Source organism: Trachypithecus francoisi, unplaced genomic scaffold, assembly GCF_009764315.1.
Source record: "Trachypithecus francoisi isolate TF-2019V2 unplaced genomic scaffold, Tfra_2.0 Lachesis_group1, whole genome shotgun sequence".
Classification (NCBI taxonomy): Eukaryota; Metazoa; Chordata; class Mammalia; order Primates; family Cercopithecidae; genus Trachypithecus; species Trachypithecus francoisi.
In genome coordinates this window covers 10,937,212-11,009,300 of record NW_022681454.1, presented here as the reverse complement: position 1 = coordinate 11,009,300, position 72,089 = coordinate 10,937,212, and positions in this window count along the sequence as shown.

Genomic DNA, 72,089 nt, shown 5'->3' with positions numbered 1-72,089 from the left:
ATCAAAGAATATATATGCATTAAGGAAAATGTAGTTAACATTGATAAGTGAAAAATGTCACTTATCAAAAAATAATCCATGTGAAATTAGGTTTTTTTAAAAAAGTGTAGAATATAATAATTGCATAGAAATATACAATAATGTGTACCGTGGTGATTTCTGTCTATGGGATCTTTTAAAATTTTATTTCTTAGGGTTCTCTGTAACAGTTTTTCAATGTTTTTACATGTAGTTATTTTATTTTAATTAAAGATAGGGGATAACAAATCATAGGAAGGATTGAGTTGTAGGCTGCGGCAGTGTTTGGGGCAATAAAGAAATGTCACAGGATGAAAAGGAATGAAGTGTGCTCAATAGCAATGACATAGAATCTACCTAAATGTCCATCAATGATAGACTAGATAAAGAAAATGTGGTACATATACAGCATGGAATACCATGCAGCCATAAAAAAGAACAAGATCATGTTCTTTGCAGGGACATGGAAGGAGCTTGAGGCCATTATCCTTAGCAAACTAACACAGGTACAGAAAACCAAATACCACAGGCTCTCACTTACAAGTGAGAGCTAATTGATGAGAACACATGGACACATAGAGGGAACAGCACACACAGAGACCTTGTGGAGAGTGGGAGGAGGGAGAGGATCAGGAAAAATGATGCATGGAAACCAAGCTTAATACCAGCATAACGAAACAATCTGTGTAACAGCCCCCCATGACACAAGCTTACCTGTATAACATACCTGCACATGTATTCCTGAACTTAAACGTTACAAAAAGTGAGGTATTGAAGTATGTTTTTCTGATGTCCAGAACTTTTTTAACATAAAGGTACACCAGTCTAGGAAACCTTAATCCCTTTGTTATTTCCTTTGTTGACTGGATTCTCTGCCCTGTTAGTTGTGCATAGCTGCCAGATAGAAAAGTGAATTCAAAATGATAATCAAGTTGATCAGAAAGTGGCTAAGATTGTCTTACTTTTTCATATATACACTAATTTCTTATTTCTGTTTTTAACTATGATCCACAAAAGGCAATAAAGATGCACTAAGTGTCTAGAAATAATAAGACTAGGTATAAATATTACTGTATGATTTTTGAGCGATTGAATGAACGCTACTAGATTCCAGATGTGGGCTTTTTTATTTAATCCCCATACATTTGTCAGCGAGTTTTTAGTATTTACCCTTTGCAAATTACAGAAACAGGTTGAGACACATTAAACAATTTATTTTAGTTCCCGACCTGGTAAGTGGCAGAGCCAGGATTTGTAACAAAGGATTTGTATTGATTTGTCTGAATCTAAATCCCAACTTTGTCCACTATGCCTTGCTGCCAGTAATCATGTGAAAAATTTTGCTGAGTGAATTTGTATATTTTTGACTTCTAGGGAAAACCAGAAACAACAACAACTTGTTTTCTATGCCTTAAAACCCAATGGCAGGCTTCAAATTTCATTTATTTCTGAATTTGAATTTATTTTCCTCCAGCTCTTTAAAGAGTCAATTAAAGAGAGCCTAAAGTCAGTGAGACTTTAGTTTAACATTTCAGCACAGCCTACTCATTCTATCTGCAAACTCCATCATAGAAGAGTGAAAGTCATCAAATTTCATTTGTTATAACATTAGTTTAGGAAGATATTTCCCCTCTCACCAGCTAAATTGTCTTTTACTTTGTAAACTGTTTCTATTTTTCAACAATAACATCACAATGTGTTCAATTCTAACCACCCTGCTGCTCAATCCTTTATAAACCCAAATAAAGATATAGTTATATAAGCAAGAAACATCAAAAAGTAAATAAAAGGCAGATATTGCTTCAGATGACTCTCCAGTCGCTGAGGACAAAAAAGCAATTTTACATTTTATATTTATTATTGTATTATTCTTTTGTTTACCTTGTAACAAGTGGAAGCCTGATAGCATCTGTCACCCTCCCACAATTTAATTACATATTCCATATCTTTATTCTCACTTGGCGCTGTCTTTGCTTGCCTAGAGCTGTCTTACCCACCACTTCCAAGTTCATCTTGCATGATTTTTGTAATTGAGTGTGTGGCAAGTTAGCTACCTCCATCCTTAAATTGAACATTTCATAGTTTGAAAGCACTTCTAATAAACTTCCTTGAATCTGAATCCCCATTAGTTCCCCATCTTTCCCTGATGACTCAATTATCTCCTCAGGGGAGAATCTGTTCAATACCAAGAATTACCTTTCCTCCGCAGAGGGGGACTAGAAACAATGACTCTGAAACTCTCTTTCTTTCACTCCTTGTCTTTGATGAATAATTTATATTTGTGACAATCTGTTTTCTGTTTTTCCTGATTCTTAGCATTGAAAACTATATAAAGAATATGTTCACCCTGTCTCATTACTTTCCACACAGAGCACTGAAAGCCTCCTAGTCCTAGGTACCCCTTGGATTTACCTTCATTCAGGGTTAGAAAACAATAATGAACTTTCTCCTATTGTTTTAAGGTATGTCTCTTCTTAGTCAGAGATTTGTTATTCATTAAAAAGTTAGAAGCTTTCTAGAAAAAGCAAAGCACTTTTTTTCCTGTGCCATCACTTTTCTTCATATGAAAGTATTACCTGCCAATTGTTGAAAAAAAAAATAGAAAATGCAGAGAAGAATACATATAATCTGCCCTAAACTCCACCATCATGAGAAGAGTAATTGAATACCAAATCAGAAACATGCACTCATACACATACAATAAATTGGACACTATCTGTATTGTAGGCACCAATAGTATACTACTAATTCATCTATTTCATCACACACATTTAAAATCTCATAGATGCTATGCACCATGAGTGCTCTTTCCTTAAGTTACTCTATACAGAAGTTCCTCAGAGGTATCTCTCATTTGGGTTGAGGGGTTAATAGGTTTTAAAAGAGCAGAATTATGGTGACAGATGCTCAATATTTAGTGAGCATCTTCTAGGTACCAAGCACTGTGTTGGCCCTGGGTTGACAAAAACATAGAATGTGCTTTCTGCTTTAAAATAGTTCATGAAGCAATAAAGCAATAAATATGGTACAAAGTAGGTCCTAAGATACTAAAAATTATGCTTTGAATTCAAAAGATAGAACTTTTGTTTAAATCTCTTTTTTTTCTTGCAACTATTGCTGACTTATGTTTATGTTGTTGTAAAGAGTAGAACACTCTCATATTCCCTTATTACATCATTTGAGAATAAAATGTTTATTGGAGTATTTTGGTTCCTTATAATGAAACCTGGATTTGAAGCCCAGGCATACAACCTGAACTTGAGTTGATGATAAACAACAATTCTGTAAAAGTGGATACTTAATTTGGGGATCACTGATTATCATTGTATTGTTCTGCAGAAAAACCTCTATTGGTTCCCTGTTGCTAACAAATGGACATGTCTTAGGCAGGATTCCCATCTCCTTCAAAATGTAGGTCCACTCTTACTTTTTCAAGTATATTTTCCACTCCTGTTACCCCTGAGTCCTGGTGTTCCAGTAAACATGTTTTGCTATGTTCTGTTCATGCTCAATTCTTTCTGTCTTCTCTTTTCTCCTATGGTTTCCTCTGTCTGGAATACAATTCACATGCCCATGTGACTTCCACCCTCCTGTTGACTAACTCCAGTGCACAGTCCTCTCCTCTGGGAGTAGTTGGTTTGACTGAAACCCCATGAAACTTTAATGGTGGCTCTGTAGCATGAACCTCTCCTCCCCTGGTGGACAATGAGACTCTTCAGAGAAGAGCTTGAAGCACTGCTGCCTCCATCTCACTGACACACGTGTAATTGGGACTCAGATGTGTCAAAATAGTGAATTAATTAGTTTCCTTTTCTTACAGCACATCTTTGAAATGATTGCCCAACTATATTGATTTTAATATGTTTCCAAATATAAAATAATATAGGCTACAAAGCAAACTGAAATATGAATGTAAACAGAATAGAGTAAAAATCGTGACATAAACTTATAAGACAGCAAAATGGAATGTAAATATATATATTTATATTGTGAGATATATATGTCTCACAAATGTTCGATATAATAACCTGCAGAAGAGAAAAAATAACTCAACTCCTCCTCATGTTCATCTTTTCTGTCCAGAATAATTTCCTTTAAACAAAAAGGCATAACTAGTATATTTTAAGTGTTTTTAGTGCTAAGATTTTGAGACAGTCTATTAGAGTGAGAAAAGCATTAGACTTCAACAAAAAAGACGTTCATTCCAGTCCAACTTTCTAACATACTGTATGGAAACCTTGCAAAACTCAACTGACCTATGTCAGTTTCTTCACATGTATTATAGCAATGATATCAAGAAATCATGGAGAGGATCAATAAATATATTTTTGGTAAATTTTCATAGTAAGTTATGGAACCCTGCTATAAACATGAGGTATTATTACTGAAGCAAGTACCATTTTCAGATTATTTGTGGGTTGGAAATCATTTTTTAACAGAATTCAAAATGAATCTAGAAACTAAAATTGTGATTTTCTTTAAAGACAACAATGGAAATATCAAAATATTCTGAGACTCATCCCTGAATTACACTGTGTCATTCCACTGCAGCCTCTGAATGATGGATAGGCACACTGTTCTTCTGTCTTAGCTCAAGCATCAGTTTGTGTTTGCTGATGATTTTGTATGTTGAGTTTGATTACTGTTATTTCTACTGAATAACTCTGACATCATAGTGACGGTTTTGCCTTAGCTGAAGGTCGCAGCTGTCTGTAAGGAGTGTCTGTAATGCATTTCACTATACATAACTGCAATTAACCCTCTCTCATGCTGCATTTCTTCCATTCAAATCTTTATACCAATACCATAGCCTTTTGCCTTTTAAAAAAAGATAAGAATAGTAGTCCTTCAATCATTGAATGACTAGTTAGTACATTGTAGCTCTCTGTGTACAGCAAAAATGACAGGACATGTATTGTAAATTACACAGAACAAAGGCTTTGAGGCAGGAAGACGCAACCTGAAGTCTTAATGTCACGTCATTGACCTTGAAAAAGTTACCTCAATCGTGCTCAATTTCACCTTCATCTACAATACGGAAATAAACGAGAGCATTAATGAGCTCATCAGGTTGTTGTGAGACCTTTAAATTAACATGTGAAAACTCTTTGGAAACTATAAGATAATGCTCAAATATTGTTTATTATATTGTAAAAATGCTTTCAGTTCTTGAATAAGGCTAAATTGGGGGCAATCTTTTTAGAATTATCGAATGAGAAAGATTTTGGAATTCCTGAGGGTGGTAGCAACACACAGAGAAATGGCTTGTTAATATCCACTGGGTAGAGCAGCAGAGTGACATCAGGACCATAAAGAATACAGGTGACAAGTCATAGCTGCTTGCCTTCCAGGAGGGATCTAACCTGCTTCTAACTACCTGGCTCCAGAACAACATAGTTGCATCTCCAGTCCTGACTGCTTAACACAGTTACTCCCCTGCTCTCTCTTAATCTTTGGCATCTATATGATATCCCAACATCTGACTCATAGCAGATTATTTTCCTATCTGGAAAGTGATCCATATGGTACATGCCAGGCAGCTGTACTAAAGAGACTGTGCCTTAGGCCTGGGCCCAAATGTCTTGGGTTTGACCTCTGTCTCTGACATTGGCTGATTTATGAATTTGGTAAAGGAACTCCATCTTCCTCAACTTGGGTGTCCTCAGTTTTCAGAAATAAAAAATTGGGCCAGGTGCGGTGGCTCACGCCTATAATCCCAGCACTTTGGGAGGCTGAGGCAGGCGGATCATGAGACCAGGAGATGGAGACCATCCTGGCTAACACGGTGAAACTCCGTCTGTACTAAAAATGCAAAAAAAATTAGCCAGGTGTGGTGGTGGGCACCTGTCGTCCTAGATACTCGGGAGGCTGAGGCAGGAGAATGTGAACCCAGGAGGCAGAGCTTGCAGTGAGCCAAGATCACGCCACTGCACTCTAGCCTGGGCGTCAGAGAGAGACTCCGTTTCAATAAATAAATTAAATAAATAAATAAATAGGAAAAATTACATCACAAAGGATTGAAATAATGGTTAAGTGTGATAACTGACAGTGCAAAATAATTGCCTGATGACACACATTCAAAATAACAGCAAGTCCCTTCAGAAGTTGTTGCCTTCTTTCAAAACTTCATGAGACTCTTAATTTTGCATTGTCTTCAGAAGACTTAAAAAAGAAAAACACAAAACTCATAGTGCTATGCAGAGATCTGTAATAGCTGCTTAAGAATAATTTCAAATTCCAGTTCTAGCTTATTGGTGAATAATACCTTCATTCTAATGACTCTTGTGGCACAGAACAAGCACCAGGATGCAAAGAGGTGACAAGCCCTGACACATGTTATCTGGGGTTTGAGGCAGGTTAATTGCTGAGCTTTTGGAAATAGTATCAAAGTGAAAATTACATTAGTCTCATTGAACCCAGAGTCGGCATTAGAGAACCCTAGGATCTGAGTCTTCATAGGATGTGATCCTAAATTGCAAAGACTGTGTTTCAGGAATTTTGTCTGGGGTCCATGAATCTGCATGATTAACACGCATCCTGAATGAGTTTGATTGTGGTTGTCCAGGGTACAGGAACCACATTTTAAGATGCTTTATAACAATTTTTCGCAGAGAGGCTAGCTGTAGCCCCATGACAGTAAAGCTGGTGAATTAAGTCTGCTCAAGTAGCATTAATGTTATCTACCATGATAGCGGAATAGAAAATTTATGAAAGTGGTACAATCTGCTGAGGCATCTGGGATTGCTAATTTCATCATCTTGTGCTATTTTCAGGTGCTGAAAGAATAGAAACAAAGTTCGATGATGAAACAGCTTTTAAAGCACAACCAAAGCCTGGTATTTTTTTCCCAGCTGGTGAAATAAGATCTACAATGCATTTTTAAAGTTTTATACATTATTATTGTGCCTTCCACATACAACAACATAAATGTAAAATTGAGTGAAAAGTGAATGTAAAAAGAAAAACTAAAAATAATGGCATTTCAAAGCTTAAAGTAAAATATATTGTGAAGAAAAATATTCATAGATTTTACTATACAAAACCTTTCTATAAAACAAAAATCTTATAAATGTGTTAAATGATGAATTATAAACCAGAAAAATATTTGGAGTATGTATGAAAGATTAGGTGCACATATATTTTTATATAAAAATTCTGAGTCAACAGAAATTAGTATGTACTGCAACAGAAAAAAAGAGAAATATAAAGATCAAAATCTTAAAAGAGGAAATACAAATATAAGCAAAGAAAAATATTTAATCTCATTAATAGCGTTTGATTTTCTGAGAGGTGCTACAGAACATAGTAAAATTCATCCTGGAATTCTCAATCTTTTCCTCTTTGCCACATTTAGCATGATTTGGAAGTCGAGAAGCAAGCAAGCTTTCAGAAATTGATATCATCTGATGTGAGTCCCAAAGAATGGATGGAAATCAGTGAGATGAAGACAAACTCTCTAGCCAATGGAAATCACACTGAGAAAGGAAAGCCTGTGAAAGGAGTATAAAGGCAGGCAGTTTCAGGTTGCTGCAGAGTGAAGTGCATGGGTAGAATTGCCTGAAGCTGAAGCTGAAAGGCAAGCCAAGTGACTGAGAGTCTTAAATGGCAAGCTATGGATTTGGTTGTGTAATATGGGCAGGGAGACATTTTCTAAAAATGAACTAAAGTGCTGCCGAGCGCGGTGGCTCATGCCTGTAATCCCAGCACTTTGGGAGGCCAAGGCAGGCAGATCACAAGGTCAGGAGATCGAGACCATCCTGGCCAACATGGTGAAACCCCGTCTCTGCTAAAAATACAAAAATTAGCCAGGCATGGTGGCTGGGCACTTGTAGTTCCAGCTACTCAGGAGGCTGAGGCAGGAAAATGGTGTGGACCCGCGAGGAGGAGGTTGCAGTGAGCCAAGATGGCGCCACCGCACTCCAGCCTGGGGGGCAGAGCAAGACTCCGTCTCAAAAAAAAAAAAAAAAAAGAAAAAAGAAGGAAAGTGCACCTGTAGTCCCAGCTACTTGGGAAGTTGAGGAGGGAGGATCATTTGAGCCCGGGAGGTCAAGGGTGCAGTGAGCTAACGTCACACAACTGCACTCCAGCCTAGTCACAAAGCAAGACCATTTCTCAAAAATAAAAAAATATGAAAAAGAAAAGAAAGAAATACAAGACAGAGCGAAACAGTAACAAGCAACTGAAAAGACCAGGCCATCCATGTATTTTTCTGTTTTTATTCCTGCATCCATTTTTGCAATAAAAGTTTATTAAGCAATGACCATCTGCCTCTTTTTCATAAACTATGAGTCAAATGATGTCATTCCCCTGTTCAAAGTCCTTCTGTGTTTTGTTTTGTTTCACCCACCTTCCTCAGTTAAAGTCATCATTATGAGTATAGTTCTCAGAAGCCTACCCAAACTCATATAAAAAGGGAATCAGATAAAAGTGAATTTGAGCCTGTAATCCTAGCAGTTTGGCAGGCCAAGGCGAGTGTTTGAGATCAGCCTGGCTGACATGGTGAAACCTCATCTCTACTAAAAATACAAAAATTAGACGGGTGTGGTGGCTAACGCTTGTAATCCCAGCTACTCAGGAGGCTGAGGCAGGAGAATCACTTGAACCCGGGAAGGGGAGGTGCAGTGAGTCGAGATCACGCCACTGCACTCCAGCCTGGGTGACGAGCGAAACTCCATCTGAAAAAAAAAAAAAAGTGATTTAAAATTAAATGGAAGGTATTAGTTTATTCTTGGGAGCTGTATAAAAACAATGGAACGAAATGTTAATATCTCCCCACCTACCAAGCCCCATTGGACCGAACAACCTCTCTTCCTCCTTTGAAGCTCTAGCCAATGGATGTTTATCTCCAGAGTCACTTTAGTAATCAACCCATTGCTTTTAAGGATAAAGGGAAACTTGTTTATGAGTATAGAGGACTCTTAAGACTCTCCTATATTCAGTAGTGGAGAATTTCAGTTCCAGGATAAAGAGTAGCATGAATGCCTCTTGCATTAACCACATCTTATAGGAAAATATTTGCATGTGAAACTGAAATTACTGGGCTCTAGGAAATGTGTAATTCCTGCCATGTTAAACAGCTAAGGATGAAGGATATGGAGTCAGTCTCCAATGGTGGATTACACTGAGCAAGACCTGGGTCTCTAAGAGAGCGGAGCTTGTGAGAATGCATTAGCGGCATTTTGCAGATGTGAGAAGCAACCCAAAGATGAAATGAGATGTGAGCCGATTGGGCACCAGGGGTATTTGTTTCCTAGGACCTACTGTAACAAATTTTCACGACCTAAGTAGCTTAAAACAACAGAAATTTACTGTCTCACAGTTGCGAAGGATAGAAGTGTGATTGTCAAGGTCATCCTTTCACTGAAGTCCTGAGGGGAGAATTTGCCCCATGCCTTCTGGCTCCTGGTGGTTCCTGGCAATTCTTGGAGTTGCTTGGCTTGCACACTTCTCACTCCAATTTCTGCCTTTGTTAACACAAAACGTTTTCCCTGTGTGTCTCTGTATTTGTGTCTCCTCTTCTTGTAAAGACACCAGCCGTATCAGATTAAGGGCCCATTCTACTCCAGCATGACCTCACCTGAATTTGGCTACATTATTAGAGACTCTTTTTAAAGGAAAAAAAAAAAAAGGTTACATTCACAGGTACTAGAGGTTAGGACTTGAACATCTTTTAAGGGGATGCAGTTCAACACACAGCACTAGAAATCACTCACTTTTGGGAAAAGTCAGTAAGATTTTTTTTTTGACCTGTGTATACTTCCTGTAATTCATTGGGAATACCTGAGGGAGGAAGACCTGTAAACACAGCCAATGTGGCAGGCAGGGTGTTGGGCTAGATTTAATGCAGTTGAGAGAAGGAAAAGAGGTTGCATTTTTACACTGTTTTATGAAGAAATCGTAGTGATTACAATGAGAAAAGAAGTAAGGGGGTTACTTCCCACCATTATAGATGACAATCTATGCCCATTTAATGTGCAGTATTAACTCCAGATGACTCCTGGAGGATAATGTGATGGTGTGACCATCAACAGGCACCCAATCGTAAGTTGAATCTCAGAATTAGAAAATGGTTCAGAAGAGCACGTTCTAGTTCCAGTTCTGCCACTTACTAACTGCACTACCTCAGAGTGGTCATGTAATTTCTCTGCGTCTCAATTTTCTCAGCTAAATCCAGGTCTAAAAATGCTTATTCTGCCTAACCACTGGGTGTAGAAATGCTCACTAGAGGTAATCCCATGTTAAATTTCCGAATAAAACTTAAAGTGCATGAGAATGCTTAGAAACTATTCTCATTTTAGTTTGTCTTTTGTTTTCTAAATTTTTCTTTTTTCCAGGATGACTTGATACTATCAGAACAATTTTATTTTCTAACAATACAACTTATTTTAATATGTTATTGTCATCCCAAGTAAGTTATCCTTAGATCAATAAACCCAAATATTGGTCCTTAGCTCTTGATCCAAAATAATGGTCAGAAAGTCTGCAGTATAATAATCATAATGATGATAGTAAGTGCCACGTGAGACTCAAACCTATATTCTTGAGTTGGATATGATACCATAAACATCTTTTAACCAAGCTTACTTGTTTTAAAACACAAATGCCTATTTATCTACACATAGGCAAGATTTGCAAATCTCACAGAAATGCCAGAAAGTGATAAAGCTGTATTTGGTCTCATAGAAGCTTAGTAGTAGCCCAAGAACCTGAGAGTTGGTAAGTGTCAGGGACAATTTTTGTGCTATATATGTTTTGTGTGACTTCAGATCCTATGCATTTAAATTCAAGCTTTAAAATTCTGAAGTCCAAGAATTGTTTTTTTTTCTACGTGGATTGCATATAGAGATGTTGCTTGTATAACATTTCATAGTGATTAAGTCACTTTTTTGTGATGGATTGTTATAGATCATTATGAATTATGGAATGAATGTAAATATTGTAAAACACCATTTCAAAATCTTTCTAAAGGATTATTTGATTTTTTTTTCTAATTTGACCAAGTAAAATGACATGCTAAGTTAAAGAATCTGTAATGTAAAATATGTCTTTGTCCCTAGATGTCCTACTAAGCTGGAACATGGAGATTTTTATTTTTTAAATAAATGTACTGCCTATTGTATTTTACAAGTATTTATTTAAAGTTTATTTATTTAAAGTCATAGGTAAGAATCGAGTGAAGTTTTCTTTTTGATGATGTCTTTGTCAGTTTAGTTATACCAATTGATCTAGGCCCAAAAGTGTGCTTGCAAACCCCTTCCTCCCTTTTTTTTTGTATGATCAGAAATAATTCATGTAACCTACAAATAATTTGTTACTTGAAAATTTGAAAGCTCTCACCTATAAAACACTGCCTGGAGCAGACATTTCGAGGTAACATGATAGTCTTAAATATTCTCCCGTTCGTTGATCTATTCATTTTTTCCTTTCTTGAATCAATTTACAAAATTAATATTGTGTTGAAAATTATTCATTAAGTTTTTCCAATTTATTAGCATAGATTTCAATTCATTTCTATTTTAAACATCTCATGTGTCTATCATTATATTTCTCTTTTCTAATGTTTGAGTACTGCTGAATTATACTTGATAACATTTTCCTTAACCTCTCTTCAGATCTATGTTTTTATCCTTTTAAAATTTTTATTTATCTGTATCTTTCCTAGAATTCTGAGATAATGTCTCATCTTTTTCTTGACCACTTCACCATTCTTAACTATTGATTCTTCTATCCACTGAAACAATGATAACTTTTCATTAAAATCATCTAAAGAAAATTTTTTTTTGTGAATATTTCCTAAGTTCATACCGTAGTTTCTTTATAACTCTTTATTTAATTTCATATGTGAGTAAAAAAGACAAAAGCTTTTGCACATTATAATATACATGAGCATAGAAAACCAAGTTTCTTCATATTCTAAAAGGAGTCTGAGTGTCTTCATGAGCTACCAACTGCTGGTAACCAAGCAAGTAAAATCACTGATTCCAAATCCATTCCAATTGACATAATGTGATATATAATTACTGGACCTTTAGGTAAATGATTAATCTTTCAGGTTTCTAACCATTTCCCTCTGTTCTCCAACAGCATCTGGATTATGAGTGTGTCTACGCATTGGTTGGCAGCCTCATCTGCAGAGAATCTTCCAGTTTCCCTAGTCCCAGAAGAGGAGCTGAGTCAGCTGCTTTTTCAGGTGACCACTGAGGCACAATATCCCCAATCCCTGGAGTTCTGCTCCAGAAAATAGCAACTGTTTTAGCTCAATCTGAGGCTATACTTGTAACATCAAATTTGGTGGTGATGGTGGTGGGTGCAGGCTTAAAATAAGATAATCTAAATTGGAAGTTATTAAATCTTCCCAAAATAGTATGCTATTTACATCTTGCTGAGTTACATTTTTTTCTAGCATTTTCTCCTATTTTTTTCAGAATATATATTTTGGAAGAGTATCACTGTTTTTATAGATATATCATGTATACATATTTTTTTCCATTATCATTACTCAGTGACATTGATGCTCTCTTCTGGAAATAGTTGAGTTATGCCAACAATGATAGCATACTGACAGTAGCGACGTTTACTTCTCTATCCACACACTATTATCTTGTTTCTAATAGCACAGCTTCTCATTTCTGGGAAAGACTATTGCATATTGTTGAGAGAAGCATGACTCACCCCTATTCCCTTGCTTCTGTCATGAGGATGAGTACTTGACTAAAACTGGCTAATAAGAATATTCCATCCTCTTACCCTGAGTAATGTGTGCAAGGAAGGATGTTTAACCCATTGTATAAAGATGCTAGGAACAATGACAACATTTAAGAAATATTTAAATTGGATTTTTTTGCAGTCATTTTCCTCAGATACATGGAGAAATCTGTCTACAAAAGATAAAAGGCAACCTACCAAAAAAAAAAAAAAATTCAATGATACCAGGTATGAACAAATAGGGAATTGTGATGCTATTATGTCAGCTCCCATTCCCTTTCCACCTCACTTCAGATTTGGTTCTAAAACCAAATCAAACCACGATCTTTTCAATTATAGTCTAAATATATCATCTGTTTTATCATTAAGACAGTTTTCATTGGGTTTCAGATACAAAGGACTAAAAGAGTTCTCATGAAAAAGACAAAAGCTTTTGCACATTATAATATACATGAGCATAGAAAACCAAGTTTCTTCATATTCTAAAAGGAATCTGAGTGTCTTCATGAGCTACCAACTGCTGGTAACCAAGGAAGTAAAATCACTGAATACAAGTCCGATCCAACTGATATAATGTGATACATAATTACTGGACCTTTAGGTAAATGATTACTCTTTCAATTTTCTAACCATTTCCCTCTGTTCTCCAATAGCATCTGGATTATGAGTGTGTCTACGCATTGGTTGGCAGCCTCATCTGCAGAGAATCTTCCAGTTTCCCTAGTCCCAGAAGAGGAGCTGAATCAGCTACTTTTTCAGGTAACCACTGAGGCACAATCTCCCCAAATCTTTGCTGGAGGCCAGGTAAGACAATGCCGCCCACTCCAACAAGGTATGGTGAAGACATCCCAGGCAAACTCATTGCCAGTGTTGCCCCAGCATCAAGACTTTTTCTCAGTACATTTAATGGCATCAAAATATGCACCCCACTTTTTGCCATGCCCTCATCCCTCCCCCTGGGTTATTTCCAGGGAATAGTTAGACTGCCAGTGTTGACTCTTCTTTTTGTGAGCCCATTGCCCTTTTACAGTGGATATTTTCTGACAAACCCTTTATTCATATTCCCTCCTTAATATACTTTTAAAATCCTTTTTAAGAATGTGGAGATGACTCTTTGCTGATTTATAATACTGGTGCAGATTTCTATTTTTATGACCCATTATTCATTTCAACGAGCAACTGAGAAATGGGATGAAGCCCGGATCAATTATGTTCAATTATTTCCTTTGCCTGGGAGTCCCATGGAGCATTTTTAAGAAGAAAATCTTTGAAAACAGTTACAGCTTCTTTCATAATTATTTGTCTATTCAGCTTTTCTACTTGTTATTGAGACACTTCAGGCAATTTGGATCTTCTGAGAGAGAAAAAGATCCTTTTCACTGGGATTTTCAAACTTAACAGCATAGAGTTGTACATTTTACTTCCTTATGATATTGAAATCTCTACAATATCTGCTGTTATGTGTCCTCTTATTTCTCATTTCCTAACAGTCTCTTGTTTCCCTTTTGTGGATCCAAGTAGTCAACACTGCATTCAATTCATTAAAGTTTCCTAAAAAACAAATCTTGAATTTATTTTTAATTTACCTATTATCAGTTTGCAAATCATACTTTTCATATTTATTTACCTGGATTAACTTCATTTACTTTTAATTTTCTACATCTAAAATTAAGTTCTGAATTACGCTATTTTCATTCTTTGTATAATTACGTCTTTCAGAGTCAGTTTTTTTTTTTTTTTTTTGGCTAATGCAACCATAAATCCAATTTATTCCACTGATCATCAAATACTTAATCACCTACATCATGCCAACAACTGTGCTAGACACTGGAGCTAAAGTGGGGAAAAATGAATAAACTGGCTTCTTTTTCGAATGTCATTTAAGTTTATGTAAAAGATAGAGATAAAATCTATAAGTGAATCAATAGTTGCCAAGTGTTAGAAATGTGAAGGAAATAAAGAACAACATTATGATGGAAAACAAAAGACCAATTTCTAATTTACATAGGGTAGCCTTTAATGTTCCTCAGGACAAGGAAATATTGGGCCAAAGGCTGGAAGTGGAAAGGGACATGGCATGGGAGAGAACTTTAGGTCGGTGCAGCCTGAGATGAATGAGCAAGGGTAGGTTTCCATGAGATGAAATTGATAATACACACTAATTCACAGAGACTTCAGTTTTCCAGTGTCCCTCATCACTGTCTTATACTCACAAGGCATTTTTGTTTTCAAATCTTCCACTCTTCCCTTCATTTCCAGCTCCAACATATCTTCCATCATTCTCACAATAAAGACATCACTTTTTACATTTAGAGGAAAACAGAGGCACCAGACAGGAATTCTCTCAACTTTCAGCTAGCACACTTGCAAAACAAACATCCTTGCCACCCTCTTTCTTTCACACAGGAGGAAGTAACATCTTCTCTACAATGATCCTTTTGTCTGTATGATCCATCTTCCTAGAAACTCATCCAATCACATTCGGAATCATTATTCTCTGTCTTTTAATGGTCCATCCCCTTAGCTTTTTTCTTTTTCGTTAAATATACTAAATTATCTCTCATATAATTAAACTGTCCTTCAGTTTCTCATTTCTCTTCTTTGACCACTTTATGTCTCCCTTCCCTTTTAGAACTGTTTTGTTTAAATAAATAAAGCGCTAAAACTGTCTTTTGTATATTGCTAATATCATCATTCTTGCCAAAATTATTGGAAAGTGTTCAGACTTTGACGTACTTGATATACCTCAAATATTTGACCAACAACCATTTCTTCAAACACTCTCTTCACTCTGCATCTGGAATCCTAAAGATTTATTCTCCACTGCCAATATCAATTAATTTATTTTCATAGTTATTTTCTCTTTCCTTACCTTAACTGTTTTTGTTATTCATGATTTTATCCTAGAGTTGCTTCTCTTCATTCTTTCAGCAGTTCTTTACCAAGCACCCTGCTATCCACTGTATAATCTTCTCCATTGGCTTTAATTTCCCTAATTACACCCCACCATCTATTCTGTGATAGCCTCTCTCTCTCTGCCACCCCCCCTTCTGTGTGTGTGTCTCTCTCTCTGTCTCTCAGTATTAAAATTTACATAAAATTCTACTTCTATTGACCAACACTTGGGTGTCCCCTGGGCATAGCTATATGAACATTTCTAAGAATTCTAAAATCATCGTCTTTCTACTCTTATCTGCTTGTGCTGTAACATCCCCTCTTTCAGTAAATGCCATCTTCATCTAAGTCATTCTTTATACCAGAAATTTGAATGTCATCTAGCAGTCCTTCTACTTCCTTAACTCATACAATGGATCATAAGGGCCCAGTGACTCTGTTTCCCAAGTGTGCACCCCATCAGTTTACTTCTACTTCAATCCATTGTTACACGATTCTTTATGTCAAGTAATTGTCCTCTCTCAAATTTTCCATTTAATTATTTGAAAATCTTTGTTGAGTGACAACTATTTTCCAATCTCTATTCAAGGTTCTAGCGACTTATCAGCAAACAAATCAGATGAACATTTCTGCTCTTTCAAGGCTCACATTCTAGTGGGGGAGAGGGTGAAATTGGCAGTAGGTATAATACATTATTGAGGAGCATCATTACAATTGCTAAGTGTTATGGTAATTTTTGGTCACAAAGAGGATTAGGTAAAACATTTTTAGTTATTCTAGTCCATTTTAAGCAGATAATATCTTAACTTCAGTTATACCACACCCAGCTAATTTTTGTATTTTTAGTAGAGATGTGGTTTCGCCATGTTGGCCAGGATGGTCTCAATCTCTTGACCTTGTGATCCACCCACCTAGGCCTCCCAAAGTACTGGGATTACAGGCATGAGCCACTGCGCCTGGCCATATCTGCACTTTTACTTCTCTCTTTCCACATACTTTATGTTATGGATGATAACTGTTACCCATTTTCATGTTATGTTTACATTAACAATTGTTATTATCGATATTATTAACATTTCTGTCTTTCAATTTTTATGCCAAAATTATGAGTAGTTTGCATACCAACATCACAGTAATATAGCATTCTGTATTTGTCTTTAGAGTTACCTGTATGAAGTGGGTTTTATACTTCCGTATGCTTTTGTTTTTTTGTTTAGTGTCCACTTGTTTCTACTTGAAAATCTCCCTTTATTGTTTCTTGTAAAGCAGGGCTGCTGGTGATAAACTCCCTCAGCTTTTGTTAGTATGGGAAAGTCTCTATCTCTACATTTTTTTCTCTTGCATTTTTAAAAGACCATTTTTACAGATATAGAATTCTTAGTTGAATTTATTTTTCTTTCAGCACTTTGAATATGCCACTCCACTTCTTTCTTGACAACAATGTGTCTGCTGAGAAATTCACCAAAGTCCTTTGGGAACTTTCAGCCACTTTTCTCCAGTTGCTTTCAAAATCATCTCTGTGTCTGACTTTTGACAATTTGATTACAGCGTGTTTTAGTGTAGACCTTTTTGGGTGGGTCCTATTTGGATTGTGGGTGGCTTTATGAATCTGGATGTTCATTTCCTTCCACAGATTTGGAAAGTTTTCAGCTATTATTTTGTTATATGTGTTTTCTGTGTCTTTATCTTTCTATTCTTCTTTTAGAACTCCAATAATGTGTCTATCAGTTCAAATGATGGTGTCCCTTAAGTCCTTTAGGCTTTCTTCACAGTTATTTATTTTTCTTTTGTTATTATTTTTTGTTCTCTGACTAGTTTATTTCAAATGATCTTTCTGTGAGTTCACTAATTATTCTTCTTGATCAAGTCAGATGTTTAAGCTCTCTATTGAATTTTTCACTTCACTTGCTACATTCTTCAGCTCCAGAGTGTCATTTTGGTTTCTATCTATTTTTCATACTTTAACTCTCTTAGTTGATACTCTGATTTTTTTCATGTATCATTTTTCTTATTTAATTTAGTTTTCTATTGGTGCTGCTTTTTAGCTCACTGAGCTTCTTTAAGGTGAATACTGTAAATTTTGCCAAGCAATTAATGACTGAATTTATTTAGGTTCAGTTACTGCAGATTTATTTCATTCATTTGTTGTTGTCCTATTTCCCTTCTTCTTCATGTTCCTTGTAGTTTTAAAGTGATGTCTGCGTATTTGAAGAAGTAATTACCTTTTTCAATTTTTCCTGACTGGCTTTGACAGGGAGAGATCATCATCAATTATTAGCCTGGGTAGAAATTTTGGAAGCCTCTGAAATATTTTTTCATGAATGCACATGTTTCACTTTTCTTTCTCTTTCTCCAGGGAGAAGTTTTAGAATTTTGTGCCATAACACAATCCTGCAAAGTTGTTACGGGTGCTTCAGTGTAAGGTGAACTTTTCTCTTTTATTCCTGAAAGAGATGTCTCAAGAGTGTGTGCTTTGTCCCAATCCTACAAAGCAGAGGCAATTTCCAACAGCAATGCTGTTTACTGAGATTCTTGATGGGTGCTGAGATCCATGAAGGCTGGGTGCATTATATGCAGGTTAGTGTCGTGGACATTGACAGCTGTGATCAGTACTGGGTGCTGATGTCTGTGCTGCCTACTGGGGGGACTCCTGCTGGAGGCCACACTAACTCCTGTTAGCCATATAGCAATTTGTGCCAGCCCTGTGATCAGCACCAGTGCTAGGGGATTGTGCTGGCTACTGGGCACACATACACTTTTGACTGCTGAGATTCACCTTTGTCTCCGCTCCATTTTAGCCACCTTTATGCATTCCATCTATGAAAGGGCCCCAACCACCCTGGGTGAATTAAATCAATAGTGAGTCTCTTGAATAGTGCACCCAAAAGGGTATCAGTTACAACTCTTGCTCTTTCCTTGTTGGACAAATCTCTGATCAAGATTACCTCTCTTGGCACTAAAGTGTGCTGACTTGGGGAAGCACGAGATGTTGGCAAAGTGAAACTTATCTTCTTACTTGTTCCAATGTTACTTCTTGGTCCTGTGCTCTTTGGAGTGCTGCAATTTCTTATCTGGATTCTGGGGCTCTCACAAAGGTATTCTGGTTGATAAATAGTTGCTAAATTGGTGATTCTATAGGAAGAAGATATCTGATACCTCTTATTCTACTATCTGGCTGGCATCACTCTCTCTTTCTTTTTTTTTTAAACTCCCCGGTGATTTTGATGTTAAACTAAGGTTCTGAACTACTGTGTAAGAGTTCTTAACCTGTGCTTCATAGGCCCCCAATTTGGAAATAAAATTATTTTAAAAAGTTTTGTTTTCACTAACCTCTAATTTAAATTTAGCTTGTCCTTCTATTGTGAACTTAGATAACTAATCACAGTAATATATGCAGTATTTGTGACTTTGCTACTAAGATAATTTATAGATAAGTTCAGATTACGTTAAAAATGTTTCTGATATCTTAAGATTATTTATATTCATTATTACTCTGCTATCATTTATGATACCTGCCACTAGATATTGTTTTTTCGTACATTAATAAACATCTATATTACTATATTACAAATTGGTTTTATGTTAATATTTTAATAGTTATATGTAAATGTAACTAATTTCTTGCTATCTTAGTTATTTACTTTATGCAGCTTTAACATTACTTTTAGGAGGGAAAGGATCCATAGTATCATTTTGATAGGCCAAGAGTTCATATAGAACTCTTAAGAATATAGAACCTTAAGAATCTTTTTCTAAGGGGACCTTTCCTTTTCCAGGGGTCCTAGTTCACAGACAGCCTAGGCACAGCCAGACAACCATCATCAGCAAAAGGCATCTCTAATCACACAGTAGGCTACACCCTTGTTAGCCTAAAAATCTATACGTTGAGTTCACTAACAGCACTCATTTCAATTTTGCATGTAGATCTTTTTATTAAGGCCTGTTTTCTTGAATCTTCAACCATTTTCTGTTGGTGGTACATTTCCAAGTTATATTCCACAGGGCCTCATTGCTCCAAGGATACAAATGAAAAACACTAAAATTAGAAAGTCATTTTGTACCTAAAGATAATGCACTTTCATCATCTAGTTGTAACATTTTTGACAGTGTTTTCCAATTTGTTCAGTGGACAAAGCCATATGTATTTTCTTAATTTTAACTCTGCAAAGAGAGTCTTACCTTTAATCCCAATGTAGAACTTACCAGTGTGAGTATTTTCAAATGTTAGGTTAGACAAGTTCTTTATCCTTCTAGAAGACCTATAATACTCTTCACAAAAATTTTGAGGGGCTACCTACAAACTGCTAATATGCCGGGGTTGATTTAATCTTCAACTTCTTTATGAACTTTGACTTACATTCTAGGACATAATCAGATGTGATGTTTCTTCCCTTAATCTGGAAACTTACAGAAGCCTGTCCACAAACTTCTTTTCTAATAATAGTGATATTTAATTTTAAAAATCTAATGTAATCCCAGCACTTTTGGGAGGCCGAGACGGGCGGATCACGAGGTCAGGAGATCGAGACCATCCTGGCTAACACGGTGAAACCCCGTCTCTACTAAAAATACAAAAACTAGCTGGGCGAGTTGGCGGGCGCCTGTAGTCCCAGCTACTCGGGAGGCTGAGGCAGGAGAATGGCGTAAACCCGGGAGGCGGAGCTTGCAGTGAGCTGAGATCTGGCCACTGCACTGCAGTCCGGGCGACAGAGCGAGACTCTGCCTCAAAAAAAAAAAAAAATCTAATGAATTTCAGCACCTCAGTGAATAATAGTATCAATTAGGATTGAAAATACTCAAATCAGGTTTTTAAGATGATCCTTATAGCATATGAAAAACACTGAAAGAAATCCTGTATTTGACAATATTTTCATCAAAATTTATTTTTGACTCTCTTTAATATTAACAAATAAGTGATGTTTCCGATCACTTGTCATAAGAAAGTAAAAGGCAGAAAAAAATCACCACTTGTGCCCAAAATGAATAATGCTCCATTTGTTCTACCTACATCTGATCTAACTCGGAGCAAGGAAAACAACTAGCAAAGATAAGTTAGAAATATTATTTAGCTGTAGGGTAGCAGCAAATTATAAATTAGCTATATTTTCATTCACTAGCTTCTCTTTATGCCTTGTTCCTTTAAAAGTCCCCCAATATTTTGGATTCTCCACAGAACTGAATTCTCGATATGCCTTGGAGAAATACAAAGGAAAGACAAAATAACATAAGGAAAGCATCCTAAAATTATCATTAAAAATCTAACTTGGTGTGATGGTTAATTTTGCGTGTCAACTTCGCTGGGCCGTTATACCCAGATATTTGGCCAAACATTATTCTAGATGTTGTTGTGAAGTTATTTTTATATAAGATCAATATGTAAATCAGTTAACATTGAATACAGAAAATTTTGGGAGACATCCAATTATTTGAAGGTCTTAGTAGAAAAGACTGAACTGCTATCCTTTTCTGGGTCTCTGCCTTGCTGTCATCCTCTGAAATTTTTAGATGTGTAATTGTGAACAATCATATGGACTAATTTCTTTTTTTTTATACTTTGAGTTCTAGGGTACATGTGCACAATGTGCAGGTTTGTTACATAGGTACACATGTGCAATGTTGGTGTGCTGCACCCATTAACTCATCATTTACATTAGGTATATCTCCTAATGCTATCCCTCCCCCTTACTCCCTCCCCACAATAGGACCTGGTGTATGATGATCCCCTTCCTGTGTCCAAGTGATCTTATTGTTCAATTCCCACCTATGAGTGAGAACATGCCGTATTTGGTTTTCTGTTCTTGTGATAGTTTGCTGAGAATGATGGTTTCCAGCTGCATCCATGTCACTACAAAGGACACAAACTCATCCTTTTTTATGGCTGCATAGTATTCCATGGTGTATATGTGCCACATTTTCTTAGTCCAGTCTGTCACAGATGGACATTTGGTTTGATTCCAAGTCTTTGCTATTGTGAATAGTGCCGCAATAAACATACGTGTGCATGTGTCTTTATAGCAGCATGATTTATAATCCTTTGGGTATATACCCAGTAATGGGATGGCTGGGTCATATGGTACTTCTAGTTCCAGATCCTTGAGGAATCGCCATATTGTTTTCTACAATGGTTGAACTAGTTTACAGTCCCACCAACAGTGTAAAAGTGTTCCTATTTCTCCACATCCTCTTCAGCACCTGTTGTTTCCTGACTTTTTAGGGATCACCATTCTAACTGGTGTGAGATGGTATCTCATTGTGATTTTGATTTGCATTTCTCTGATGGTAAGTGATGATGAACATTTTTTCATGTGTCTGTTGGCTGTATGAATGTCTTCTTTTGAGAAATGTCTGTTCATATCCTTTGCCCACTTTTTGATGGGGTTGTTTTTTTCTTGTACATTTGATTGAGTTCTTTATAGGTTCTGGATATTAGCCCTTTGTCAGATGAGTAGATTGCAAAAATTTTCTCCCATTCCGTAGGTTGCCTGTTCACTCTGATGGTAATAGATGCAGAAAAGGCCTTTGACAAAATTCAACAGCCCTTCATGCTAAAAACGCTCAATAAATTCGGTATTGATGGAACGTACCTCAAAATAATAAGAGCTATTTATGACAAACCCACAGCCAATATCATACTGAATGGGCAAAAACTGGAAAAATTCCCTTTGAAAACTGGCACAAGACAGGGATGCCCTCTCTCACCACTCCTATTCAACATAGTGTTGGAAGTTCTGGCTAGGGCAATCAGGCAAGAGAAAGAAATCAAGGGTATTCAGTTAGGAAAAGAAGAAGTCAAATTGTCCCTGTTTGCAGATGACATGATTGTTTATTTAGAAAACCCCATTGTCTTAGCCCAAAATCTCCTTAAGCTGATAAGCAACTTCAGCAAAGTCTCAGGATACAAATTCAATGTGCAAAAATCACAAGCATTCTTATACACCTGTAACAGACAGAGAGCCAAATCATGAATGAACTTCCATTCACAATTGCTTCAAAGAGAATAAAATACCTAGGAATCCAACTTACAAGGGATGTAAAGGACCTCTTCAAGGAGAACTACAAACCACTGCTCAGTGAAATCAAAGAGGACACAAACAAATGGAAGAACATACCATACTCATGGATAGGAAGAATCAATATTGTGAAAATGGCCATAATGCCCAAGGTAATTTATAGATTCAATGCCATCCGCATTAAGCTACCAGTGACTTTCTTCACAGAATTGGAAAAAACTGCTTTAAAGTTCATATGGAACCAAAAAAGACCCTGCCTTGCCAAGACAATCCTAAGCCAAAAGAACAAAGCTGGAGGCATCACACTACCTGACTTCAGACTATACTACAAGGCTACAGTAACCGAATCAGCATGGTACTGGTACCAAAACAGAGATATAGACCAATGGAACAGGACAGAGCCCTCAGAAATAATACCACACATCTACAGCCATCTGATCTTTGACAAACCTGAGAAAACAAGAAATGGGGAAAGGATTCCCTATTCAATAAATGGTGCTGGGAAAATTGGCTAGCCATAAGTAGAAAGCTGAAACTGGATCCTTCCTTACCCCTTATACGAAGATTAATTCAAGATGGATTAGAGACTTAAATGTTAGACCTAATACCATAAAAACCCTAGAAGAAAACCTAGGTAATACCATTCAGGACATAGGCATGGGCAAGGACTTCATGCCTAAAACACCAAAAGCAATGACAACAAAAGCCAAAATTGACAAATGGGATCTAATTAAACTAAAGGCTAATTTATTAAACTCTCTCTTGCATACACACACACACACACACACACACACATATACACATATACACATATACACATATATATGCTTATATATGAATTATATAATTATATAATAATAAATATCTGGGTATAATGGCCTAGCCAAGTTGACACACAGCGTTAACCATCACATGACATTAGATCCTGATTGATAATTTTTGGATGCTTTTATTATGTTATTTTGTCTTTCCTTTGTATTTCTCCAAGGCATATTGAGAATTTAGTTCTGTGGTGATTCCAAATTATATATAAGACGTATAAAATTATATATCATATATAAGTATATGATATATGTTCCTAAATATATTTTTTATATAATTGGTGTGCTTCTCTAGAAATCCCTAACTCATACACTTGATAATATAAAAAAGTCATATGAAGAAGAGTATTTCATTAAGTAGTATTTGCGTTACTACTACTACTACTTATTACTATTACTACTACTACTACTATGTGGTAGTGGTTATTTTGTCAGACCAGCTTAAAATTCTGTTTCATAATTAAGAAAAATTGGCAACTGGGCATGGTGGTTTATGCCTGCAATCCCAGCACCTTGGGAGGCTGAGGTGGGCAGATCGTTTGAGCTCAGGAGTTTGAGATCAACAACGTGGTGAAACCCCATCTCTAATAAAAATACAAAAATTAGCCCAGGAGTGGTGGCACATGCCTAAAGTCCTAGCTACTCAAGAGGCTGTGGCATGAGAATCACTTGAGCCTGGGAGGCAGAGGCTCTGTGAGCTGAGATTACACCACTGCACTCCAGTCTGGTGACTTAGCAAGATTCTGTCTCAAAATAAAGAAAAGAAAAATTTGCTCCAGCAGTCACTGTGGCATTCCAAGTGGTTTCCATTTTAGAGATCTCCATTTCACTGGCTTGCTAATATCAGTCACAGTACAATCATTTATTCAACCATGATTTATTGAATGCCTCTGTATTAGTCTGTCCTCACTCGGGTAATAAAGATATACCCAAGACTGGATAACTTATAAAGGAAAGAGGTTTAATTGACTCATGGTTCAGCATGACTGGGGAGGCCTCAGGAAACTTACGATCATGGCAGAATGAAGCAAACATGTCCTTCTTCTCATGGTGGCAGCCCGCATAAGTGCTACGCAAAAGGAGGAAAAGCCCCTTATAAAACTGTCAGACCTTGTGAGGACACACTCACTATCATGAGAACAGCAACATCGGGGTAACTGCCCCCATGATTCAACTACTCTCACCAGGTACCTCCCATGACACGGGGGACACAGCCAAACTATATCAGCCTCCTGTGTGCAGGCTCCATTCTTAGGACTAATAATACTGTGAAATGAGACTAGATATTTCCTTGTGGAATTTACATTGTAGTCATGGGTATAAAACTACAAAAATAAACAGGGAAGTGAGGGAAATAATTAGAGATGATGATACCTATTTAAAATGAAATAAGCAGAATCCTGGGAGGCATAATAGCCTAGAGTTATTCAGGGAAGGTTTCTAATGGAAAAAATAAAAAACTGATACTGGAGGACACAAAAGATCCAGTCAAGAGCAGAGCCAAGAAAACACTCCATGCCATGAAAACAACAAGTGCAAAAGCCTGGGATGGGACAAATCTTGAAATACCTAAAGCTGCAGCTTCAGGTTCATGAATGAAGGAGGGATGCAATGGCACAAGATACAGGGCTTTCTGGGGCATGGAGTGTGATGCAGCTGAAGCACCTCAAGCACAGGTGATAGGAGACATTGATTGGGTAAGTTATTTACAAATTACTGTTTACTGTATAGATAAGACTTGGTAGCAGGGTGCGAATGGAAGTTCAGTTGCTTGAACTTGGCTATTGCAGTAGTTGAAGCAAGAAATTATGGTGGTTTAAGTTTACTGTTCGTAGTGTATCTGCATGGTACTCTTATTCTGTAAAGTGCAACAACTGCCTCTGAGATCACCAAGATTTCTTCAATATAAATGTTGCTTGATGATTTGCAGTAGTGGCATATCCAGGGAACATAGCCTAAAAATCTTAGGAGACAGAAGAACAGCCAACTGGAAAATACCTCAAGGTTTTCCTTAACCCAGTTAGTTTTAAAAATCCAGGTATAGTATTAACTAAAGTGTGCTATGAATTTGTAATCTGAGTATAATCCTATAATATGTATATATTATATATTATAAAGTCCTATATATAATAATATATGATAGCCTGATGAGATCATATGTATCAATAAAGAATATTTTAGCCTAAAATACACACCAGAAAACTTAGTACCAAGGTCTTTATTTTTTTCATGTAAAATAAAATTCAAAGTTAGGAAGTCATTTAGTTAAGGTTGGGTCAGTAGCTCAAAAATTTTTAAATTTTAAAATTTTTTAAAAATTTACTCTTGCTTTCTCCGCATGATCATAATATGATTTTTGCACCTCCAGCCATCATATCTGAATATATCTGGATTCAAACATTGTAAAAGAGAAAAAGTAAAGAGGTGGACTACTGCCTATGTCATTAGTAAAATCGGTGCCAATTTTTCAATGTCTTAATACAGAGAAGCTTTATAAATGATTTCACTGTGTATAACCTCTATCATAGATTTGCCAAGGGAGAAAAGAGGTTGAAAAAAACACACGTCTACAATTGTAATACTTGATTTCAGGTTTTATTCCAAATTAATAATACAAAATTATTGAATTGTGTTTTTATTATATGACATTACATAAGTTAAAAAAGTCGACATTTAAATACAGATGGGCCTAGTTTTAAATTATGGTTCAAACCACACAACTTTGTGACCTTTAAAAAGATACAGCCTCTAGAGTTTAGCTTCCTAGTTCATGAAATTTTGTAACAAGGATTAAAGATGGTGTTTATAAAGGATCTAGAAACCTACCTGTTACTCAATAAATGGTAGTTTATTTTTTTATTCTTTATCCACATATATCTCCAGTTACCCTATTCCTATTTTATAAGCAAAGTAAAGTGTAAATTTTAAAAAGAAAAAAATGCAGTAAAATCTCAAGCCTAAAGTTGGTTGAAGCCATGTTGCATGTGCTTCTCCATCTGTAAAATGATAAAGATAGACTGGGCTGTCCCTTTAGTTACTTGCAATTTTAGTATTTACCTATTTCTAGAAGGTTACATATTTCAAGACAAAACAAATAGAAAACACATTGAACAAATCTTAGGGCAGTTGTATCTGGACACCTAGGTGGAGTAGATTACAAATTTGTGCAGTGAGTTTGACCCTGTTGTTTTGCCACATTAGGCAATAAGGGTAACAAGTTGTTTGAATTTACTAAAAAGAGAAAGCGGTTCAGTTTTGTCTTTGGATACATTTATTTTTTCTGGAACTGAACTCAAGTGGTAAGATATTCTATGAGTTGTTGACAAAGGGTTCTGAAGAACAAAGTGGACTATATCTTTAAATGTGGTTTTACAAAGTATCAGAATGCAGTTCAACTGATTGAATCTTAGAGAAAATATCTCTAGAGGCAGAGAGAATTACTAGAAAATTGTAATGGAGTAGAAGTAGTTGTGTGTGGGCCTGAAATAAAGTGACCTAAATACTTTTCTGAAGCAAGGCTCAATACACTGAAAGCCTGGCTTAAGGCAGAGCTAAAAATAGATGAAGTTTCTAATAAAGGAGAAAAATAGCACTGTCTCCAAAGAAAGTGCCACTGAGCCTAATAAAGGTATTAGATAATTAGATCTTTTTTTAAAAAATAAACATTTTCCTTACTTTAGGGATGTGATGTGAGGTTATTGAAATCTCTTTTGGAGCTGACCTAGAATCTGTGGAAAAAAGGAAGGAAGAAAGAATAGAAGGAGGGAGAGAGGGAGAGAGGAGGAGCAGAGGGTTAAAGAAGGAGGGAAGTAAGGAAGGAAATAAGAAAAAAAAAGAGAAATAGTAAAAGAATGAGCCTCAAATTTAGAAAGAAAGAAGTAAAGCTATCTCTTCATGCATAACATAATCCTATACATAAAAAATACCAAGCAATCTCTTTTTAAAAGTATGACATTTAATAAACAAATTCAGCAAAGTTTCAGTGTACAAGGTCAACATGAAGAAATCAATTGTGTTTCTCTACATTAGCAACAAACAAGCCAATGGTACCAACAACTTCACTTGATGTATGATAGCATCAAACAGAATTAAATACATAGGGAAAGTTTTACCCAAAAGGTGAAAGACATGTACATTGAAAACAATACATTACTGAAATACATTAAAGAAGACCTAGATAAATGGAAAGATATCCTGTGTTTCTGGAATTAAAATTTTAATATAATAACAGTAATATTACCTAAAGCATTTCATAGATTCAATGAAATCTCTCATCAACAGCTTTTTTTTTTTTTTTTTTTTTGGCCTAAATGGGAAAGTTGATCTTTAAGTAATATTGAGAAGGAGAAAACAAAGAGGGGATTCACACTGATTGATTTTAATGTTTACTACAAAACTACATTAGTCAAAACTCTGTGATATTGATATAAAGAGACAAATAATTGAGGGTTCAGAAGTAATCCCATATGTCTATCACCAGCTTTTTAAGTAAGGGTGTCAAGATTATATAGGATTTTGATAAGAAAATGTAGTCTCTTCAACAAATGGTACTAGATAAACTAGACATTTAAAGAAATGATGTTGGACACCGACCTCACATTGCGAAAAAGAAATACCTCAAATGAGACCAACAACCTAAATAAAAGAATGAAAACAATGACACTTCATAAGAAAACATAGAGGAAAATTTCTATGACCCTGAATTTAGTGATGGATTCTTAGGGCATCAAATGCATGAGCAAAAAAAGATAAAAATAGATACATTGGGCTTCATACAAATTTGAAACTGTTGTGAATCAAAGTACTTTAATAAGAAACTGAAAAGACAACCTTCTGAATTAGAGAAAATATCTGAAAATCATGTCTGTGATAAGGATCTAATATGCAAAATACATAAAGGACACTTGCAATTCAGAAACAAAAAGACGCCTGTACCAAATATCACATGTACCCCAAAAATGCATACACCTACGATGTACCCACAAACATTAAAAATTAAAAATTAAAAAAAAGACAAGCAATTCAATCAAACAGGCAAGGTCTTGAATAGAGATTTCTTTAAAGAAGATACACGAATAATCAAAAAGCATATGAAAAGATGCTCAACATCATTCATAATGAAGAAAATGCAAATCAAAACAACAATGAGATATTTCACACCCAATTAGATAGCTGTGAAAATGTAAATATCAGGTATTGTCAGAGATGTGGAAAATTTATATGATTCTATATTGCTGGTGGAAATATAAACCAGTTCAGCCACTGTAGAGAGCTTTCTGGTGATTCCTCAATATGTTAAACATGAAATTACCATATGACACACAATTGCATTCCTAGATGGATACCTAAAGAATGGAAAGTAGGTACCCACACAAATATGTGTACACACATCTTCATAATGGTATTATTCATATTTGACAAAAGATGGAAATAACCTAATGTCCATCCATACATGAATGGATGAAAAAAATGTGGTATATGCATACAACTAAATATTACTCAGCATTAGAAAGAATTCCCGTACTAATAGGTCCTTCAGAAAACATGAACTTCAAAGAAAACATGTTAAGTGGAAGAAACCAGAGCGAGACACCAAAGGTCAAAAGAAAGACAATTATTTGTGTTGATAAGGATGCAGAAAATCATCCTCATATTTCTCTGGTGGTACTGTAAAATTGTACAGGCTCTTTGAAATCCAGTTTGGCAGCTTTTCTCAAAAATAAGAACACAGAGATGCCACATGACCCAACAAATACACTCAGAATATGTAACCAAGAGAAATTAAAACGTGTGCATAAAAATTTATGCACAATCGTGCACAGCAATATTATTCATAGTGGTCAACAAGTGGAAGCAAGTCAAATGTCTATCAGCTTATTAATAAATAAACAAAATGTGGTGTATTCGTACAAACAAATATCATTTAGCCATAGATGAACTTTGAAAATATTCATTGAAAGATACCAAACACAAAAGGCAATATATTATTTGATTTCACTTGAAATGTCTAATTAGGCAAATAAATAGTGACAGAATGTAGATTAATGACTTCCATGGGCTGGGGAGAGGGGTTATGGGGAAGTCTCTGTTAATGGGTTCCTTTGAGAGGTGATGAAAATATTTTAATATTAGATGCTGGTAATGATTAATCACCTTTGTGATTAAACTAAAGTCTTAGAATTACTTTCAAAGGATAAATATTGTGCTGTGTGAATTATATCTGAATTTTTAAAATTCTCAAAAAAATTAGGTATCTGAACTAAGTCTCCCTCACTCCCCGAAATCCTCTGCATTACTATGCTCTGATATTTTCAAGCAGAGAGACATAATTAAAAAAAACAACCAAACAAACAAGAAAACCATTACAAGCGGGGGGGCGGAGCAAGATGGCCGAATAGGAACAGCTCCAGTCGCCAACTCCCAGCGCAAGCAACACAGAAGACCGGTGATTTCTGCATTTTCAACTGAGGTACTGGGGTCATCTCACTAGGGGGTGCCGGACAATCGGTGCTGGTCAGCTGCTGCAGCCCGACCAGCGAGAGCTGAAGCAGGGCAAGGCATTGCCTCACCTGGGAAGCGCAAGGGGGAAGGGAATCCCTTTTCCTAGCCAGGGGAACTGAGACACACAACACCTGGAAAGTCAGGAAATTCCCACCCCAATACCGCGCTTTAAGCAAACGGGCATACCAGGAGATTATACCCACACCTGGCCGGGAGAGTCCCACGGCCACGGAGCCTCCCTCATTGCTAGCACAGCAGTCTGTGATCTAACCGAAAGGGCAGCAGTGAGGCTGGGGGAGGGGCGCCCGCCATTGCTGAGGCTTAAGTAGGTAAACAAAGCCGCTGGGAAGCTCGAACTGGGTGGAGCTCACAGCAGCTCAAGGAAACCTGCCTGTCTCTGTAGACTCCACCTCTGGGGACAGGGCACAGCTAAACAACAAAAGGGGAAGCAGCAGAGGCCTCTGCAGACATGAAGGACTCTGTCTGACAGCTTTGAAGAGAGCAAGGGATCTCCCAACACGGAGGTTGAGATCTGAGAAGGGACAGACTGCCTGCTCAAGTGGGTCCCTGACCCTGAGTAGCCTAACTGGGAGACATCCCCCACTAGGGGCAGTCTGACACCCCACACCTCACAGGGTGGAGTACACCCCTGAGAGGAAGCTTCCAAAGTAAGAATCAGAAAGGTACACTCGCTGTTCAGCAATACTCTATCTTCTGCAACCTCCGCTGCTGATACCCAGGCAAACAGGGTCTGGAGTGGAACTCAAGCAATCTCCAACAGACCTACAGCTGAGGGTCCTGACTATTAGAAGAAAAACTATCAAAGAGGAAGAACACCTATACGAAAACCCCATCAGTACGTCACCATCATCAAAGAGCAGAGGCAGATAAAACCATGAAGATGGGGAAGAAGCAGGGCAGAAAAGCTGGAAATTCAAGAAATAAGAGCGCATCTCCCCCTGCAAAGGAGTGCAGCTCATCGCCAGCAATGGATCAAAGCTGGTCAGAGAATGACTTTGACAAAATGAGAGAAGAAGGCTTCAGTCCATCAAACTTCTCAGAGCTAAAGGAGGAATTACGTACCCAGCGCAAAGAAACTAAAAATCTTGAAAAAAGAGTGGAAGAATTGATAGCTAGAATAATTAATGCAGAGAAGGTCATAAATGAAATGACAGAGATGAAAACCATGACACGAGAAACACGTGACAAATGCACAAGCTTCAGTAACCGACTCGATCAACTGGAAGAAAGAGTATCAGCGATTGAGAATCAAATGAATGAAAGCGAGAAGAGAATGAAGCGAGAAGAGAAACAAAAGAAAAAAAAAGAAAAAGAAAAAGAAATGAACAAAGCCTGCAAGAAGTATGGGATTATGTAAAAAGACCAAATCTATCTGATTGGGGTGCCTGAAAGTGAGGGAGAAAATGGAACCAAGTTGGAAACCACTCTTCAGGATATCATCCAGGAGAACTTCCCCAACCTAGTAGGGCAGGCCAACATTCAAATTCAGGAAATACAGAGAACACCACAAAGATAATCCTCGAGAAGAGCAACTCCAAGACACTAAATTGCCAGATTCACCAAAGTTGAAATGAAGGAAAAAATCTTAAGGGCAGCCAGAGAGAAAGGTCGGGTTACCCACAAGGGAACCCACCAGACTAACAGCAGATTTCTCGGCAGAAACTCTACAAGCCAGAAGAGAGTGGGGGCCAATATTCAACGTTCTTCAAGAAAAGAATTTTCAAACCAGAATTTCATATCCAGCCAAACTAAGTTTCATAAGTGAAGGAGAAATAAAATCCTTGACAGAGAAGCAAATGCTTAGAGATTTTGTCACCACCAGGCCTGCCTTACAAGAGACCCTGAAGGAAGCCCTAAACATGGAAAGGAACAAGCGGTACCAGCCATTGCAAAAACATGCCAAAATGTAAAGACCATGAGGCTAGGAAGAAACTGCATCAACTAACGAGCAAAATAACAGTTAATATCATAATGGCAGGATCAAGTTCACACATAACCATATTAACCTTAAAGGTTAATGGACTAAATGCTCCAATTAAAAGACACAGACTGGCAAACTGGATAAAGAGTCAAGACCCATCAGTCTGCTGTATTCAGGAGACCCATCTCACATGAAAAGACATACATAGGCTCAAAATAAAGGGATGGAGGAAGATCTACCAAGCAAATGGAGAACAAAAAAAAAGCAGGGGTTGCAATCCTAGTCTCTGATAAAACAAACTTTAAACCATCAAAGATCAAAAGAGACAAAGAAGGACATTCCATAATGGTAAAGGGATCAATTCAACAGGAAGAGCTAACTCTCCTAAATATATATGCACCCAATACAGGAGCACCCAGATTCATAAAGCAAGTCCTTAGAGACTTACAAAGAGACTTAGACTCCTATACAATAATAATGGGAGACTTCAACACTCCACTGTCAACATTAGACAGATCAACGAGACAGAAAGTTAACAAGAATATCCAGGAATTGAACTCATCTCTGCACCAAGCGGACCTAATAGACATCTATAGAACTCTCCACCCCAAATCAACAGAATATACATTCTTCTCAGCACCACATCGCACTTATTCCAAAATTGACCACATAATTGGAAGTAAAGCACTCCTCAGCAAATGTCAAAGAACAGAAATTGTAACAAACTCTCTCAGACCACAGTGCAATCAAACTGGAACTCAGGACTAAGAAACTCAATCAAAACCGCTCAACTACATGGAAACTGAACAACTGCTCCTGAATGACTACTGGGTACATAACGAAATGAAGGCAGAAATAAAGATGTTCTTTGAAACTAATGAGAACAAAGATACAAATACCAGAATCTCTGGGACACATTTAAAGCAGTGTGTAGACGGAAATTTATAGCACTAAATGCCCACAAGAGAAAGCTGGAAAGATCTAAACTGACACTCTAACATCACAATTAAAAGAACTGGAGAAGCAAGAGCAAACACATTCAAAAGCTAGCAGAAGGCAAGAAATAACTAAGATCAGAGCAGGACTGAAGGAGAGAGAGAGACACAAAAAACCCTCCAAAAAATCAATGAATCCAGGAGTTGGTTTTTTGAAAAGATCAACAAAATTGACAGACCGCTAGCAAGACTAATGAAGAAAAGAGAGAAGAATCAAATAGATGCAATAAAAAATCATCAAGGGGATATCACCACGGACCCCACAGAAATACAAACTACCATCAGAGAATACTATTCACCCTCTACGCAAAGCAACTAGAAAATCTAGAAGAAATGGAGAATTTCCTGGACGCTATACTCTTCCAAGACTAAACCAGGAAGAAGTTGAATCCCTGAATAGACCAATAGCAGGCTCTGAAATTGAGGCAATAATTAATAGCCTACCAACCAAAAAAAGTCCAGGACCAGCTGAATTCTACCAGAGGTACAAGGAGGAGCTGGTACCATTCCTTCTGAAACTATTCCAATTAATAGAAAAAGAAGGAATCCTCCCTAACTCATTTTATGAGGCCAACATCATCCTGATACCAAAGCCTGGCAGAGACACAACAAAAAAAGAGAATTTTAGACCAATATCCCTGATGAACATCGATGCAAAAATCCTCAATAAAATACTGGCAAACCGGATTCAGCAGCACACATCAAAAAGCTTATTCACCATGATCAAGTGGGCTTCATCCCTGGGATGCAAGGCTGGTTCAACATTCACAAATCAATAAACGTAATCCAGCATATAAACAGAACCAAAGACAAGAACCACATGATTATCTCAATAGATGCAGAAAAGGCTTTTGACAAAATTCAACAGCCCTTCATGCTAAAAACGCTCAATAAATTCGGTATTGATGGAACGTATCTCAAAATAATAAGAGCTATTTATGACAAACCACAGCCAATATCATACTGAATGGGCAAAAACTGGAAAAATCCCTTTGAAAACTGGCACAAGACAGGGATGCCCTCTCTCACCACTCCTATTCAACATAGTGTTGGAAGTTCTGGCTAGGGCAATCAGGCAAGAGAAAGAAATCAAGGGTATCCAGTTAGGAAAAGAAGAAGTCAAATTGTCCCTGTTTGCAGATGACATGATTGTATATTTAGAAAACCCCATTGTCTCAGCCCAAAATCTCCTTAAGCTGAAGCAACTTCAGCAAGTCTACAGGATACAAAATAATGTGCAAAAATCACAAGCATTCTTATACACCAGTAACAGACAGAGAGCCAAATCATGAATGAACTTCCATTCACAATTGCTTCAAAGAGAATAAAATACCTAGGAATCCAACTTACAAGGGATGTAAAGGACCTCTTCAAGGAGAACTACAAACACTGCTCAGTGAAATCAAAGAGGACACAAACAAATGGAAGAACATACCATGCTCATGGATAGGAAGAATCAATATTGCGAAAATGGCCATACTGCCCAAGGTCATTTATAGATTCAATGCCATCCCCATCAAGCTACCAATGACTTTCTTCACAGAATTGGAAAAAACAGCTTTAAAGTTCATATGGAACCAAAAAAGAGCCCGCATTGCCAAGACAATCCTAAGTCATAAGAACAAAGCTGGAGGCATCATGCTACCTGACTTCAAACTATACTACAAGGCTACAGTAACCAAAACAGCATGGTACTGGTACCACAACAGAGATATAGACCAATGGAACAGAACAGAGTCCTCAGAAATAATACACACATCTACAGCCATCTGATCTTTGACAAACCTGAGAGAAACAAGAAATGGGGAAAGGATTCCCTATTTAATAAATGGTGCTGGGAAAATTGGCTAGCCTAAGTAGAAAGCTGAAACTGGATCCTTTCCTTACTCCTTATACGAAATTAATTCAAGATGGATTAGAGACTTAAATGTTAGACCTAATACCATAAAAACCCTAGAAGAAAACCTAGGTACTACCATTCAGGACATAGGCATGGGCAAGGACTTCATGTCTAAAACACCAAAAGCAACGGCAGCAAAAGCAAAATTGACAAATGGGATCTCATTAAACTAAAGAGCTTTTGCACAGCAAAAGAAACTACCATCAGAGTGAACAGGCAACCTACAGAATGGGAGAAAATTTTTGCAATCTACTCATCTGACAAAGGGCTAATATCCAGAATCTACAAAGAACTCAAACAAATTTACAAGAAATAAACAAACAACCCCATCAAAAAGTGGGCAAAGGATATGAACAGACATTTCTCAAAAGAAGACTCATACAGCCAACAGACACATGAAAAAATGCTCATCATCACTGGCCATCAGAGAGATGCAAATCAAAACCACAATGAGATACCATCTCACACCAGTTAGAATGGCAATCATTCAAAAGTCGGGAAACAACAGGTGCTGGAGAGGATGTGGAGAAATAGGAACACTTTTACACTGTTGGTGGGATTGTAAACTAGTTCAACCATTATGGAAAACAGTATGGCGATTCCTCGAGGATCTAGAACTAGATATACCATATGACCCAACCATCCCACTACTGGGTATATACCCTAAGGATTAGAAATCACGCTGCTATAAAGACACATGCACACGTATGTTTATTGCGGCACTATTCACAATAGCAAAGACTTGGAATCAACCCAAATGTCCATCTGTGACGGACTGGATTAAGAAAATGTGGCACATATACCCCATGGAATATTATGCAGCCATAAAAAAGAATGAGTTTGCATCCTTTGAAGGGACATGGATGCAGCTGGAAACCATCATTCTTAGCAAACTATCACAAGAACAGAAAACCAAACACCACATGTTCTCACTCATAGGTGGGAACTGAACAATGAGATCCCTGGACTCTGGAAGGGGAACATCACACATTGGGGCCTATCTCTGGGAGGGGGGAGGAAGGAGGGATTGCATTGGGAGTTATACCTGATATAAATGACGAATTGATGGGTGCTGACGAGTTGATGGGTGCAGCACACCAACATGGCACAAGTATACATATGTAACAAACCTGCACGTTATGCACATGTACCCTAGAACTTAAAGTATAGTAATAAAAAAGAATAAATCACAATACATCAAAAAAAAAAAAAAAGAAAACCATTACAAGCTACTCGAACCCTGGTGAGATTCTCACAAATCCCTGAATAAGCTATCATAGTCTAATTCAAACCTGCCTTTCATGGTAACTGTGATGAATGGCAGAACTCAATATTTGTGGTATCTACAATGAATTCGGTATATGGTGATTTGCTAAGCTACAAGTACCGAGTCTTCATCATAATAGTAACAATTAAGTGAAAACAATGACTGGGTTTTATCAAGTGAGTGATGCAGGGAGAAATATTGAATACCTTGCTTTTGTTTCCAAGGCCCACATGGTTCTTCGTCTACTTGCCTTTGCTTCTTTTCCTCTCCAGTTCCTTAGCTGGAGTTAGTGTGTTCCTGACTTACCCCTATCTACCTCTGGGGTCTGGATGATTTTGTTTCTATTCATTTACCATGAGAGTTTGTTGAACTCACTTGTGAGTCTTAAATTTGAATAAAATTACACGATAGTAGGGAAGTCACAAGGAAGTATGCTTAAATCTCAGCTCAAACCTTTACTAGCTGGGTGAGCTCAGTATAAGCATTTAAAGGTCTCTGATATTCAGTAGAAATACTAATCTCATAGGCTTGTGCTAAAATTCAATGAAATGTGTGTATGGGCTCTACAGAGTTTCTAGCACAGATAAATATTTCTCATGTCCTACCTTTCCCTGTGGCTGAGTTGAGTACAACACACACAAACCCATAACATGGCCAATGCACAGAGCCTGTCTTGATCCTAATTCTGGTCTACTTTTCTGTAGATGTAAGAAAACAAATGACTGATCCCCACCCTCTTCCCACTCCAGGCTGTTCCAGGACTATGAACCAATAAAGCCTCTTCATTCATCCTGAGGGCACCTGAGGGCAATGCGTCCAGAGGGAAGTTGACAGAAAGGGAGGCTGCTGGGTAACCAGACCCTTGTGCAGGAACAGTTAATTATTAAAGCTGCAGGGACTGAGGAAAGGAAGAGATCAATTTAGCCTTAAAAATGCTGCCAGGCTGAAGGTAGAAAACTGAAGTGAGCTGATGCTTTAACCTGACAAAAGATTTCCATTAGATTAAATTTATCTTCCAAATTTAGAACAAAGAACAGCATGCTGTTTCTCTGAGTGAGCCTTAAAACAGTATGAGTAAAACAAAATCTGTTCCACATCCTTGCCAGCATTCTAGTAGGTGTGAAATAGTAGCCTGTTTTGGCTTAAATTTGCACTTTTCCGTTGACTGTGTTGAGCACTTTCTTTTAACATGCTTATTGAACATTCCTATCCCCTTTTTAGTGAAGTACATTTTGAAAATATTTGACCATTTTATTGAGTTGTGTTTTTATTTTTTATTTATATCAATTTTCCATATAATCCAATAAAAGTCATTAGAAGTTTCTTCTCAGAATTATGCCATTGATATCTTCTCATAGTCTGTGGTTCTCCTTTTTTATGCTTTATGTTGTTTTAAATTGATGGTAAAATGCATAGAATATAAAATTTACCATTGTAATCTTTTCTTGTTGTTTAGACAGAACTTTGCTCTTGTTGCCCAGGCTAGAGTGCAAAAGCAAGAACTTGGCTCACTGCAACCTCTGCCTCCTGGGTTCAAGTGACTCTCCTGCCTCAGCCTCCCGAGTAGCTGGAATTACAGGCACCCGCCACCATGCCCAGCTAATGTTTGTATTTTTAATAGAGACGGGGTTTCATCATGTTGGCCAGGCTGGTCTTAAACCCCTGACCTCAGGTGATCTGCCCATCTTGGTCTCCCAAAGTGCTGGGATTACAGGTGAGAGCCACCTCACCCGACCTGTTGTAACCATTTTTAAGTGTATAGTTTGGTATTGTGAAGTGTATTTACATTGTTGCACAACCAGTCTTCGTGTTTTTATCGTGCAAATCTGAAACTCTATACCAGGTAAACAACTCTGTATTTCTCACTGCATCTAGCCACTGGTAACCACCATTCTGCTTTCTGTTTCTGTGAATTTGACTACATACCTCATGTAAGTGAAATCATACGATACTTACGGTTTTGTGGCTGGCTTATTTTATTTTGCATGATGTCTTCAACGTTTATGTGGTAGCATGGATCAGAATTTTCTTCTTTTTTTAATGGCTGAATACTATTCCATTATATGTATGTACGTGTATGTGTATATATATACACACACACACATTTACATATGTTTGCAGGTGTGTATATGTATGTGTACATATGTATCTGTGTATATATACATTTTGTTTATCCTCTCATCCATTAAAAGACGCTTGGATTGCTTCCACCTCTTGGCTATTATGAATAGTGCTTCTACTAACAGGGGTGTACAAACATCCTTTTGAGACCCTTCTTTCAATTACTTTGCATATATACCCAGAAGTAATATTGCTGAATCCTATGGTAATGTTATTTGGAATTTGTTGAGGCATCACCATACTGCTTTCCACAGCAGCTGCACTATTTTACATCTACTAGTGGTGAATAAGCGTTGCGACTTCTTCACGGCTTCACGCTTTTCTGATTTTTTTTTTGAAAGCAGCCATCCTGATGGGTGTGAGGTGACATATCATTGTGGCTTTAATTTGCGTTTCCCTGATGATTTTAGTGATGTTGAGCATCTTTTCATTATGTCTGTAGACATTTTGTATACCTCCTTTGGAGAAATGTCTACTGAAGTCATTTGCCCTTTTTAAAATTTGGTTATTCATTTTTATTGTTCTTGATTTACAGACATTTATTATATATTTTGGATATTAATTTCCCACCAGATGTATGATTTGCAAGTATTTCCTTTCATTCTATAAGTTGTTTTTCATTCTGTTTATCATGTCCTTTGATGCAAGAAGTTTTTAATTTAAGACTAGATTAGATTTATCCATTTTTTAATTTTCTTTCGTATTATTTTAATGTCATATCTAAGAACTCTGCCAACTCCAATATCATGTTTTTGTCTAAGAGTTTTATACTGCTTATATTTAGGTCTTTAATTCATTTAGAGTTAATTTTTACATATAGTGTAAGGTAAGATTTTAGTTTCATTATTTTGCTTGTAGAAATACAATTTTCCCACCACCATTAGTTGAAAAGATTGTTCTTTTCCCCACTAAATGATCTTGGATCCCTTGTTGAAAATCATTTGACCATATATGCAAAGTTTTTTTTCCTAGGCTCTTTATTCTATTCCATTGGTTTACATGTCTGTCTTTATGCTATTTACTGCACTATCTTAGTCAGCTAGGGATGCTCTAACAAAATATCATTCAGTGGGTAGCTTAAATGAGAAAAGTTCATTTCTCACAGTTCTGGTGGCTGGAAATTTCAAGATCATGGTAACAGTAGTTTCGGTGTCTAGTAAGGGCCCGTTTCCTAGTTGATAGACTGCGATTTTCTCACTGTGTACTCCCATGGTGGAGAAAGGAAGCAAGTTCTCTTGGGATTCCTACAAGAACACAAATCCCATTTATAAGGTCTCCACCAGCATGACCTCACCTAACCTTAATTCTCAAATATTTTCATTTCCTAAAACCACCAAATTAGTAAGGTTTCAACATAGGAATTTTGGGGAGATAAAATCATCCTAGCCATAACACACACTCTTTGGAATACAACAACTATTTAATAAGTTTTGAAACCAGGGAATATAAGACCTTGTTTTCTTCTTCAAGACTGTGCTTGCTATTTGGAGTACTTTGAGAGTCCCTATAAATGCTGGGATAGATTTTTCTATTTCTGCAAAAAATGCTGTTGAGATTTTGGCAGACATTGCATTACATCTGCAGATTGTTTTGGATAGCATTGACGTCTTAACAGTATTAAGTCAGTCCACATGAAATATCTTTCCCTTTATTTGTGGCTTCTTTAATTTCTCTTGGAAAATTTATTAATTTAATATTATTTTCTATTGACAAATTAAGAATTATATATAGTATATATTTATGGCATAAAATGTAATGTTTTGATATATATTCACACCATGTGATGATTAAATAAAGCTAATTAGTAAATTCACTTCACATACTTTTTGTGGAAAAAGCATTTAAAGTCAACTTTTTAAGCAATTTTTCAACAGGAAATGTATCATTATTAGAATCACCGTTTTATGCAATACATCACTAAAGCTTATTTCTTCCATCTATTTAAAACTTTGTACCCTTTCATCAACATCTTCCTTTTCCCCATCCACCCCCACCCCCAGCCTCTTGTACCTACCACTTTACTCTCTATTTCTACATATTCAACTTTTTCGACTTTACAAATTATTTAAATCATGTATTATTTATCTTTCTGTGTCTGGCTTATTCAATTAGCATAATGTTCTCCGTGTTCATGTTATCACAAATGACAGAATTTATTTCTTTTTTAAGGCTGTATAGTATTCTTTGGTGTATCTATACCACATTTTCTTTTTTTTTCTTTATTTTATTTTATTATTATACTTTAAGTTCTAGGGTACATGTGCATAACGTGCAGGTTTGTTACATATGTATACTTGTGCCATGTTGATGTGCTGCACCCATCAACTCATCAGCACCCATCAACTCGTCATTTACATCAGATATAACTCCCAATGCAATCCCTCCCCCCTCCCCCCTCCCCATGATAGGCCCCAGTGTGTGATGTTCCCCTTCCCGAGTCCAAGTGATCTCATTGTTCGGTTCCCACCTATGAGTGAGAACATGTGGTGTTTGGTTTTCTGTTCTTGCAATAGTTTGCTGAGAATGATGGTTTCCAGCTGCACCCATGTCCCTACAAAGGACATGAACTCACCCTTTTTTATGGCTGCAGAGTATTCCATGCTGTACATGTGCCACATTATCTTAATCCAGTCTGTAACTGATAGATATTTGGGTTGATTCCAAGTCTTTGCTATTGTGAATAGTGCCGCAATAAACATACATGTGTATGTATCTTTATAGCAGCATGACTTGTAATCTTTTGGGTATATCCCCAGTAATGGGATGGCTGAGTCAAATGGTATTTCTAGTTCTAGATCCTTGATGAATCGCCACACTGTTTTCCACAGTGTTTGAACTAGTTTACAGTCCCACCAACAGTGTAAAAGTGTTCCTATTTCTCCACATCCTCTCCAGCACCTGTTGTTTCCTGAATTTTTAATGATTGCCATTCTAACTGGTGTGAGATGGTATCTCATTGTGGTTTTGATTTGCATTTCTCTGATGGCCAGTGAAGATGAGCATTTTTTCATGTGTCTGTTGGTTGTGTGAATGTCTTCTTTTGAGAAGTGTCTGTTCATATCCTTTGCCCACTTTTTGATGGGGTTGTTTGCTTTTTTCTTGTAAATTTGTTTGAGTTCTTTGTAGGTTCTGGATATTAGCCCTTTGTCTGATGAGTAGATTGCAAAAATTTTCTCCCATTCTGTAGGTTGCCTGTTCACTCTGATGATAGTTTCTTTTGCTGTGCAGAATCTCTTTAGTTTAATGAGATCCCATTTGTCAATTCTGGCTTTTGTTGCCGTTGCTTTTCGTGTTTTAGACATGAAGTCCTTACCCATGCCTATGTCCTGAATGGTAGTACCTAGGTTTTCTTCTAGGGCTTTTATGGTATTAGGTCTAACATTTAAGTCTCTAATCCATCTTGAATTAATCTTCGTATAAGGAGTAAGGAAAGGATCCAGTTTCAGGTTTCTACTTATGGCTAACCAGTTTTCCCAGCACCATTTATTAAATAGGGAATCCTTTCCCCATTTCTTGTTTTTGTCAGATTTGTCAAAGATCAGATAACTGTAGATGTATGGTATTATTTCTGAGGACTCTGTTCTGTTCCATTGGTCTATATCTCTGTTTTGGTATAGTCCCTTGCTGTTTTGGTTACTGTAGCCTTGTAGTATAGTTTGAAGTCAGGTAGCATGATGCCTCCAGCTTTGTTCTTTTGACTTAGGATTGTCTTGGCAATGCGGGCTCTTTTTTGGTTCCATATGAACTTTAAAGTGGTTTTTTCCAATTCTGTGAAGAAAGTCATTGGTAGCTTGATGGGGATGGCATTGAATCTATAAATGACCTTGGGCAGTATGGCCATTTTCACAATATTGATTCTTCCTATCCATGAGCATGGTATGTTCTTCCATTTGTTAGTGTCCTCTTTGATTTCACTGAGCAGTGATTTGTAGTTCTCCTTGAAGAGGTCCTTTACATCCCTTGTAAGTTGGGTTCCTAGATATTTTATTCTCTTTGAAGCAATTGTGAATGGAAGTTCATTCATGATTTGGCTCTCTGTTTGTCTGTTACTGGTGTATAAGAATGCTTGTGATTTTTGCACATTAATTTTGTATCCTGAGACTTTGCTGAAGTTTCTCCACCATGATCAAGTGGGCTTCATCCCTGGGATGCAAGGCTGGTTCAGCATACGCACATCAATAAATGTAATCCAGCATATAAACAGAACCAGAGACAAAAACCACATGATTATCTCAATAGATGCAGAAAAGGCCTTTGACAAAATTCAACAGCCCTTCATGCTAAAAACTCTCAATAAATTCGTAGTGATGGAACGTATCTCAAAATAATAAGAGCTGTTTATGACCAACCCACAGCCAATATCATACTGAATGGGCAAAAACTGGAAAAATTCCCTTTGAAAACTGGCGCAAGACAGGGATGCCCTCTCTCACCACTCCTATTCAACATAGTGTTGGAAGTTCTGGCTAGGGCAATCAGGCAAGATAAAGAAACAAAGAGTATTGAATTAGGAAAAGAAGAAGTGAAATTGTCCCTGTTTGCAGATGACATGATTGTATATTTAGAAAACCCCATTGTCTCAGCCCAAAATCTCCTTAAGCACATTTTCTTTATCCATTTACTTAATAATAGACATCTAGATTTCATCCATATCTTAGCTTTGCAAATAATGCTGCAATGAACATGGTAATCCACATCTCTCTTATGCATGCTGATTTCTTTTTTGTTTTTAATACAAATCCGGAAGTGATATTGCTTGATCATGTAATAATTCTAGTTTAAATTTTCTGATGAAACGCTATACTGTTTTCCATAAAGGCTTTACTAATTTATACTCCCACCGTCGGTGCATATGTGTTTTCATTTTTTCACATCCTAATCACAAATGATCTTTCATTCAGGTGTGAGTTGATATCTCTTTGTGGTTTTAATTTGCATTTCACTGATGGTTGGTGATGATAAAATTTTTTCATATGTCTATTGGCCACTTGTATGTCATCTTTTAAGAAATGTTTATTTATGTCACTGGCCCAATGTCTAATTGGGTTGTGTTTTTGTTATTGACTTTTGCTATAGTTTAGATGTTTATTCGCTCCAAATCTCATGTTGAAATTTGATCCCCAGTGTTGGAGGTGGGGCCTAATGGGAGGTGTTTTGGTCGTGGGGGCAGGTCCCTCATGAACAGATTAATGTGCTCCCTGTGGGTGAGTGAGTTCTCTTTCACTCCGTTAACTTCTGCAAGAGCGAGTTATTGGTGCCTGGCAGCTCCCCTCTCCCTCTTGCTTCCTTCTTCTTCATGTGATCGCTAACCACAATGGCTTGCCTTCACCTTCTTTGTTTTATGAATAGAAGCAGCCTGAAACCCTCACCAGAAGCAGACAATGGTGCCATGCTTCTTGTACAGGCTGCGGAACAGTGAGCCAAATTTATTTTCTTTATAAGTTAACCATCCTCAGGTATATCTTTATACCAACACGAAACATACTGAATCAGAAATTGGTACCAAGAGGAGCATGTTCCTATAAAGATACTTGAAAATGTGAAATCGGTTTTGGAACTGAGTAATGGGCAGATTTTGGAAGAATGTGGAGGGCTCGTAAGAAGACAAAACAATGAGAGTAGATTTGAAACTTCTTTAATTTTGAAACTTCTTAAAGATTGTTTAAGTGACTGGCACCAAAATGCTGAGAGAAGTTTAGACAGTAAAGGCCATGCTGATGAGGTCTTAGGAGAAAATGAGGAAGTTATTGTCAACTAGAACAGAGGTAACCCATGTTTCCCCTTAGCAAAGAAGTTGGCCGCATTGTGTCCATGCCCTGAGGTTTGAGGAAGGCCAAACTTAAGAGTAATGACCTACTGTGTCTGGAGGAAGAAATATCTAAGCAGCAAAGCATTCAAAACTTTTAACAGCTTATGATCAGATATGGGTGTGGAGGACTCACAAAAATGGAGAATTTATAATTGAAAGGGAAGCATAGTATAAAAATTTGAAAATTTTGCATCCTGGTTATGTGGTAGAGAAGGAAAGAGAATTTTTAGGAGAGGAATCCAAGGATGCTGTGATGAATCCACATGCTAGAGAGATTTGCATGGCTAATTGGGGGCCACGGGGCAGGTGGCAAAAGTCAAGGCCCCAAAGCCATTTCAGAATTCACTGATGCTGCCTCTCCCATCCCAGGCTCAGAGGCCTAGAAGGGTAGAATCATTTTGAGGGACAGACTCAAGGTACCACCTCAGGATGCTGCTCCTCACATTGTGGCCATTCAGGCTTTAGCAGTGGCCCAAACAACCCCAGATGCTATTCAGGTCACCTCTGCCAAGAACTCAAGCAGTTAGTCTTGGTGGCATGCTTGTGGTACAACATCTGCAAGTGCCAAAAATGCAAGATTGGTAGAGGCCGTGGCTTCCTCCTAGATTTCAGAGGATGTATCAAAAAGCCTGGGGTCCCAAGAAGAAGCCTTCCACAGGAATAGAGCCAAAAGAGATAGCCTCTATTAGAGCAGAGTCTAGTAGAGCTGTGGTAACAGGGCTGCCATGGGGATCCTGGAATTTCAGAGCCAGTGGCAACATACAACTTCAGCCTGGAAAAGCCACAGGCAGGCACCATATTCAAATCCAGAGAAGCAGCCATGTGACTGTGCCCAGCAAAGCCATGGAGGTGGGGCTGCTCAGGGCCTTTGGAGCCCAACCCTTGCACCAGTGTGCACAAGATGCAAGGCATGAAGTTAAAAAAAAGTATTATTTTGGAGCTTTAAGATTTAACATCTTTCCTGATGGGTTTCAGAACTGTGTAGGGACTGTTATCCCTTTCTTTTGGCTAATTTCTCCTTGATAAAATGGAAATGCTTATTCAATGCCTGGATGGTCATCATAAACTACCCAGCCTGGGATGGGACGGGCAGCATCACTCAATTCTGAAATACCTTTGGGGACTTGACTTTTACCACCTGGACCCCCGTTTAGTCATGCAAATCTCTCTAGCAAGTGGATTGTATCTTGGAAGTAAATAACCTGTTTTATATTTTACAGGCTTATAGCTGGAAGAAACTTATCTTGAGTCTCAGTTGAGACTTTCAACTTTGGACTTTTGAGTGGATACTGAAATGTGTTATAACTTTGGGGACTATTGGGAAGGAATTATTGCATTTTTTCCAATATAAGAAGAGCATGAGATTTGGGGGACTGGATTCAAAATGGTATAGCTTGGATGTTTGTCTTCTCCAAATCTCACGTTGAAATTTGATCTGCAGTGTTAGAGATGAGGTCTAATGGGAGGTTTTGGGGTCTCAGGGAGAGATCCCTCATTAATAGATTAATGCTGTCCCTCAGAGGTGAGTGAGTTCTCTCCTTACTAGTTTCTGAAAGACCTGGTTGTTACAGAGAGCCTGGCAGTAACCCCTTCCCTCTTGCTTCCTCTCTTGCCCCATGATGTGTGCACATGCTGACTCTATCAACGAATTAATTACATTCCCTCAGAGGAGAGCTGGTTGTTGAAAAGTGTCTGGCACATTCCCTCTCTCTTTCTTTCTCTCTTTCCATGTGATCTCTGCATAAACCAGCTCCCCTTCACCTTTTTCTATGAGTGAAGAAGCAGCTTAAGTCCCTCCCTAGAAGCAGATCCCGGTGCCATGCCTTTTGTGCGGCCTGAAAAATTTTGAGTGAAATTCACTTCTTTTATTTATAAGTTACCCTGCCTTTAGTATTCCTTAATAGTAACACAAAGTGGACTAAGACACATTGTTTGGGTTCTTATATACTTTGAATATTCCTCCATTATCTGATGTATTATTTACAAATATGTCCTCCGAATCCATGGTTTGTCTCTTCACTCTATTAATTATGCCCTTTGCAGTGTGGCAGCTTTCTAGTTTGAAGTAATCCCACTTGTTTCTTTTTGTTTTTGTTGCCTGTGTTTTGGGGGTTATAACTGAGAAATCTTTTACCAGAGATCAATGTTGTGGAACATATACACTATGTTTTTATCTAGGTGTTTTACAATTTCAGTTTTTATGTTTAAGTCTTTAATATCTTTTAAGTTAGTTTTTGTATATGTTATAAAATAAGAGTGCAATTTGATTCTTCTGCATGTGAATATTTAGTTTTCCCAGTACCATTTATTGAAGAGATTGACATGTCTCTATTATGTGTTCTTGTAATTGATGTTGAAGCTCATATGAGCATAAATGTATGGGTCTATTTCTGGGATCTTTATTCCATTGGTCAATGTGTCTGTTTTATCCAGTATTATGGTGTCTTGACTACTATAGCTTTGTAATAGATTTTGAAGTCAGGTAATAGGATGCCTCCACCCTTTTCCTTTTTTATCAAGATTTCTTTGACTTTTCAGGGTGTTTTGGCATTTCATAAAATGTTAGAGTTATTTTTCTATTTGTGCAAAAAAATGGTATTGGCATTTTGACAGAAATGACATTGAATCTGTAAGTCTTGGGGTTCAACATCTTACTAATATTAATTCTTACAATCCTTGAACACAAAATAATTTTCCATTTATTTGTGCTGTCTGCTTGTGTTGTTATTAATGTTTTATACTTTTCAGTATATAGATTTTCCATCTGCTTGGTTAAGTTTACTCATAAATTTTTTTTTGGAAGCTATTGTGAATGATTTTGTTTTAGTTCTTTGTCAGATAGTTTGTTGTTAGTGTAAAGAAATGCTACTGAGTTTTATGTGTTGGCATTGTATTCTACAACTTTGTTTCTCAAGTCTAACGTTTTCTTGATAGTCTTGATTTTTCTAGATATAAAATCATGTCATCTGCAACTGAAGACAATTTTACTTCTTCCTTTTCAATTTAGATTCCTTTTGTGTTTCTTGTCAATTCTGTGGCTAGATTTTGGGATTGAATAGAAGTGATGAGAGTAGACATCCTTATTTTGTTTCTCATCTTAGAGGAAATGATTACAGATTTTCACTATTGAGTATGATGGTAGCTGTGAGTTCATCATACATTACTTTTGTTTTGTTGAGGTAAATTCCTTCCATGCCTAAATTGTGGAAGTTTTTTTTTTTTTTAATCCTCAAAGAATGTTGAATTTGATCCAATATTTTGCAGCATATATTGAGATGATTACATATTTTTTTGCCTTATTCTGTATTACATTTGCTAACATATATGTTTATATGTATATTTATATAAACATTTTTGCATTCCAGGAATAAATTATCATTAGAAATATTTACCTGTAATTTTCTTTTCTTCTGGTGGCTTTGATATCAGGGTAATGTTGACTTCAAAAATTAATTTGGAAATATTTCCTCTACTTCAGCTTTTGAAAAAAGTTTTGAGAATGATTGATTTTATTTACTTAAATGTCTGGTAGAATTCCACCATGAAGCCTTCTGGCCCTGAGTCTTTCTTTGATAAGAAGGTTTTTTTTTTTTTTTTTTTTTTTTTTTTTTGAGGCGGAGTCTCGCTCTGTCGCCCGGGCTGGAGTGCAGTGGCCGGATCTCAGCTCACTGCAAGCTCCGCCTCCCGGGTTCACTCCATTCTCCTGCCTCAGCCTCCCGAGTAGCTGGGACTACAGGCGCCCGCCATGTCGCCCGGCTAGTTTTTTGTATTTTTAGTAGAGACGGGGTTTCACTATGTTAGCCAGGATGGTCTCGATCTCCTGACCTCGTGATCCGCCCGTCTCGGCCTCCCAAAGTGCTGGGATTACAGGCTTGAGCCACCGCGCCCGGCCGGTTTTTTTTTTTTTTTTAATTAATTCAATCTCTTTACTCATTTTTTGGTGGGTTTAGTTTTTCTGTTTCCCTTTAATAAGCTTGTTAGATTGTATAGTTTACCTGGTAGTGTCAAAAGTGTCAAAATCTAGTTGTAAATAATGTATTCAAGTGAAAAGCTGAGAAGAGCCATCTAGGAAACACAGACTCTGGAGAAATAGGGTTGGTGCTCCAAAGTTAAAAGGTAAGGTCTTGCTTTTATAGGGAAAAAAAAAAGAAATTTAACAGAATTATTATTATTATTTTGTTTTTGAGATAGAGTTTCACTCTTGTTGCTCATGTTGAACTGCCTCAACTTGATCTCGGCTCACCACAACCTCCACCTCCCGGGTTCAAGCGATTCTCCTGCCTCAGCCTCCTGAGTAGCTGGGATTACAGGCATGCCTCACTACACCTGGCTATGTATTTTTAGTAGAGACGAGGTTTCTCCATGTTGGTCAGCCTGGTCACGAACTCCAGACCTCAGGTGATCTGTCCACCTCGGCCTCTCAAAGTGCTGGGATTACAGGCGTGAGCCTCGGCGCCCAGCTGAATTATCATATACAAGGCTGGTTTATGAGTTTACTAAGTTATGTAACAACAACGTAGTTAACAGTATTTTTTTCTTTTTTACATGGCTTGTTTTTATTCCATTTCCAAATTAAAAGACTATGTTTAATATTCTATCTTAGACAATGTTATAATCATGAAGTCTTTGTATGAGAGAGGTAATAGGGAAGTTACCCTATAATAAAGACCAATAGTGAAGAGGGAAGGGGTCTTTCTTGGCACACTTAAGCCAATTACATTTCACAAAACATTGTAGGCAAGCAAGAAATAAGTCTAACATATAATCATAGAAGCCAAAGTTACAGCTGCCTAAGTTACAGTGGCCAAAGAATAGCTGCTTGCCATGTGACTCAGGACCCATAGTCATTTTTCTTTAGTACTCAAAATAACTTAAAATTCCAACAGCTTTGATTTTGAATTGCTTATTTTCACAGTTCATAGTGGTCACTTATGATCCTTTACATTTTTATGTTACCAGTTGTAATATCTCTTCTTTCATTTTTTATTTTATTTATTTGAATCTCCTCTCTTCTGTCTAAGTCTGGCTCAAGTTTTATCACTTTGGTTTATCTTTTTAAAGAAGCAATTCTAAGTTTTACTCATTTTTCTATTATCTTTTGTATTAGTCCATTCTCATGCTGCTATGAAGAAATACCTAAGGCTGGGTAATTCTTATAGAGGAAAGAAGTTTAATTGATTCACAGTTCCACCTGGCTGGGAGGCCTCAGGAAACTTACAATTATGGTAGAAGGCAAAGGAAAAGCAGGCATCTTTATCACAGGGTGACAGGATGGAGTGAGTGCAAGGAGGAGAAATGTCAGAGGCTTATAAAACCATCAGATCTTGCAAGACTCACTAATTATCACAAGAACAGCATAGGGGAAACCATCCCCATGATTCAATTACCTCCACCTGGTCCTGCCCTTGATACGTGGGGATTATGGAGATTACAAGTCAAGGTGACATTTGGGTGGGCACTCAGAGTGAAATCATATCAATCTGCCCCTAGGCCCTCCCAAATTTTATGTCCTCACATTTCAAAACATAATTATGCCCTTGCAACAGTCCCACAAAGTCTTAACTCATTCCAGCATTAACCCAAAGGTTAAGTCCAAAGTCTCATCTGAGACACGGCAAGTAAGTCCCTTCCACCTGTGACCCTGTAAAATCAAAACTAAGTTATTTACTTTCTAGATACAATGGGGGTGCAGGCACTGGTTAAATACACTTATTTCAAATGACAAAAAAAGAAAATGGCCAAAACAAAGGAGCTGCAGGCCCCATGCAGGTCTGAAATCTAATAGGGCAGTCATTAAGCCTTAAAGTTCCAAAATGACCTCCTTTGACTCCATGTCTCACATCCAGGGCATGCTGATGCAAGAGGTGGGTTCCCATGGCCTTGGGCAACTCTGTCCTTGTGGCTTTGCAGGGTAAAACCCCCCTCCAAGCTGCTTTCATGGACTGGCATTGAGTGTCTATGGCTTTTCCAGGTGAACAGTGCAAGCCATCAGTGGATCTAGCATTCTGTGGTCTGGAGTATGGCGGCCCTCTTGTCACAGCTTCACTAGGCAGTACCCTAGTGAGGACTCTATATGGGGTCTCCAACTCTACATTTCCCCTTTACAATTCCCTAGCAGAGGTTCTCCATGAGGGCTCCATCCCTGCAGCAATCTTCTGCTGGGACATCTAGGCATTCCCATACATCCTCTGAAATCTTTGCAGAGCTACCAAGCCTCAGTCCTTGACTTCTGTGCACCCACATGCTCAATACCCTGTGAAAGCTGCCAAGGCTTGGGGCATACAGCCTCTGAAGCAATGACTCAAGCTGTACATTGGTCGCTTTTAGCCACAGCTACATCTGAAGCAGCTGGGATCCAGGGCACCAATTCCTCAGGCTGCACAGAATAGGAGATTCCTGGGGCCTGCTTATGTAACCATTTTTCCCTCCCAGGCCTCTGAGCCTGTGATGGTAGGGGCTGCCATGTGGTCTCTGACAGGCCGTAGAGACATTTTCCCCATTGTCATTTGGCTCCTCATGACTTATGCAAGTTTCTGCAACCAGCTTAAATTTCTCCCCAGAAAATGGCTTTTTCTTTTCTATCACATCATCAGGCTGCAAATTTTTCAAACTTTTATGCTCTGCTCTCTCTTGAACACTTTGCTGCTTAAATATTTCTTCTACCAGATACCCTAAATCACCTCTTTCAAGTTCAAAGTTCCACAGATCTCTAGATCAGGGACAAAATGCCTTCATTCTCTTCACTAAAGCATAGCAAGAGAGACCTTTACTCCAGTTCACAATGAGTTCCTCATCTTCATCTGAGACTACCTCAGATTGGACTTCATTGTCCATATCACTATCAACATTTTGGTCAAAGCCATTCAACAAGTCTCTAGGAAGTTCCAAACTTTCCCACATTTTCCTGTCTTCTTCTGAGCCCTTCTTGTACTGATGTTGGGCTTAGTTCTTTTCTTTTTCCTTGAGGCTTGATGTTAAGTTGCTTATTAGAAACCTCTCCTATTTTTTGATGTAGATATTTAGTGATGTAAACTTCCTGCTTTAAACTGCTTTTGAAGCATCCCATAAGTTCAATATTATGTGTTTTCATTTTCATTTGTCCCAGGATATTTTCTGATATTTTCTTTGATTACTTCTTATATGCCTTGGTGTTCAGGATTGTGTTGTTTAATTTTCACATGTTTGTGAATTCAACTCTCCTTCTGTTACTAAATTCTAGTTTCATTTTATGATCAAAAAATATAATTGATATGATTTCAATATTATTAAATTTGTTAAGACTTGTGGCCTAATAAATGACTTATGTTAGAGAACATTCCAAGTGCACTTGAGAGGAATGTGTATTCTTCTGCTATACAATATAATTTTTTGCATTTGGTTTAAAAAGTGTTGTTCAAGTCCACTGTTTTTTGCTATTGATTTTATGTCTGGATGATCTATTCATTATTGAAAGTGGAGTCTTGAAATCACCTATCATTATTATCTCGCTGTCTATTTCTACCTTCAGATCTATTGCAACCTGAGCATCTCAGATCTGAAGATCTGAAACTGAAAATACTGCCAAATCAAAAAAATGTATGAATGCCAACATAATGCTAAAAGCAAGTGCCCATTAGAACATTTTCAAGTTCAGATTTTTTGATTTGGAATGCCCAACTGGTACGTATATGATGTAAATATTGCAAAATTCAAAAGAAAATATTTGAAGTCTGAAATACTCCTGATCCAAATCACTTTGGATAAGGAACATCTATAGTCAACCCATAATATTTGGTTTCTATATTCAGGTGCTCCAATGTTTAGTGCATTTATGTTTCAAATTGATATATTCTCCTGATGAACTGACCTCATTATCATTATATAATTATCTTCTTTGTCGATTTTTTACCATTTTTTACCTAAAGTCTGTTTTTAGCCACCTCTTCTCTTTTTTTGTAATTACTTGTCTGATTTATCTTTTCCTCATCTCTTTATTCTCAGTTAAGTGTGACCTTAAAGCCAAATAAGGTTTTTTTCTTTTTTAAATTCTTCCAGCTACCCTATGTAGTTTGATTGGGAAATGTAATCTTTTTAAATTTAACAATTATTGGTAGGTGGACGCTTAGTACTTTTATTACTTAGTACTTAGTACTTAGTACTGTTATTCTGTTAAATTTTTACTAATTTACAGTTCTTTTGTTTCTTTCAATGTCATCTTTATTTGTGATTTGTTACATTTTTAAAGCAGTATGTTTTGATTACTTTCTTTTGTGTATCTACTAGAACATTTTTATTTCTGCTTATTATAAGGCTTACATAAAACATCTTAAAATTATAATACCCTAAGTGAAGCTGACAATAGCCTAGCTTAGATTACATAGAGACATTCTATGCTTATTCTTCTTCCCCCCCTGACATTTATGCTATTGATTTTATACTTTATACATATTTGTCTTGTGTATATATTAATCAATTTTATAGCTATAGTTCTTTTAAGTACATTTGTCTTTTAACTCTTATACTACATTTAAGAGCAATTTACACATAACCTTTAAATTATTAGATTATCGTGAATTTAACTATATATCTACCTTTGCCAGGTACTTGTATAACTTTATGTCTTTTGATATTGTTTCTTATTTTAGTCTGCTTCATGCTGCTATAATAGAATACCAAAGATTAGGTGATTTAAAATGAGATAAATATATTAACTAATGGTTCTGGAGGTTGGAAGCACATATTCAAGAAGCTGACTTATGGTGAGGGCCTTCTTGCTACATAATTCCATGGCTAAGGGCAAAGAGAGTGCTAGAGAGATCAAGAGGTAAAACTTATAGCTTCAAGCTATTTTATAATCAACATTAATTCATTAACTAAGGTAGAGTGTTCATGACCTAAAAATCTCCCATTAAGTCACACTTCCCGACACCGTTGCATTGAGGATTAAGATTCTAACGAAAAATTTTTGGGGACATAGACAAATCATAGTATATATTGTTCTTTGTTTAAACTCAAGGAACTCTTTATGATTCCTTGTATGTCTGGTTTTATTGTGCTGAATTCCCTTAGCATTTGTTTGTATTGGAATCCTTTATTTCTCTTTTATTTCTAACAAATACTTTTGCTGTTATAATATTCTTCGTTGACATTATTTAAAATTTTATTTTAGCCCTTTGACCATGTTATTCCACTGTCTCCTGGTTTGCAGCTTTCTGTTGAGAAATCTCCCAACAATCTTATAGAAGGTCCTTTATATGTGACAGCTTTCTTCTTTCTTGTTACTTTCAAGATTCTCTCTTTGTCCTTGACTTTTGACTATGTAATTATTATGTGTCTTGGTTATTCATTTTTAATTTATCTGTTTTGAATTGATTTTCTGAGCTTCTTAATACATGTCTACATCCCTCCAAATATTTGATGGGCCTTCAGACAGTATTTTTTAATAAGCTTTCTGTCCCTTTTTTCTCTCTTTTCTTTGTGCTGCTTTCACAATTCCTATATTCATATATTTGATGGTGTCCTAAAAATCCCTTATTCTTCCTTTACTAATTTCCAATTTTTATTGTTTGGTTCCTCTAATTGGCAAATTTAAAATATTCTGTCTTCAAGTGCACTAATTTGTCATTCTGAATGATTGAATCTGCTTTGGAAACTCGTAAGTTTTTCTGTTCTGGTATTGTAGTCTTTAGCACCATAATTTCTGGTTATATTTTACAGTTTCTATTTCCTTTTTAACATTTTATTTTACTTATGCAGTATTTTTTCTAATTGCATTTCAATGCCTATCTGTATTTTGTAGGATCTCATTGGGTTTTTTGAAACTATTATTTGGAATTATTTTTCAGGTAATTTTTACATCTCCATTTCTTTGGGGTTAGATATTAGAGCTTTTTTAAGTTTCCTTTGGTAGTTGTGTTGTCTGACTCTGGTTATGCCTATAGCCTTGCACTGGTATCTGTGCTTGAACAAACAAATCTCTTTTTTGGTCTTATTGACTGGTTTGCCAAGTTAAAGTCCTCTTCTGTTAGGTCTCTAGGTTGGCGGGATTGCCTCAGAAATTACAGTTCAGTGGGATTGCATTCATGTGTCTTGGCCGATGTTGAATTGACAGTGGAGACTACAGTTGGTGACCATTACCAGGGGCTCTAGTGGATGTGAGTCATATCTGGTCCCTGGGTAAACCAGACTGTCTCCAGGCCCTTGATCTGTGTGGGGTGCTTTCAGTGGGATAATGGTCCACTCTGAGATTTTAAGAGATATTTCAGATAACCATGAATGCTTATGGATATGGCTTCCTTCCAGTTTCTGGGAGGGCTCTTGTTGGATCACTGATGTGTCTCTGAGCTGGACATACTTCCACATCTATGACTGAAATTGGCTGGAACTGAGACACAAGATTGTTTCATGATCTACAATTGAGACAGATTTTCAAGACTGTCACTGAGATTATAGATATATGTATCTCCTAGTGATTTCCGGAGTGAGCAGGCCTACTCTTACACAGCAGTCAAGAAAGGCTGGAGCCAGTTTATAGGGTTATTTAAAGATAAAAAATGAGATAAAGGTCAGGGCTTTACCCCATAGAAGCAATGCACAATGGGCCTCTGTCCAAGTCTCCAGGTGGGCAGGGCTACTTTCAGTGTGCAGACCAGTGGGGCCATGACCAAGATCCAGGGCCATTTGAGATATACTGTGGTAGTGAAATTGGCAAGCCTACCATGGGAACTCAGACAGGCACGTCTCCCAGAGGGAGCCTAGGTAGTCAGAACTGCACCAAACCATCTGTGAGGGGCTGAAACTGAGCTTCAAGACTACTTCAGAACTGATGGTGCAGCCAGTGGTGGCAAGTCTGTTCCAGTCGTACTGGGGGTGAGAATCTAAGCAGACTTCAATGTGAGCAAGATTGCTCCAAAACTGTAGCTGAAAGGGGCTGAATCTGAGATTTAGGGCCACTTCAGGATCTGCTACGAAAGAGGCCAGCAAGCAGGTCCCTGCATGTGTTCTAGCAGTTCCCTGTATAGGCAAAATAACTTCAGGACTCCACTAGAGAAGGGTCAGTACCCAGACAGGGCCCCTTCTGGATCAGATCTGAGATGGAGCCCAGTAAGACTATCCCCTTGGCATAGAGTGTTACACCTTTCAGTGGTTCTTTCTGCCATTTGGATTGCTCTATGACTGCAACCAAGAGGGGCTGGAATTGAGTTTTCAGGACCCCTTCAGAATCTGCTGTTGACTAGAAGCTAGCTAGCCTATGAAGGCAGCAACAATGTGCTAGTATCTCAGCGATTTTCTGCGGGGAGTACTCCCAGACTGTGGCAAAGAGGGGCTGGAGCCATGAGAGAGCTCCTTCAGGATCTGTGTGGGACTGAGAGTGGCAAGTCTGGTGAGTGATTAACACAAACTTATAGACAGGAGAGTCTCCCTCCAGATTCCTGTGCCTTTGGGATTACTGCCTGGCTGCAGCAGAGAATGGCTAGAGCTGAGACTGGGCCTCTTCAAGATCTACTGTGGACAGAAGCTGGCATATCTGTCTCAGAGGCTCAGATTGGCATGTCTCCCAGGGGTTCTATGTGTGAGTGGGATAACTTTTAGGCTGCAGCAGAGAGGGTCTGAGACAGAGACGGAATTCCTTCAGTATCTGCTGTGGGATGGAATCCACCAACCCTGTCCCAGTGGCACAAATGAATGAGTCTTTCTGGGTCCTTGATTGAGCTGTACTAAGATGGGCCACATCGGAGTGGGGCTGGAGACAAAAGACATGATAACTTCTAAACCCACAGTGGAGACCAATGTCAGTGGGTTTGTCTGCCAAGGCGCTAGTGTGCATGATTCTTCCTGGATGCCCTGACAGATGGTTCTGATACCAGATTCAACTACTCACCTTGAATCTATATGCAAGCATTTTGGGGAGTGAGGTTATTTCTGGGTCTGAATCCAGAGCCAAAATGAGCAGGTCTGCCACCTAGCTGTGGGTCTGGACTCTCAAAATGACCCTCTTAGGTTTGGGGCTCCATCAGGATTTCACAGAATTACACCTTAACCCCAGGGCTCCCACAGAGAGACTTTATCCATGGATGTGTCCAGACTTCTTGTTATGGGGAATATGAGTGAGTAATCACGTTGTCTACCATCTTCCTGACATCGCCCCCCACCTTTTTTATTTCTTTCACAAATGTTTTGCAGGTTTCAGTGTGAAAGCATTTTTCCTCCTTGGTAAACTTTTCCGAAGTGTTTTATTATTTTGGTGCTATTATAAATGAAGTTATCTTAATTTGCTTTCCAGTTAGCTCATTTTTAGGGTATTGAAAAGCAATTGATTTTTTGTGTTGATTTTTTATGCTATAACTTGACTATATTTCTATATTATTTTTAACAGTTTGGGGAGGAGATATTTAGGGTTTTCTACACATTATAATATGTCATCTGTAAATAGAGATAATTTTACTTCTTTTTTCCAGTTTAGATGCCTTTTATATTTTTCTTGCCGAATTGCTCTGCCTACAACTTCAGTACTATGCTGAATAAAAGTGTTGAAAGTAGGCATCCTGGATTCTGGATTTGTTCCTGATATCAGAGGAAAAACTTTCAGTCTTTTATCACTGAGTATGTTAGCTGTCAGGTATTTTTTTTTCTTTTTCACTTATAAACACTGTTTTATTTCAGCAGAATTTTAAAATTTTGATGAATTAATTATATTTTATTTGAAGTAGATGAAAACTATTACATTTCCACATAAGGGATATATGTGTATATACTCATCGTATGTGAATAATGACATAAAGACCCACAGATAGATACCTACATACATACAGAGATACATACATAGAAAGACATCTTTTTTGGTACTAAGAAATTTTTTCCTGCCATGTAGTTTATGACTGTAGTTTTCTCTAATATTTTTCCTAGAAATTTTAAGGCTAGAGGTTTTAGTTAGGACTTTGATCTATTGAAAATTAAACTTTGTATTTGGAGTGAAGAGTGGCTGAGGTACATTTTCTTTCAAATGGATACCCATTATTTTCCAGCACTATTTTTTTTTTTTTGGCTTGGTTTTGTTTCTTAAAAGGTTTTCTTTCACTATTAAATTAACTAAAACCTTGATAAGAAATGTATTGATTAGATGTGGGTGGGTCTGTTTCTTTATACTCTTTTCTGTCACACTATGTATAGGCTCATCATCATATCAGTGACTCACTATTGCCATATGCCTATGTCCTCACTAATGGTACATTAATTTACATGTGTTAGGTTTATAGTAATTATTGAAATCAGGTCGTGCAGGTTCTGCAAAGTTTTTATCTTTTTTAAGATTGTTTTGCCTATTCTACTTTATATGCAATTCCATATAAATTTTAATGATAATTTTAATGTTGATTTCTTGAAAACAGCCTACTTTCAATTGGCATCAATTTGATGATAATGAGCATCTTAAAAATACTATCTTTCAATTCATAAACAAGGTATACTTCTCCATTTATTCAGGTATTTGTTGTTATTTTTCAGTGTATAGATCCTGTGCAGCTTTTGTTGGATGTCTTTCTAGGTATTAGAGGTGTGATCCTATCATAAATATAATGTATTTATTAATTTAATAGTCTAAGTGGTTACTGCTAGTATATCAGAAGTCCACTGGTATTTCTATTTTGACTCTCTATCATCAGACTTTTCAAAATGCACTTATTATTTTAGCAGTTCTTTCATCTTCAACTTTATATTGAAATAATGTTTGAGTCACAAGAGTTGTAGGAAAAATACAGATTTCCCCTTTACTCTTAGTTTCTCCAATAACATCTTGCAAAACTATACTATAATATCACAAATGGGTTAGTGACATTGATATAGTCCATTAATGTTATTCATATAGTCTCAGTTTTACTTGTATGTGTGTTCACACAGACATGCATATATGAGTGTGCATGCATTTGATTCTGTGCAATTTTTCTTTTCTTTTCTTTTTTTTTTTGAGACAGAATCTCGCTCTGTTGCCCAGGCTGGAGTGCAGTGGCCTGATCTCGGCTCACTGCAAGCTCCGCCTTCCGGGTACACGCCATTCTCCTGCCTCAGCCTCCGGAGTAGCTGGGACTGCAGGCACCCGCCACCCATGCCCTGCTAATTTTCTGTATTTTTAGTAGAGACGGGGTTTCACCGTGTTAGCCAGGATGGTCTCGGTCTCCTGACCTCGTGATCCACCCGCCTCGGCCTCCCAAAGTGCTGGGATTACAGGCGTGAGCCACTGCACCCGGTCAAGTTTATCTTCTGTGTTGGCTTATGTATCCACCTCCCAGTGAAGATGCGCTCTTATATATACATGCACACACACACACACACACACACACACGTGTCATTTTATATATATACATATGTATATATACATATATCTATCTAGCAACTGTCATTACAGATGTAATATCATTAAATTGTTAGTACTAAAAAAATTCAGAAATTTTCTAGTTAAATGTCTAATTTTATAGATGATTAAGACCTGAAAATATGGATAGACTTGTCAAAGGTTATATAGTAAATGAAAGAACAGATACTAAAGAAAATGCTCTTAAACTACCAATTGTACATCCATTTAACTCACTTGCAGTTTGTTGATAGTCTAGTATCTTTTACCATACAAGTGAAACATAATATTCAATCAGTTTTATTATCCAATTATTTTATTTTATTTTCAATTTCATAACCACATGCATTATGACAAGGAGAACGGGACTTCTCCAAGTCATTTTGAATAGTTTTAATTGACTCTTCCTGGAAAGAATGAGGGATAAATAAAATCAAATACTGTTAATATTTATCAGTTAAGTGTAAAAATAGCAAAAGATCTGAGGGAAGTGAAGACGAGAGGTCAAAGTAATCCCCCATCTTCTCCTCTTCCCTGCCCACATAATACCTCTCTTATGCCATCGTAAGGTCCATGTCACTAGTAGTTCAGGATTGTAACACACAGTTACAGAGATTAGCCTAAACAAGCAGAATATTTGGTAAGAGTGTGGAAAAAAGTTTACATAAGGAACAAGAGTTATGGTGTCATTGGTCTATTTTTTCTCTTTTCTTTTAGAAATAATTTGACATTTCCCACCCCATTGCTTTCTATAATTCAAGCTAAGGAGTATTACAGAATTTTGTCATCATTTTTAAAAATAACATTTTTTCTTTTGTTTAGTTTTATCTTATTCAAACGTCTGACTGTCTTTTTTTGATATCCTTTATTTAGCCTGTCTTCCCACCTTCATGGATTCAGTGTAAATGGCAATTTCAGCAGATCTGTGGATAGCCAATTTCCATTAACAGAAGAATGACTAAAAATAATAAAGAAAATCATAATAGCAGCTAACATTTATAAACCTGACTATGTGGTGGGCCTTCTATAACTGTAATTTTAGTATACAATTGCAGGAATCTTGTGTGATAGATAATAGTGATATGGATTTACAAAATTTGACTGTCAAACTGCTAATAACTTAAGAAGTTGGGCCCACAAATCCTGGTCTTTCTGACTCCAAAGTCAAATAATTTAGTATATGCTACCATTGCTACACATCCTTAAAACAAAACTTCCCTAGAATTTAAGTATGCCCAAGTCTTGTCATGGCACAGATTCATGCCTTTCCCTGCAGCAACTGAAAATCTCTGAACTCTTGGATGATGGCAGCAGTTGGTCTCCCTGGATGGTCCTCATTGAGGAGCTGGATGCAACCAGGGGTGAGTGCTGCCTAACAGATTTTCTGATCAATATTCTCTGCAGAGAACTTCTTTGAGGTAATCAGTCATGTTGGATTGATGCTCCCTTGGTAGAAGCATTAGTTGAGTGATTTGGTCAGGTCATTGTTGATTTTCCTTGTCCTTGAGATTCTATCATGTTGTTATTTGTCATGCGTTGAATGCTAGTAGCAACGAGTTTTTCTAACTTAGTGTTTGCAAGCAAATTGTCTCAAACACAGTAGTTCCAATTACCTTCATCTGTGGTCTGTATGAGTGTCAATGAAATGCAAGCAGGTTGTTCACACATTATTTATACGATCTACAAAAGAGGTACACATTTATGTGGATTTGATGAAATTATTGTGCTGCAGTCATCTGTTGATTCCGAGATTTGTCATTAGGTCTGTTCCGCTCCTTATAGCCAAGCTGACCTCAATAGATGGCTTTTTACGGGCTTTCTTGGAAGCTGAGATTTTTATGATTCACCCAGCGGAAGCATAGGCAGGAGACTGGAGGGCCGTAAGAACATAGAAGTAAGGGCATTTGTCCCATTTTTTTCTTCAAGTTTTTTCTCTTCCTAGAAATCTGTCCTCTATAATTTTAGGACCCGTTCGGCAGACTCCCCTTGATTCTAATTTTCACTGGGGAAAGCCATGGACCTACCTTAAGATCTGAGGACATTGCCTTCTCTCTTATATTTTTATTTTGGAGGGTGGTAGCAGCTTACCTACTTTCTAAATTGCTTCAGCACCTCCTGTGTGCCTGTCAACAATTCTATCACCCAGGCATCCAATTCCTTACACTACCCTCTGTTTGAAAGGTGTATAGATTCTGCTTTTCTCACTGTGGTTTGTTTAATGCACTTCGAAACTGGCTAGAAGCTCTTATGTGAGGAGAATAGCTTGTGTTAGCTACTCAAAGGTGAGCTACATAATATCTAGCTGACCAGAATGGAGAATAGAGGGCTCAGAGATGGCAGATCTGTGAACTTGAGCAAGGATGAAGATACTTGTTATTTCCAGATAGGCCTGCTTTACGTACATTGTCTGGACAAACTTATTAAATATTTATTTTATTCTTGAAGGTGTCCCAGCTTGGACAACAAATCATATGGTCACTATATTGATGCTAAATGAAGTCCACAGTGACTGTGTAAGACTGAGATTCTAGGCTCAGGTGTAGCGGAGCAGGCAGCACCAGGCTGAGATACCTGAGATATAATAAGCCTGCAGAGATAGCAGTGGTGGTGGTGGCAATGCCTAGTTAGGCTTGGCTGGTACCTAACTCCTTAAAAATTGCACAAAGAGGAGTGGGGGTAATGTGGACTGGGTCAAACAATAATAAAATGGAAGAAAGAATTCAGCAGAGCAAGAGAAATTGAGGACTGACAGGTTTTGTAAGGTAAATGTGGCCTCAATAAAAACAGACGGACCCGAAATGCAGACAGCAAATGGTGGCAACTCTGTGTTCACACTTGGTTAACTAGACACACCAGAGGCCCCTCCTCGGAAGATGGATCTGGTGCCAATATTTTAAGTAACCCAGACTTGTCACTTCTCAGGAAGCCCCTCAGGAAAATCAAATGGAAGGGCTGTGGAAATGGGGGAGTCAAACGGGGTTGGGAATTCAAAAAGCAGACAGGTTGCATTTTAAAGACCAGGTCTATCCCTCCTGAGCTTTTATTCTGCCACATTCTTCACTGAATAAGAATGACTTTTCCATTTTTGCTGCCAATCAGTCAAATATTTATTCCATCTACTCTACCAAATATTATTTTTTAAAGCACTGAACTATGGCAAGAGAAGACAGCTTTCAAAATAAATGATTATGTCCTAGAATTTTAGGAAGGTTGGGAAGTCATTTAAAAGTTTCTTCAAAATTATTCATCTATCTCTTTAAAATATTGATCAGTTCTAGAGTTTCATTTGCCAACTGTACTCTTTTAACAGAGGCATGGTTTTATGTGCAGTTACATTAATAATCCACAAATCTCATTTTCCAGATTCTATACTATCTTCTTTCCTTCTTTCCTTCCTTCCCTCCATATACAATTTACTATTCATAACGTGCCTCTCCTGGAAAAGTGGCAGTTAAAGAAGAAGTTAAATGGGAATCTATTATTTCATGATGTCCACAATCTAGAAATACGTAAAGAGTTTTTTAACAGGTAACTATTGCATGAAAAAAGATATGTGCTAAAGTAGACATGTGGACAAATCATATATAATTACAAAAAACAAAAAGAAAAAGAGTGAGCTAAAAATTCACATTTTTTTCTACTGTAGCCCTTTACAAAGCCCATGTTTTGTTATTGCTGTTGTTATTTTGAACATAATGTTTTTTATCTTCATAGTCTTACAAGGAAGGTAGTATTTTTCCTATTTTTTTTAAGGTAGAAAACTGAGTATCAGAGAGATTAACTTTCCTAAGATCAAATGGAGATAATTGCAGAGCCGGAGTCCCATCTAGGCTATCTTTCCTTACAGGTAACTGCATGGGCAACCAGAAAAGGATTTGAAGGAAAAGTGAGGCATAAGAAAAGTCTTCAGATGCTATTTATTAGGTGGCTGGAAAGAGAAGAGCATTCTGGGTAGACAGGACAGCAGCAGCAAAGAGATGGTTTAAAATAAAAGGGCACATTTAGGTTAAAGGAATGAGAAAAAATTTGTACAGCTGACAAGCACTAATTCTTACTAAATCGTAATGTGTAGTGGAGTGGGGTGACGTGTGCTTTATTGAGCTGTTGATTTAATAAGTAATATGATACTAGAGTAAGCTGTTTCCATAAAGAGACAAATGACTTCTATATTTTTAGAGTTTCCAGTCACTATATTGTCAACAGAGTATGCCAGGAGAGCACAAGGGAGGATTTCAGTCTCCTGGAACATTTCATAAACTCTTCTTTAAATGCATCTTGTCTGCAGGGTCCACAGCAAAATTGAAAGAAAGTAATTTATTTTCCAAAGTCTTATTGCTAGTTAGAAAAAGTCTGATGCAAAACGTCAAAATGAATCTCCAAACTAAGTGCTCTCATTATATTTGTTTATTGCTACAAAGTTAAAAGTTTCATTCAGAATTACAACATGCAATGCAACACCACAGGGAATACCTATGGGCATCCTTGTTGTAAAGTGATTGTGTCACCCTTAGGGCTCTACTGCAGTGATTATAACTTACATTTAACACTACTTTAAGGTTAAAGTCTAGTGAAATAAAGATGTAATAACATTTTAAAACAATAGAGCTCATACATTGAAAAACAAGAATCAGTTACGGTTTTCCAGGAAAGGGAGGCTGAAGAGTATTTTAGCAATGGAATAGGGTTGCTAAAGCAGAAAGAGTTGGTGTAGAACTATGTGATGCATGCATGGAGTGCCTGCTAGACATCCTAGGTCTACAACCTTTCTCCGTAAAGGGCCAGATAGTAAATATCTCAGGCTTTGCTGGACAAATGGTCTCTCTTGCAACTGTTTAACTCTGCTGTTACAGCACAAAAGCCTCCATAGACAAATAGTCATGGCTATGCTTCAACACTTAAAAAAAGTAAAAGCAGGCCATAGTGTGCTAATCTTTGTTCTAAGCCAATTAAAACCTCATCTGATGCATACGCCCCATTCATAGCATTGTGGTGTGTTGTACATTAATGCATCTTAAGGAAGGATGCCTTTAACCATTCACTTTCTTATATAATTCCTTTTTCTATTGATTCTGGGTTTAACTATTTAATTTAGTTTGTTCAATGGGATTTCAGCAAATGTGGCATTAACAGAAGCTAAGTAAGTACTCGTGCATCAGTACTTGCCTTCCTGGAACTCACCTGTCACTTATTAAGGAGCCTAGGCTAGACTACTCTATAATGAGTTACCACATGGATAGAGATGCCCAGCCAAAGTGCGACTTAAGTCTAGACAACTTCATAAGACAATCTTAGACCCTCTAGCCTCAGTTGAGCCTCCAGATGCTATAGCTACATGAGTGAACCCATAAAGGACCAGCAGAATAATTGCCTTTCTGAGTTCAGCTAGTCCACAGAATTTTGAGAAAAAATCCCACTAACTAACTGTTGTTGTGTAGCAACAGATAACTGATAAATTAACTTTTACCGTTTATGAGCATGACATTTCATGATACTCTTAAAATCAGGTATGCAGTATGAAATTTGAAACTAGTAGACTGGGATTTGAGTTCAGGGACTCAGCATCACCCATGCTATGACCTAAAGTTAGACTCACACCTGTTTGCCTCTCACTTTGCTCATCTGAAAAATGAAGATATTAACGGCACACAGACCTGCCATCTTCTCTGTGATCATCTTTAAAGTGGCACCTGACATGGATCAGAAAACGTGCTGGATGCCTTATGGTTCATATCACTAATTTTCAGAATTACCACTTAAATATAAGAGTTTATGTAAGTGTGTAAGTGTTTATATAAATGTATAAGAGTTTATGTAAGTATATAAGAATTTGTATAAGTATGTATTTTAAATATTGTCTAATTTTGCCATAGTCCCTTTCAAAGTGGTTCCAACAATTTGTATTATAGCCAGCAATGTGAGTCTCCAAATACTCTTCTTTTCTGTATATCATAACCATTTTGAAAATGTACCATACTGATAATTACAAATGGTATATTGGAATTTTAATTTGCATTTATTTAAATTTATTAACATCCTTAGACATATTTATATGACATTTTAATTTACTTTTCAATGAATTCACTTTTGAGATCCTCAATTTTTTTTTCTAAATATCTAAAAGTTTAAAAATAGATGTTTAAGTAAATTAGCCCTTTGCCATCTGATATGGTTTGGCTGTGTCCCTCCCCACCAAATCTCATCTTGAATTGTAGTTCCCATAATCCCCACATGTCATGGGTGGGACCAGGTAGAGATAATTGAATCAAGGGTGCGGTTTCCCCATCCTGTTCTCATAATAGTGAGTTAATTCTCACAAGATCTGATGGTTTTATAAGGGGCTTCGCCTTCACTGGGCACTAATTCTTCTCTCTTCTGCTGCCTTGTGAAGAAGGACGTGTTTGCCTCCCCTTCACCATGATAAAGTTTCCTGAGGCCTCCCCAGCCATGTTGAACTGTGAGTCTATTAAACCTCTTTTGTTTATAAATTACCCAGTCTCAGGCAGCTCTTGATAGCAACATGAGAACAGACTAATATGCCATCTATGTGAAAAATAACTTTTGATACGCGATGTTTGTGTTGGACTTAACATTTTGTCCATTTGAGGATGCAGAATATATTAATTGTTTTATGTAGTCAAATTTAGCAATGTATCATTTTGTGCATTTTGGCTATATTACTCAGAGAGGCCTTTCTCATCAATATTCTCATTAATATTTTATTTTTTATATCATTTAGTATTTTGATCCTTAATCCTGAAGTATTTTATTTATTGAGTATTTTTCACATGAGAAACAAAAGAAGAGCTGGCACTGGGACTCACAGCAGTGATCCCAGTGATTTGGGGGACCGAGGTAGGAGGATTGCTGAGGCTAGGAGTTTGAGGCCAGCCAGCCTGGGCAGCAAGCATGACCCCATCTCTAGGAAGGAAGGAAGGGAGGAAGGGAGGAAGGGAAGAAGGAGGGAGGGAGGGAGGGAGGGACAGAGGGAGGGAGGGAGGGAGAAGGGGGAGGAAAAGAAAGGAAAAGGAAGGAAAGGCCAGACACAGGGGCATGCACCTGTAGGCTCAGCTACTCAGGAGTCGAAGGCAGGAGGACTGCTTGAGCCCAGGAGTTCAAGGTTGCTGTGAGCTGTGATTGCACAGCTATACTCCAGCCTTGAAGACAGAGCAAAACCTTGTCTCCTTGTCTCTAACCAAAAAAGAAAGGAAGAAAAAAAAAAAACAGAGGAAGGAAACAATAAGAAATATTAGGGTTATGGTGTTTAATTTATTTAGTTTGGGGATTTTTTTAGCTCTCCTTGCTATGCCTCCCACCACAGATTGCAGCTAGTAATTTTGATGCTATTCATTCTTTCTCCACTTCTCATGCTTAGCTGGGAATGTTTTAGAGTTTGATAGTCTATCCTAATGATCTTTCTCTCTCAAGGCCTAAAATATAAAATTATTCTAACTGCTGGAGTTTGATCACACATTTTGATAGCTAATATGCTTGTCTTAAATTTTTTCCTTCAAACTTTAAATGCTAATGTCACATACAGATTTTCCCATATAAACTTTGGAATCAAATCACGTAGTTTCAGGAAAAAATAAATGTTTTTTCTTTTTTATTGTATCACATTAGGTTCACTGATTAGTTTAGAGAGAAATATCATTTTTACAATTCCAACTCTTGCTATCCAATCATAAAATATATCCTTCCATTTATTCATGTCTTCTCCTATGTTCCTCAAAAGAGTCCTAAATTTTATTCATGTGTTTTCTGAATCCCTGAAGTTCCACAGGTATTTAATTGTCTGCTACTGTTGCTGTTGCAATCCCTGTTGTTGCTGAAATGTGTTCTTTGTATGATATATCCTAGTTTGTTATCATTTGTGTAAAGGGACACCATTGAGTCATTATTTGCCAGTGACATTACTCAGTATTATTATCATTACTAATGTTTTTCCTAATTTCATAACAGGTGAGTGGGAAGTAATTAAAATGTACTGTTTCTACTTCCTCTCAACACGGTAATCCTGCTGGTTGGTGGTTCAGTGCTAAACACTGAACTCTGGGACTAGACTCCCTGTACTTAAAATCCTTACGTTATACTTAAGCTTCTTGACTTCTCTATGGTTCAGTTTTCTCATCTGTAAAATGGAGATAATAGTACCTTCTTCATAGGGGTGCCAGAGTACTAAGCAAGTTAATGTATGTAACATATTTAGACCATAGTTTTATGTTTAATAAAGACTCAACTGGTATTGTCTCTCTCTTTATTATCTCTGGTACTCAGTTTCATCAATATCACAGCAATAGGAATGCCTACTCTGATTTGCCTTTGAAGGGCAATTTAACAGTTTTGTGGTATGGTGTAAATGAAAGTGCTTTGCAAATTGGCACTATAAAAATGCAAGATGATTGTAAACTGCCAGAACACAAGTCCATTTTTTTTTATTATTTAGCTAGCATTTACTATGTCCTGGTAGAATTCGAGAAAAATGTAAAACCCAGATTCAGGTTTTGTCTCATTTATTAAGAAGTTTTTCATTTTGTCTTCCATGGGATTAAATCTACATGTGAGATCCAGATCGCTGACTCGCAATTCTTTCTCTAGGTAGTGCCGGAGAGAAATAGCGATGATGATTATTTTTGTGAACAGACCAAGTGTCCCTTTATTTTAGTCCGGTTTTGTATGCAGAGCTGGAAGGAAACATACGTTGTTAATAATACTTAAGAGATCTCAGTATCTATCTCATGCCAGACACTCTGCTAATTATTCACTACACTTTCTATTACACACAAAATTTAATAAGTAGGACATATTATCATCTTTAGTACACAGATAAGTTTACTGTATTAGAAAGTTTCAATAAAGTAACTGGACTCATACATTTGAAAGGTAGAAACTGGAATCTCAGTCTTCTGAATCCAGTGTCTGTACTCTTACATACTTCTTTGGACTAGGACAGATGTGGTATGGCTTTTCTGCCTCCATTTCCCAAGCCATTTCTCCTTTTCCCTTTAGAAATTTAGTACCTATAGTATCTATTCTGAATGTAAGTATTTGGTCTTCAGAAATAATCTGGCATTGGTCATTTATATCTGAATATCAAGTGCAATCTGGTAACTTTTCACAGGATGAGAAGAAGGGAAAGGAGAATTAGCAATTAACGATCCTATAGCATTCATTTCATTGCCTCTTAGAGGTAAGTTTTTCCAGTTTACTTTATCATTACAAATAAAGACACCGAGACTCGCAGTTAATAAGTCATTTGCTCAATGTCACATAGCTCAGTTTGTGACAATGACTTAGATTTAAGTCACTGAGACTTAATTTTCTCTGAAAAATTGAGAGTGGTGTGTCCTGTTAAAGGAATGCTAGATGTTAGAGTTTCTCATTTGCGTTTCTGAGAGCACAATAGAATAAGCCAGATTGCATTCGATGGCCACCTCGCCTTGGTTCTTGCTGCCCCTTTCAATATTTTGTAGACTCGAATGCTTAGCAGTTAAGAAGCATGTGCTGCATTGACCTTATATCAGCGGTATAAAAGCAAGAGATGGTCAGAACACTGATCTGCAGGTTGGAAGAACATTCACATTAGACTTATCCCACTTGTCCCTGGAATCAATGCACAACATTAAAGGAAATTTGTGAGTGGTAAAATACATAGAACAAAAAGTTGTAATTCAACACATTATACTTCCATTATTGGCAGAAATTTTCCTTACTAGGATTTTACGACTACAATTTTATCAATCATCATCATAAATAGGGTACTCTGTGATAATAATAATGATAATGTTGACAGAGGATTTACTTTAGTCTGAGCGCCATTTTTAATATTTTGTATTCATCAAATTGCTTAATATTTCCAGCGTGAAGAAATAGAGGCTATTATGATTCCCTTCATTTGTATTATTGGGTAAAGAAACTGAAACACAGTGAGATTGTGCAACTGGCCCTAAGTCACTTGGCTAGTTAGCTGGAATTTGTGATCAGCCCGGTTTCAGAGCCAACTATTATGCCATATACCTACTTTTTCAAAATGGCTTTAGTCTGTTTTGTTGTTGAAGGGGATGATATTGTTGTGACTTTTAGTACTCATTGTAAACATTCCTTAAGTCCTGGAATGCAAAAAACAATCAATTAAATATAAGTTATCAATTACATAGTGTAGGTTGTTTTCCATTTTTGTATATTGTTCTGTCATTGTCTTACTACTATTTTAATTTCATAACTTTTCTTTGTAAGTTCCTGTCTTTTTTATAATGTATACTAATACATTATAATGATTATGCTTAAATGTTTGCAAAATTCACCATTTGGTGTTGTGCTCTTTTATTCCTTTTTATTGTATTTTATAGGGTTCTTTGCTTTAAATTCTTCTTGAACTGAATTTATTACAGTTAATATCACATAGTCCTTGCATTCTTAATCTTTGTGCTTGCCTGTATGAATGTAATAATTTTCTTGCTAAAATTTATTTATATCTATTCGAGATGCATAATTTTTTAACTTGCAGTTTGCATTTTTGAAGGGAGGGTAATATTCTTTTATTTAATTAGGAAGTAATCTATACAACAGGGCACAATGTTTTTAAGTATACACGTTGATAAATTTTGTTAAATGCATAGCTTTGCATGACCAAAACCTACATTAATGTGTGTAACATTCAACCCCCCAAAAGTGCCTTAGAGCCTCTTTCCAATCATACATCCTAAGGCAACCTCTGTTTTGACTTATCTTCTTATACATTAGTTTTGCATGTTCTTTAACGTTTTGTTAAATAGCATCATACTTCAGCACCATATTTTCACACATTTTTACGTGTGGATTCTTTTTGCTCACCACAATGTTTCTTAAGTTCATTTATGTAGCTGTGCATGTCAGTAGATTGTAATTTTAAGTGTTTTACTTTTTTTTTTTTTTTTTTTGCTTAATAGTGTTTCATTGTAGAAATATACCACCAGGTTTTAATCTGTTCATTTTCTGATGGGCATTTGGATTACTGCCAGTTCTTGGTTGTTAGGATTACAACACTATGAAAATTCTTATGTAAGTAAGGCTTTTTGTGATTATATGCTTTTATTTCTGTTGAGAAATTACAACACAATGGAATTCCTGGGACGTAGGTACAGTCGTCCCTCAGTATACTCAGGGCATTGGTTTTAGAAGCCCCAGGTACACAATAATCAGTACCTATGCAAGTCCTATATTTTAGTTCAGAGTTTGGTTGAAAAAAATCTGTGTGTAGTAGATCCATACAGTTCAGACCTGTGTTATTCATGGGTCAACTGTCATTGAATGTTTTACTAGCGATTTCCAAGCAATTTTTAAAACTGGTTGTACTTTTCACCTCCCGCCATCAACACTTGCAAGGCAAGATACTCCACATCCTCTTTAACGTCTGTCCTGTATTTCCTAGTTGTTATTTTTTACTAATCTATGTATGAAATCACTTGTTTCTGTGTTTTCAATTTGCATCTTTCCGAGGACTAAGCATGTTGAGCATTTTTCTCATAGACTCATTGAACAGTACTGTATATTCTTATCGAAGACATATTCAAGTATTTGACCTTATGTCCCCTTACCTGTGTTATATGTTGTACTGGACCTGAAAGATATGCCGTCTAGATCCCGCATTAAGAGAGGATATTGGATACATGTGAGTTTGATTCAGCTGCAGAGAGCTGTCTGGTAAAAGGACACATCCTTTCTGTGGATGGCCTATATCCAAAGACTGATAAAAGGGATTTAAAGATGTGCCCATTTTAGCTCAATTCAGACAACAACTCTGAGCCAAATAGGCTTCGGAGTTGCCCTTCAGATTGGCTGAGGCTCGTTAGGCCTGCATCACAGATTGGCTTCCTCTTTTGCAAAATATTTCTGTCTCTTCTTCCTTTTCTCAGGACGTTGATCCCTAACATATATTTGCATATTAAAATATCAATCTTAGTATCTGTGTCTTGAAAAAAATCACAATTATTTTTACTGTGAGATGTTTGAGAAATTAAGTGTGAAGATAAGGATTAGTGAAAAATTATTTATCACCAATCCGATCACGTAGACTCATCACTGGTGGTCAGTGTAGTACAGACACATCTTGGTACTCGGTAGTGTCAAACTGGGACCAGGAACCCAAAGTTTGACAGTGAGAGTAACTGAGCTCTGGAGGAAATAAAACACTAAATCCATGCAGTTCTGGTGTGGTAAGTTAAGACTTTGGATCAAAAATAATGAGGACATTGAGTGAGTGTCCTTTAAAATTTTTAAAGTTCAAACTCCAAGCCTGCGGAAGTGGCCTATACTTTTCTATTAATATCTAGTACATCCTCATTATAAAAAGACCAGGAAGACGCTTTTACTTCTAACATTTCTGTATCCTCTTAGAATCTACCCCACTACCCTTCCTGGCTCCTAGGTAAGACACAACTGACAGTAGCAAAGTCACTGCAAAACTTGGCTCACTGACCAAAACGGGGTTCTTAGGGCCCCCAACAGACTATATGGTGACACTTAACTTCCAGAACTTAGATAGCTAAAACTATCATAATGAGAGGTAGGGTTGAAGTGGAAGACAAATGGCCTGACTTACACAGACTTATGGGGATGTTTAAAAAAACACAGAGTTTCTAAGGACATAATAGATGAGTAGCCAACAAACAATACTCAACTTGTAACATTGGAAAATAATTACAGGCCTGGCGCAGTGGCTCACACCTGTAATCCCAGCACTATGGGAGGCTGAGGCGGGTGGATCACAAGGTCAAGAGATTGAGACCATTCTGGCCAACATGGTGAAATCCCATCTCTACTAAAGATACAAAAATGAGCTGGGTGTGGCAGTGTGTGCCTTTAGTCCCAGCTACTCGGGAGGCTGAGGCAGGAGAATTGCGTGAACCTGGGAGGCAGAAGTTGCAGTGAGCCAAGATTGCGCCACTGCACTCCAGCCTGGTGACAGAGGGAGAATTCATCTGAAAAAAAAAGAAAAAGAAATACAAAGGATGTCCAGAAGGGTGAGGACAGTCACCTCAATTAAAAAAAAAAAATGTCACGAGCCTTTGGCAAATAGCCTCCAGAATTGTAAGTAATACTTTGCTGGTTTTTATAAGCAAACTGGTCTATGGTAATTCGTTATAGCAGCCCAAACAGTCAAGACACCCTTACAGTCAAGAGAATGGATCAAAAACAAATTGCATGTCAAGTGAGATGGCTGAAATCAGTGCCTCCCTTAAAGTACTAATGGATGCAGAAGTTGTGGGCCCTGACACATATCCATGTAATTTGTAAGTCTGGCCCTTGCACAATGCAGATGGATCCTGGAGCATGCAGTTATCTGTGAATGTTACCTTATAGATCAAATAAGACTTTGCACACATGATTAAGTTAATACTTTTGAAATGAGAGATTTTCCTAAATTGTACTGATAAGTCCAATGTAATTGCGATAATCCTTATATAAGGAATACATGAGGAGCTAGAGAGGGGGAAGAAGACTATATTGAGGGAAGCATAGACAAAGTGGTAGCTCTGGAGATAAAGGAAGGGGCTACAAGCCAAGCAGTACAGGCAAAAGCTGAAAAAGGCAAAGAAAGGGATCTACCTCCAAAAGCCTCCATAAGAAACCATCTCTTCCAGCACTTTGACATTAGTCCAGTGAGATTGATTTCAGACTTTCAACACCTAGAAGTGTAAGATAATAAATTTGTGCTATTATAAGCCAGTATGTGTACTTTAATTTGTTACAGCAGCCACTGGAATCTAATATACGATTTACTTTTAGCACTTTAAAGATGCT